The sequence below is a fragment of the Aegilops tauschii genome, chromosome 5 (assembly GCF_002575655.3).
Source record: "Aegilops tauschii subsp. strangulata cultivar AL8/78 chromosome 5, Aet v6.0, whole genome shotgun sequence".
Taxonomy (NCBI): Eukaryota; Viridiplantae; Streptophyta; class Magnoliopsida; order Poales; family Poaceae; genus Aegilops; species Aegilops tauschii.
The window spans coordinates 151007336-151079424 of record NC_053039.3 but is presented as its reverse complement, the minus strand read 5'-3'; the positions used below and the strand labels follow the sequence as shown (position 1 = coordinate 151079424).

Here is a 72089-nt window from a genome sequence, read left to right as displayed (position 1 = left end):
AAAACCTAAAACCATGTAGAAAAAACATGGAAACACTCAGCACAAAATACAAAACCTAAAAACATGTAATACATCTCATTAAAATAAAAAAATGCAGTTCACTAAAGAATAGAATGCAGCACAATTGTCTACAACAATGCAGTCCACTTGTCTACAGCAATGCAGAACAAAAAATGTATACAACAATGCAGCCCACTTTTATACAACAATGCAGCCCACTTATAAAGAACAATGTAGCTCACTTGCCCAAAAAATAAAATGCATCTCACCAACACAACAAAAAAATATACACATCAATTCTAAATCACGAACTTAACTAAACAAACTAGTAAAAAAAGCCCGTAAGAGCCGGAAGCAAGCAATACACAAAAAATAAATAAAGGAAGGATAAAGAAGTTCACTAAAACAACCTTTATCTGCAAAAATTAAAAGTGATGTGAAATCAAGGGAACACTTTCTTGATGTGAGCCAACTATAGAGCATGGCCTTTCTGATGTAGCCAATGTGCTCCACCCCAAACTGAGCAACTCGAACACCATCCCAAGTCTGCAAGAATTGAAACATATAGAATCCACAATCATGCCTGCAATAAAAGAATACAAAACATCAGTTTCACAAAATGAAATAAAAAAACTTGAGCAGTATGGAGAAGAGGGGCTGTATGGAACACACCCATTTGGCTGCATTGGGACAATGACATGTTTCAACACAAATCCATCAAGTGTAGGAAGATTTAGCGGCTCATCAGAACTTGAGCTTCCTTCTTTCCGTGCAAGCTTGATATTTTTAACCATCCTCCTAAAAACCCTGATCACATCAGGGCTGCCAGGTTTATTGAGCGAGTCAAGAAATTCAAACCGCCTTTCTTTCACATTTAACGCAACTACACAATAATGACCAACGCCATCCCTCATATCTGGCAGATCAAAAGTTGCAAAAAGGACCTGTTCAAAGCACGAATAAATAAATAAAATTATTATAAGAAGAAGAAACAGAACACTATAAAAACAAACACGCAAAATATAGTATTCGACACATAAAAACGTTACTCACCATATCCTTTTTATCAACACGCTCCTCGGCTTTTGAAGAGAACATCATTTTAACACTCCTGCCTACAGTACTACCATTCCAAATATTTGTCTGCCAATTCAAAACCAAAAATCAAATAGTGCTCAAGAAAACATGTCGTCGCACGAAATCAGAAAAGAAAATCAAAAAAATAAAACAAAAATTTCTGCATTCTTACACAAATATGGTACGGGACAACCATTGTCGGAGATCCCTTAAACTTATCTGCCAGCAAAGAAACCCCAAGATCTACAAGTCTTGTAGTGAGCATCCCTTTATCCCAAAAGGATTGACCAACTTCGCCAATGGTAAAATCACCCATCTCAGTTTTAAAAGCAATCATGTCCCTGAATTTTTCATGAAAAACTGAAACATAAGATACTAAAAAAAATAACAACCAAGAAAAAGGGCTAAAACCCAAAATTAGAAAATACATATGAACAAAACAATTTCTAAAAAACCATACTTCTTCTTCTTGTCCTTCCGAACCCTTGTAACAGAAGCGTACAACTCATTGTATCTTTTCAGAAGAGCTGGATCAATGCTCGACGGTGTCACAACAGGAAGTTCGTCATCTGTAATAAAAAGATGAAGTTCACTTATCCAAATAATGAAGTTCAAATATTAAGCCAAGGAAATTTTGCTAGCTATTTTGAAAATCATAAACAAAAGATCAAGTTTCACTTATCATTAAACATCTAATACAGATACCATAGTAATTAAACAAAATGAAATGAGAAAAAACTTCAACTATACTGTTCGAAACAAAAATCTTGCCTTTAGTGTCAGAGTCTTCATGTTGTTGTTCTTCAGAACTGACCAATACATTTTCTTGGATAGGTTGCGACGAATCCAACACAACATCACTGGACTGCCCTTCTGCAGCAACATCAGCATTCTCTGGATTTACAACAGTCTGGTCAACCGCAACGTCCTTAGATACTTCAGCTACATGAGGCTCCACTCTTGATACTTCAGGAACATCGTTGGCCGCCAGACAAACACGGGAAGCAACAACACTAACAGCAGGGACGACATTCTCCAGCGGCTTTTCAATGCCAAAATTAGAATCTTCATGCCGGCTGGGGGAAACAGCATCATGGGATTCATGGGCTACAGAAGGGTCTGCACAGTCGACGGCAACCGATGCAGAAGCACCAACACTGCCACCACCATCAACAGCACAACCGCCCTGATTCAGATCAACGTGAACTTCCATGTTTTCTTCACCAGGCTGTGGAAAGATTAAAAACACACAATAACACAAAAATGAGTGTGGGAATAATTAAGACAACAAACAACTGCAACCCACGTGTATCAAAACAACTACAACTTCAACACACATATACGTAAAAAAAGAACTGCAGTTCACTTTGTCAAACGCTGCAGTTCAGTTATGTTAAATACTGAAGCTTACTTATTTAATACATTATGGACCACGCATGCGAAATGGAATGCAGTTCACTTCTGTCAAAGACTGAAGCTCACACATGTAAAACTATTGCAGCTAACATATGTAAATGAAAATGCATATGACTGAGCATAACAGCGTACATCAAGTTTATAACAACAACAAAAAAATTAGATTACAACACACTAACAGAACAAGTAATACAACTATACTTTATCAGCTACAACATCCGGAGGGGACGATGCATCAGCCAAGACCTCATCCTTCCCAGAGCCAACATAGGACTCTTCGTGCACATCACAAGCAGCAACACCAGTCTACGGGCATAGAACAAACCAAAAACGAAAATAAGATGGTAACGACAAAAAAATAAAAAAATTCAACTATGCACAAGCAGTACACACTTTACAACCGTGAAGTACACAAAAAATACAATAAAAATGGAAAGCAACAAATGCAAGTTTAAGAAGAGGGACACATGGCAGAATAGACATGCCAGAAGTACTTGTACCTGACCAATTCCATCGTCCCTAGTTCCATGGACACCAAAAGATTCCACTCCAACCTATCACAAAAAACAAAAATAGTGAGGAGCAGTCCACATAATACACAAAAGAGGTTCAAAGCAACAAAAAAACCTAGAGCATACATTATCAGCGCCAATCCCAGCGTCCTGACGGTTCATTTCATCCAAAATATGCCCAGCATCCTTCTCATACCGACCGCATTTTTCCTCCTGTGTATGTCTCAATTGAGCATAGGAAGACCGAACATTCGTCACTGCAATCTTCAGGCTTTCAATCATGCCACAATCAAAATTGTGAGCAGCAACAATATCTTCATCTCGTGGGCCATGGCCAACAGGGAAAAAACCAGCAACTGTCCTCAACCTGTCACCAGAGGTTGGCAAATCTTCAGTCAACTTCAAAACCTTCAGAAGAAGCTCATCAATCTCCTCGTGTTTTTTGCCGCCAACAAATGTCTATTTAGAAGAGCTTCTATTATCAAACATCTGTCGATCCATGAAACCACGAGTACGCGGCACCTCATCATCACAGGCAGGAAGCTGGCTACATATAGGCTCATAAAACCTAGCATGAGTGCTAGGTCCCGCATCAGAGCTGCCGCATACAACTGCAACAGGACGGTTGTACGCAATATCACCTGACGCTTTCCACTGCAAAAAAAAAGACAAGAGGCAAAGACAAGTACACATGTGAGTACTAGAAAAGTTCAGATTTATAATGGTTGCACCTTTTAAAAAAACTGATATTAAAAACTCAGATGCACTAACCGGCAGCTTCCCAAATTTGTAAGTTTCCAAGTAAATATTTCCCTTCACAAGCACATCCTCATTGTATAACTTCATCAGGTCCTTGGTCGTCAGGTATGACGCACGTGGCGTCAACGTGTGCATGACTGAAAATTTGTGAAGCTTCAAGCAGTCAAGATACATAATTAGGGGGACAATGGCACAACCCTCTGCACAATTCTGCTTGCTGCCTTCTGTTTGCCACCTCACCACAGCTGCCTGCAACTCATCAACAACAAGCTGGCAAAAGTCCATCTGAGCCATAGCAGCATAATCCATGTTCTCTACCACTGCAGCAACTCTACCCAAACGAACTGCAGGCCCGGGGCACAGCAAATTCTGGTAGAGTATCAGGAAGAACAACTTCACAGCAAGATCAACAGTCACATGATCATCTTCCTCCACCAACACCTTCAACTTCTCAAGCAAGTCCTTGACACCTATACTTTTTGAACGGTCAAAGCCAAGCTCATCCTTGAGGGCACTCAACGAGTCATCATGGCTGCTGGCAGCAGGCATGGGTGCAGTGTGACGTCCCATGGGTAAATCAAAAATGTGATGAACTGCATCACGATTGATTCGAAGAACCCTGCCATTCCCAAAGTCCATTATCATGGTGGCAGGGTCAATCACTCCCATCAGATAGCACATAAGAATGCGCGACACATTTTTCTTTACTGTCAGTTCAAAGACAACACCAAATCCAGCATCCCGAACACGACTACAGTGTGCCTCTTTCAACAAGGCAGCAGCCTTGCAAACAGTGGGAAGCGACAAACGTACGGTCTTGTTAAATCGAGAATCATCTCCCTCAGCATCATCTTCAGCTACATTGCTCTTACTAGACTTCTTCCTCTGTGTAAAGGGAAATGCAATCCACATTAGAAGACTAGCCGTAAAAAAAGAGATAGAGAAAACACAGATAGAATAACAATGAAGAAAACAAATGCAGTCCGCTTCAACAAACCTTTGGAACAACATCCACCTCCTCGCCAGAGTCACCACAAACATCTTCATCGACATCATCACGGGCACGCTTGGGTAGACTCTTAGATGAACCACAGTCTTTGTGTCTACCACTATGAACATCCCTCACAAAATCAGCAAGCACAAAGTCATCATCATCAGAGTTGGAACCTTCAGTGACATGTAGTCGCTTGCACTGAGGATCATCCTTTCCACCAGCTTCAGCAGTTCTCTTGCCAAGATTCTTCTTCATGCCAGCAACACGTGGACTCCGCCGAGGTGTACCACCTTCCTCAGCAACAGTACTCAGCCTCTTCTTCTGCAAAGAAGGCTTCTTCACCTTGGCAAATTTGGCACCCTTGGCACCATCTGCAGTTCTCCTCTGCTTCTCCTTCTCCGCAAACTCTTTTGAGTCACTTTCAAACCTCAAATTCTTCTTGCTTTGCTTCAACTCATATTCATGAAGCTATTCCAAGACCATCCAATCATGTGTAACTTCCTCTGTACCATCAACAGACTGCGACTGTGTCTCAGACAAAACGGGACGTCTCTGGTCAAAGCTCACACCAACATTACCCTCTGCAAAATAATGGTCAATCAATTGAGTAACCTCCTCAAACCCAGGCGCCCCAGCATGGAAAACAGACACTGCATCAAAATGAAGTTTGACTATGGTCGTTAAAAACTTCACAAAAAGAACAAATGCAGTACACTTAGACATATAAAATGTAGTGCTCCAACCATAAGCTAAAAATAAAAATTAATGCATTGCACAAAAAACTTGAATAAAACAACAATGCAGTTCACACATACATATAGTGGAGTTCACATATACAAAATAAATACAGTGCTGCATACACAAACTTCATGTTTCTTCCCAACAAAATGCCGGACTAGATACAGCAAGGCAACACCAATTGGTACAACATCAAAGTAACCAGCATACACAAAATAAACAAATCAATCACATACCAGAAGGAGGGGCCACACTTATGGGAGAAGTTTCAATCGGCGAATTCAATTGATGTCCTCCCTCACACCATGATCCTTACCACCAGGACAACGAGAGCCAATTGGTGTATCATTGTGAGAACCACAATCACCTACTTGATTCAAAAAGAACCAGAAATAGAAATTACAAAACATCACGTGACAAAATAATGCAAACGAACGCTGACAACTAACAGAGCATAAACTAATATGCAGGATGATTTAGTAAACTAGATAAACATCAAACAAAATAAACAAAAGCCTAAAATAAGCACTCCACATACCCTGAACTCCTCCTCCCACTCTGCTCGGCGAAGACATGGCATTTGCCAGCAGCACAATGACGAAGTGACAGATATAAGCAACAAAAGCGGCAAAAATCTCACGAAACCCTAGATCCACCTTGCTACACACGAGTATCGACTCCAAAATCGAGATAAAATCGGCTGCCTATGGAAAAATTACACAAGCAAAAACAGCAACAGCAACTACGAGAATAACAAAACAAGACGAGGGGATGATCAAGACAGAGAACAAGCGGAACGTACCACAAAAAAGGTGCGGCGCCAGCGGCGGCGGAGACAGCGGGGAGGGGGGAGGGTGCGGCGACGGCAACGGACAGGAAAGGGCTGCGGGAGCGCAGCGGCAAGGGCTCGCGGAGCGGACGACGACGCGGAATGCAGGAATAAGAACCTCTTGAGGGCGGCGGTTCCTCGGGCGACGGCGGTTGCTGCGGGCGACGGCGGTTTTGCTCGAGGGAGGAACTGCAAGAGAGGAGAGGGGATTGTTCTCGGTCTCTCTCCCTGTCAGCGGAGTGGTGGGATCTCCTGGAACGGACACGTAGGAGGCCCGCGTGTGGCAAAAGGCAACATAAAACGGGCCGGCCCAAAAACGGCCCGGCTAAAATAAGAAAGACCACATCAAAACGCACATGATGCAGTTCTCTATGAAGAACAATGAAGTTCAATCGGTAAAACAAAAATAAAATAAACACAGTTCATAAAAAAATTTAAAATCAAAAACAACACGCATGTTAAGAAAAGGCATCCGAAAAGAAAAAGTCTACATTCAAATAAGTGCCACCCAAAAAAATGGGCCCCCCCCAACCCCTCCCGTACAGGGACTGCAGTAAGTGCAGGCAAAAAAATAGATGCAATACGCAGCACTAGAAAAATGCAGTGCATTTCGCTACAGGAAGCAGTACGGTTTAGCAATCCAGTTCCGGATTACCTACATGAATAAATACATGGTATAGAACACAGCGAAAAACTCGTAAAATTGCGGAATACATTGTACTTTATTCATTGGCTGCAGCAAGGACACGCAAAAAATAATGTGAAGTAAGCACCTGTAGACAACATGCAGTTCTCCATTGCACACGATGCAGTGCAGAACTCTAACTAATGCAGTTTCATTATCACGCAGGATACATATAAACGTGACAAAATGCCCGTTCGCACAAATAGTGGTGGTTAAAAAAAATCTACTGGTCAAAAATAAAAAAACCACTTTAAAAAACACCACGTTCGCATACAACCACCCAATCGGAGCGATTCCATCGCCACAAGCCCACGATCACAGACGCAACACCAACCCACGATCTGCACAAACCGCATCGTCAGCGAGATCATGCAGTTCATTTGATGAGGCCATCCCACCCCGCGCCCTCCCCTTAAATTCAGACCCCTGCCATAGGCCTTCTCATCCACAACAACACAAGTATCCATTGCGCTGCCACCAAATCGCTCCATCACATCCATCTCCACGCAAAACACCAAGCCATACTACCGGCCATGGCGTTCGCCGATGAGTACAAGGACGTGGAGGCCCACGGCAACACCAAGTTGCACGTCATCCACACCAACGACAAGAAGCAGGTGGCGATCAGCCTCGCGCAGTACGAGCGCCACCTCAGCCTCCAGCACCACAAGATCGTCGGCATTGATCTCGAGTACAACAACGAGCCTGAAGCGTCGCAGAAACCCGCCCTCTGCCAACTCTCCATCGGTAAGAAACACCCGGTGCTGCTCTTCCAACTGAGCGTCGCTGAAAGGTGCACTGTCTTCGACAACTTACTCGCTGACCCCAGGTACACCTTTGCAGGCTTCTCCATCGACGGCGACAAAAAAGGCTAGAGCGCGTCAATCTGGAGGTCGCCAACTGTCAGGACCCCGATTCCAAGTCACATCGATCTAGCCGGTAACACCTCATATCACTTTGCGGCCTCACGCACGGTATTCCCACGGGTGTCGCCTTACCATGGCCCGGGACCGTTTGCATCTTTTGGCTCACGTATATGATAGTGTCGCTAGCATCCATATGATAGAGAACCCGGGCCGACATGACTAGTCGTGAACCCAAAGTGGCACTAACTTACGGGTACAGGCATACATGAATCAACATCGAGCATGTCGGTCAGCAGCGTGCGAATCCGGGCTGTAGCTCTGGGCTAACAAGACTCCGGGAACCCGGGCCGTAGCAGGCTAGGCAGGACTCCGGATGTCACCGCGTGACATTTCCCCGAAGGGACAGACACAGGAACGAAGTGAATCACATGCCGGCCAGTCAAGTGTTCCGGAGCAGTAATGCTGGGCTAGCAGGACTCCGGTGAACCGGGCTGTAGCGGACTACTATGGCTCATGGAAGCACAAGACTACATTTCCCCATAAGAGAGGCTACCAAGGATAAACAACTAGGTTGTCGGATCCCACACATACCAAGCATTTCAATCATACACACAATATGCTCGATATGTGCAAATACAACATGGCATCACAACAAGACTCTACGACTCAGAGTATTTATTCATTAGGCTCCGAAGAGCGAGATATTACAAACATGGGTCTCATGACCCAACATTCAGAGCATACAAGTCAAAGCACATGCGGAAGCTTAACATGTCTGAGTACAAACATCTATAAATGAAAAAGGCTGAGAAGCCTGACTATCTACAAGATCCTGCCGAGGGCACAAGATCGTAGCTGAGGTATCAAGCTAAACGTCGAAGTCCACACAGCACTACTAGCGAGACTGACGTCTCTCTGCAAAACATAAAATAGGCAAACGTGAGTACAAATGTACCCAGCAAGACTTACATCAGAACTAGATACATATGCATCGGTATCAACAAAGGGGGTGGTGGAGTTTGACTGCAACAAGCCAGCTTTGACTCGGTGGCTATCCTAAACTATGACTGCAAGTAACTCTTTTGAGGTGGTGCACACGAGTCCACATATTCACCATATCAATACACCATTATGGATCCGCTCCCGTCTCCCTACGAGAACGCTATCCATAGCACTCACGCTTATCTTGCACATTTTAGAGTATCCACTTTCACTTGTCTATGAACTGTTATAGGCAACCCAGAAGTCCTTTACCGCGGACACGGCTATTCGAATAGATGATCTTAACCCTGCAGGGGTGTACTTCTTCACACACGCTCTCGCCACTTACCACCATGTACACGTCGTGTACCTCGGCAACCTTCAAGCGGAAGCCTCGCGAGGGAGTCGGCCACGACCTGACTAACCACACAAGTCTCTCGTCCAGGTTTATCACCTATTCGGGTTCCATCCGCAAGGAGATCCGGCCGGGGTGTCGCTCACGGCCCCAAACGATGTGTGCAAGGTTCCCAAGCCCACCTCGACGGATGGATCTACGCTTGGTACACCGTGCCACGGTGCCTAGTCTGTCCCAAGCCCACCTGTACCGGGTACCACTTGGTAGACTACTAACACAACCTACAAACACCAGAAACTAGTTGCAACTCCTGGACAGAGATCGAGGCGGTTAATAAGCCGAGAGGGGTCGAGTTACCGGAACCCAATGTGTGGTAGTAACTGTTCATGGATCACAAACACAGAACTCAGTTCCTGAGGACGGCTTCAATGAGACAACCCACCATGTACTCCTACATGGCCTCTCACCGCTACCTTTACCAAATCGTGTTCACACACTTAGCTCTCACACAGTAGGACATGTTCACAACTTTCCAATTCATTCCCGATGAATCAGACCTGACACAACTCTAAGCAACAGCAGGCATGACAAAAAAGCATGAATGAGTAGGCACATCAGGACTCAAACAACTCCTACTCATGCTAGTGGGTTTCATCTATTTACTGTGACAATGACAGGTCATGCAGAGGAAAGGGGTTCAACTACCGCAGCAAGTAACAGATGAAACGTTGTTGTCCTAATGCAGTAAAAGAGAGCAGGAGCGAGAGAGTGGGATTGTATCGGAATGAACAAGGGGGTTTTGCTTGCGTGGCACTTCTAAAGATAGCATTGAGTCTTCATTAGTGTCAACGATCACAACGCCGGAACATCGTCTACCGAGAGGGGACAAATACCGGCAACAGAGAAGGAATTCAATCAATGCAATGCACAATATGATGCATGATCATGACATGGCAATATGTTGTTGATTGAGCTAATGCAACTATAAACAGATGGGTTTGGGTCATTTTGAACCAAAGGTTCAATCCCAAACTCAAATTATGAATTTAAATAGTGCCTTATCATGTTTTGAACTAAACAGCAAGGTTAAGTTGTTTAGACATGCATGAAACCAGTACAGATGGATAGATTGGAATTTTCTGATCATTTTTCATATATAAATCTTTTCAATCTGAGTTATAGATTATTTTCTATGATTTTTAGAAGTTTGCTACATTTTCTGGAATTTCCTATATAAGAATAAATCCAGTAAATGCTTAAGTGCGTCAGCATGACGTAAGTGTGACGTCAGCCGGTCAAAGGGCGACTCCAGGTCAAACCTGATGTGTGGGGTCCACACGTCAGTAACTCAACTAACTCACAATGTTAATTAAGGTTAACTAATCAAGTTAACAAGCACTGGGCCCACTGTCAGTGTCTGTAGGGTGTAGTTAGTGCTAAACTAAGCTGGTTAGGGGCGGGGCCCACATGTATTGACCCCAGGGAGGTCAAACCACGGGTCGAACGGGTCAAACTCACCGGCGACATGACGCCGGCGAAGCCCGAGACGGCGGCGCGGCTCGGGAATCGCCCACAGGGCACGGACGAGGCCGTTCTTGGGCTCGCTGGAGAGCTCTCGCAGGCGCGCGTCGAGCGGTGGTGGCAGCTGGGCCTAAGGTGGCCGGAGTCGACGACGGCGATCTTTAAGGCGGCGGCCGGAGTTCGGGTGAACTGGGTTTCGGTGTTAGGGAGCACTGCAGGAGGCAAGGAGGGGTGCTACGGCCTCCTGGGGGTGCACTGAGCACGTATGTGTGCTCGGTTGCAGCTCTAGGCAACGGTGGACACGGCGGCGACATGGCCGGTAGCGAAGAGCTCTCGGCTCCGACGGGCATCGTTGTTAGAGGAAGAAAACGAGCCAGGGGAGAGGGGGAAACAACACAGAAGCTCACAGCGGGTGCAGCGGTGGCCTCGGCGGGCTCGGGGAGGCACCGGAGCGAGCAGAGCATCGAGGGGGATCTCCGGCGGCCGGCGGTGGAAACGAAGACGGTGGCGTCGTTTCAGGCGTCACGCGGGTGCGTCCTTCGGCTTGGTGAAGCGGTGATCGACGGCGTACCAGTGGGACACGGCAACGGGGCCCGGCGAGGGCAGTAGCTACGGCGACGGCGAGCGGCGTTCGGGCGGTGCAGGGGAGAGAACCAGAGGAGGGGATGGGGACGAGGCAGTGAGTGAGGGGGGGTTCCAGGGGGTGCGTGGTGACGAGGAGGAGCGCATCCACGCGTCCAGCGGCTCGGCGGCAAGCAGGTGACGGCGTGGCGCCTCGCGCGCGCGTGCGCTGTCTCCTTCCTCTGCCTACTGGCAGAGGTAGGCGATGACTGGCACCAGGCCAGTGGGCTGGGCTGGCCAGGTAAGTGGCCCAGGTAACTCTCTTCCTCTCTTTTCTCTAATTTAGTTTCTGTTTTCTATTTTATTATTTTGTTCTGGGCTTTATTAAAAATTCCAGGGCATTTCCAAAAATCATGAAACTAATCATGGCTACTGTTTAGAATATATCCAACAGTAAACATTTTAGTTTATGATTATTTGAGCATTTAAAATATTTAATAGCATTTAAATGCCCAAATGCAAATACTATATGATTTAATTCAGAGCCCAAATATGTCATGGAAAAATGTGCAGCACCTCTGGTTATTGTTTCCAGCATTTTCCAGAAATGATGAACATTTTTAAAAGCCATTTGGAAACACCGAGAATATTTTAGTTGAACCTAGTGAATTCCTTTGATGCTAGGGTTTAGGCAATCCCCATTTCAATTTTCTGCAAAATTCAAACATGATGCACACATGAGGCTAGCCTAGTGCAATACGAGAAGCTAGGGATGTGACAACTCGCCCCCACTAAACAAGAATCTCGTCCCGAGATTCAAGCGTAGGGTAAGAGGAAAAGGGGACACAAAAGCTAACACAATCTTCTCGATCCAATACCCTCATCGAAGATGTTGACTCATTGCTTCAAATTGATCTTGTCGTCTTTGCTTTCGGAATCTTTATCCAACATGATGACGACAGAAGAAACTCTATAGGAATCGATCTTCTTAAAGATCGAGCAACTCACGATCAACTCACGGAATGAGATGTTGAAACATCTCGAGTTGAGACACAAAACACATCGAGAGGGATGGAAGAACAAACGATGAGGTTTGATTTGGTGGGCAACAATCCCACGCTTAGATAATATGGTGCATGGGTTCCAAAGCAATGAGGAGTTAATTGCCATGACTCCATAACGGGGCACCTTAGGAAAGGTGACTCGTAGAATTCTTCCCTTAAGTGGCAAAAAGAATTACTTTTGATACAAGGATCATTGAAACTCTTTATACCAGCCTAAGGCAATCACAATCGATCGTTTGGCAGAGTCCAAAGGAATGGCATATCCGGATTAAAATGGATGATGTGGACTACCTTGTTGAAGACAACGTAAGGAATGATTTTTGCTTATCATCAGAAATGGAAGGGACCCATGGTAGGACCACTTTTGAAGAAGATCCTGAGCAGCAATGGCTGAGAAGGGCAGCCCATGGGAAATTGGCACAAGGCGGTGCAAGCTAGGAACAAAATGCAAATGTCGGGAATGTTCCAACCATCATATCTGCCTGAGATTCAGATCTGGTTGGTGTCAGGATATTCCAGACTTATCAAGTCTAGAAAGAAAAATGAAAGTTTGCAACACAAATCGACGAGATGACGTTGCGAGATTCTCGGGGAGTGAACTACGATAGCAAGCTCCAAAATATGAGCTGGTTCTGCTACATACATGTGAACATGTTGTCCAAGACAAGAATGACCACATAGTAGTCTTATAATAAAACACTATCGAGTTCAGGTTAGGATCCATCATCAAGGATTTCAAAGTCTTTACGCGCGCTAGACTTCTTTTCCTTGAACAAGTCAATGAGTGGCTTAGGGTGCTAGGAAACATATGGAATGAAGGTTGCAAGTCTCCAAACCACAGGATACTTCGCACATATGCATGAATGGCTTGGGATGATTCCAGAGGAAGCAAAAACAAACTTTCTCGGATCCACGGCGACAACTTACATCAAATGCACATGAATTAGAGGAAGTCACTACTTTCATCCAAACATATGCTTCATGAACGGAACACGAAGATAATGCTTATAAAGTTTCCAATACTAGCTGGATGTTCAACATGAGTCATGGAGAAGGTAGCAGTGTTGCTCATGGGCTCAACAACAATTCATCCAGGTTTCCATGGAGATGGAATTCCATAATTATGTGAACAAGTGATAGCATTGGTCAGACCCAAAAAGATATAATGGTGTATTCTCGAGGGATCAACCACGAGTAAGACAACATTATGAACATCGTTGGTTCTCATTTGATTTGATAATAGCCCATACTCAAATCAAAGTTTGGTTAAGATGATAGGTCCATTAATTGATCACGAGGACCAATCGATGAAGAAATCATATTTCTACAACAAACACACACAAGAGATATCCTTTGGAAAGAACTAAGTCAGGCAAGCTTTTATCTTCCAACTCTCTAAGTTGTTGTTTAGCTTAACCAACTAGCTCAAGGTATCCAACACAGATTCTTGGAGAAAGAGTGGTTTATAGGAAAACCATTTGATCACGAGCTCAACATAGCGGTCAGGTGACAACCTGGTGATACTTCTGAGAAGATATTCGGAAAATCATGAACCACCGATATGTTACTAAGCTCGAGAACAATCTTGCTTTTCAGGGCAAGATGATATGACCGAATAAGCAAGGACTGACACTATCCTAACTCATTGATCGAAAAGTGCACCGGGAATAAGGACTGGGTAGCACGATCAACCTTAGGATGTGATTCAGTAACCAACACGCTAAGGATGAAATTATTGTCCTTTAACTACCGAGCAACATGGTTGCTAGGAGTATTGATTTCACACATCATGGTTCACTTGTCAGCATTCCGGTTACAACCAACACGGAGACCGAGAGATGAATAATGATGGCGAGAAGTATCACTACATCAAGAATTCATGAGAGATTGTGCAATTCTCACGTCATTCTTGATATGAAAGAGGGTGACATTCCAAGGTAGAACAGATCAAAGGCTAGATTGGCAATTTGATCTGCGGAATACAACTACTTTGACCCAATCCTAGATATGGACGAGGTACCGGAGTTTGTTTCTCCTAGTCATTCTGAAATAGAACGGCTTGACGGACCACAAGAATAATAAGCATCGATAACACGGATGCACAATTACTCCTGACTATCAATTGACAGACGATGGTCGGAATACAAATGAAGAGGGACAACTCAAGGGGACATATATGTTTCTGAGTTGTGGATGCATAGATTAATGTTGAACCAAGTTCAACAGGTTTCTTCCAGATAACCCATGCAGAAAGGTAGAACTGGAAGAATCACAATTATGGATGGAGAACTCCTCAAGAGTACTCTGATTGTGATATTTTGGTTCAAAAGAACTCCTGCCAAGAATGGTTCATGGTATTTGGAAGAAGGAAATACCACGGACCTCGAGGACTGTCGCAAGGTTACTAATATCCTAAAGGAACGAGCAAACACTATCAACAGGAGGTAAGTGGAGTGAATCTTGGGCTCAAGCACCCAGAAATAGAATGCCTACTAACTAAATGGCATCACGGGATGCTTTCAAGAATAATGGCCAGAATCATCACACTGGGGATGCAAGCATTGCTAGATTACTAAGTGGTCCTCTAAGACACCTAGGGTCGTAATAATAACTCCAACATATATACCGAGGCAATAGAGTGCCTCAACGCACCGGTAGTGTGCTTAATCTGGCCCAAAGGGACGCAAAAACAGAGGGAAAGGATTTTGCAAATGCATCAGATTGTTTAGAAACCTGGGATGACTCGGACAACATAACGGCTGTAAATGCTCAAAAAGATTTGAGACATCCTGCAAAAATGGTGGCATAACCACTCAGAAGCACAATAACAAGGTTCCGAGACCAACTATGAATACACAGAGGTATTAGAAACTGAATTGGCGCTTGAAACTATCAATTCTATAAGTCTATGGATTAGTAACACGTGATCCTGATAGATAGATGAGAAGGCCTAGTTCTTAATCCCCGTAGAAGAGAAGAGGTTGACTCAGATCAGAAGGGCATAAGGTAAAGGAGTAAAAAGAGCCTTACGTTCCCTTCCACAATCAATCCCCTTACATAACTAAAGAATTTCTAGACTCAACTTCGACCAGTTTGGCTTGGTAATCCTACATGCAGTCAGGCTCTCATACCAAAGCTGTCAGGACCCCGATTCCAAGTCACATCGATCTAGCCGGTAACACCTCATATCACTTTGCGGCCTCACGCACGGTATTCCCACGGGTGTCGCCTTACCATGGCCCGGGACCGTTTGCGTCTTTTGGCTCACGTATATGATAGTGTCGCTAGCATCCATATGACAGAGAACCCGGGCCGACATGACTAGTCGTGAACCCAAAGTGGCACTAACTTACGGGGACAGGCATACATGAATCAACATCGAGCATGTCGGTCAGCAGCGTGCGAATCCGGGCTGTAGCTCTGGGCTAACAGGACTCCGGGAAACCGGGCTGTAGCAGGCTGGTAGGACTCCGGATGTCACCGCGTGACATTTCCCCGAAGGGACAGACACAGGAACGAAGTGAATCACATGCCGGCCAGTCAAGTGTTCCGGAGCAGTAATGCTGGGCTAGCAGGACTTCGGTGAACCGGGCTGTAGCGGACTACTATGGCTCATGGAAGCACAAGACTACATTTCCCCATAAGAGAGGCTACCAAGGATAAACAACTAGGTTGTCGGATCCCACACATACCAAGCATTTCAATCATACACACAATATGCTCGATATGTGCAAATACAACATGGCATCACAACAAGACTCTACGACTCAGAGTATTTATTCATTAGGCTCCGAAGAGCGAGATATTACAAACATGGGTCTCATGACCCAACATTCAGAGCATACAAGTCAAAGCACATGCGGAAGCTTAACATGTCTGAGTACAAACATCTATAAATGAAAAAGGCCGAGAAGCCTGACTATCTACAAGATCCTGCCGAGGGCACAAGATCGTAGCTGAGGTATCAAGCTAAACGTCGAAGTCCACACGGCACTACTAGCGAGACTGACGTCTCTCTGCAAAACATAAAATAGGCAAACGTGAGTACAAATGTACCCAGCAAGACTTACATCAGAACTAGATACATATGCATCGGTATCAACAAAGGGGGTGGTGGAGTTTGACTGCAACAAGCCAGCTTTGACTCGGTGGCTATCCTAAACTATGACTGCAAGTAACTCTTTTGAGGTGGTGCACACGAGTCCACATATTCACCATATCAATACACCACTATGGATCCGATCCCGTCTCCCTACGAGAACGCTATCCATAGCACTCACGCTTATCTTGCGCATTTTAGAGTATCCACTTTCACTTGTCTATGAACTGTTATAGGCAACCCAGAAGTCCTTTACCGCGGACACGGCTATTCGAATAGATGATCTTAACCCTGCAGGGGTGTACTTCTTCACACAGGCTCTCGCCACTTACCACCATGTACACGTCGTGTACCTCGGCAACCTTCAAGCGGAAGCCTGGCGAGGGAGTCGGCCACGACCTGACTAACCACACAAGTCTCTCATCCAGGTTTATCGCCTATTCGGGTTCCATCCGCAAAGAGATCCGGCCGGGGTGTCGCTCACGGCTCCAAACGATGTGTGCATGGTTCCCAAGCCCACCTCGACGGATGGATCTACGCTTGGTACACCGTGCCATGGTGCCTAGTCTGTCCCAAGCCCACCTGTACCGGGTACCACTTGGTAGACTACTAACACAACCTACAAACACCAGAAACTAGTTGCAACTCCTGGACAGAGATCGAGGCGGTTAATAAGCCGAGAGGGGTCGAGTTACCGGAACCCAATGTGTGGTAGTAACTGTTCATGGATCACAAACACAGAACTCAGTTCCTGAGGACGGCTTCAATGAGACAACCCACCATGTACTCCTACATGGCCTCTCACCGCTACCTTTACCAAATCGTGTTCACACACTTAGCTCTCACACAGTAGGACATGTTCACAACTTTCCAATTCATTCCCGATGAATCAGACCTGACACAACTCTAAGCAATAGCAGGCATGACAAACAAGCATGAATGAGTAGGCACATCAGGGCTCAAACAACTCCTACTCATGCTAGTGGGTTTCATCTATTTACTGTGACAATGACAGGTCATGCAGAGGAAAGGGGTTCAACTACCGCAGCAAGTAACAGATGAAACGTTGTTGTCCTAATGCAGTAAAAGAGAGCAGGAGCGAGAGAGTGGGATTGTATCGGAATGAACAAGGGGTTTTTGCTTGCCTGGCACTTCTGAATATAGCATTGAGTCTTCATTAGTGTCAACGATCACAACGCCGGAACATCGTCTACCGAGAGGGGACAAATACCGGCAACAAAGAAGGAATTCAATCAATGCAATGCACAATATGATGCATGATCATCACATGGCAATATGTTGTTGATTGAGCTAATGCAACTATAAACAGATGGGTTTGGGTCATTTTGAACCAAAGGTTCAATCCCAAACTCAAATTATGAATTTAAATAGTGCCTTGTCATGTTTTGAACTAAACAGCAAGGTTAAATTGTTTAGACATGCATGAAACCAGTACAGATGGATAGATTGGATTTTTCTGATCATTTTTCATATATAAATCTTTTCAATCTGAGTTATAGATTATTTTCTATGATTTTTAGAAGTTTGCTACATTTTCTGGAATTTCCTATATAAGAATAAATCCAGTAAATGCTTAAGTGCGTCAGCATGACGTAAGTGTGACGTCAGCCGGTCAAAGGGCGACTCCAGGTCAAACCTGACGTGTGGGGTCCACACGTCAGTGACTCAACTAACTCACAATGTTAATTAAGGTTAACTAATCAAGTTAACAGGCACTGGGCCCATTGTCAGTGTCTGTAGGGTGTAGTTAGTGCTAAACTAAGCTGGTTAGGGGCGGGGCCCACATGTATTGACCCCAGGGAGGTCAAACCCCGGGTCGAACGGGTCAAACTCACCGGCGACATGACGCCGGCGAAGCCCGAGACGGCGGCGCGGCTCGGGAATCGCCCACAGGGCACGGACGAGGCCGTTCTTGGGCTCGCTGGAGAGCTCTCGCAGGCGCGCGTCGAGCGGTGGTGGCACCCGGGCCTAAGGTGGCCGGAGTCAACGACGCCGATCTTTAAGGCGGCGGCCGGAGTTCGGGTGAACTGGGTTTCAGTGTTAGGGAGCACGGCAGGAGGCAAGGAGGGGTGCTACGGCCTCCTGGGGGTGCACTGAGCACGTATGTGTGCTCGGTTGCAGCTCTAGGCAACGGTGGCCACGGCGGCGACATGGCCGGCGGCGAAGAGCTCTCGGCTCCGACGGGCATCGATGTTAGAGGAAGAAAACGAGCCAGGGGAGAGGGGGAAACAACACAGAAGCTCACAGCGGGTGCAGCGGTGGCCTCGGCGGGCTCGGGGAGGCACCGGAGCGAGCAGAGCATCGAGGGGGATCTCCGGCGGCCGGCGGTGGAAAAGAAGACGGTGGCGTCGTTTCAGGCGTCCCGCGGGTGCGTCCTTCGGCTTGGTGAAGCGGTGATCGATGGCGGACCAGTGGGACACGGCAACGGGGCCCGGCGAGGGCAGTAGCTACGGCGACGGCGAGCGGCATTCGGGCGGTGCAGGGGAGAGAACCAGAGGAGGGGATGGGGACGAGGCAGTGAGCGAGGGGGGGTTCCAGGGGGTGCGTGGTGACGAGGAGGAGCTCATCCACGCGTCCAGCGGCTCGGCGGCAAGCAGGTGACGGCGTGGCGCCTCGCGCGCGCGTGCGCTATCTCCCTCCTCTGCCTACTGGCAGAGGTAGGCGATGACTGGCACCAGGCAGTGGGCTGGGCTGGCCAGGTAAGTGGCCCAGGTAACTCTCTTCCTCTCTTTTCTCTAATTTAGTTTCTGTTTTCTATTTTATTATTTTGTTCTGGGCTTTATTAAAAATGCCAGGGCATTTCCAAAAATCATGAAACTAATCATGGCTACTGTTTAGAATATATCCAATAGTAAACATTTTAGTTTATGATTATTTGAGCATTTAAAATATTTAATAGCATTTAAATGCCCAAATGCAAATACTATATGATTTAATTCAGAGCCCAAATATGTCATGGAAAAATGTGCAGCACCTCTGGTTATTGTTTCCAGCATTTTCCAGAAATGATGAACATTTTTAAAAGCCATTTGGAAACACCGAGAATATTTTAGTTGAACCTAGTGAATTCCTTTGATGCTAGGGTTTAGGCAATCCCCATTTCAATTTTCTGCAAAATTCAAACATGATGCACACATGAGGCTAGCCTAGTGCAATACGAGAAGCTAGGGATGTGACACCAACTTCGTCGACATCCAGAAGGAGTGGAGGGTGCCCAAGGCAACCAAGGAGTTGGACTCCCTTGGAGACGTCTCCGGCATGCTCATCGACGACTACTACAACAACATGAAGAAGAAGATCACCGGCGACGAGCACAAGCGCTGGTCCACCCTGCCTCTGTCCATGAGGCACATCGAGTACACGGCAAAGGACGCCTACGCAGCGTACGAGATATGGAACCGCATCACTCTCACCCTGGACGGGCTTCGCTGTGCAAAGCTGGAGAAGGAGCCCCCCAAGAAGCGCGCCAGGAGCAGCTGGGGATGGGGAGACGCTGACTGGTGAAGAAGAAGATGGTGCCGGCCAAAGAGCCACCAATGCCAGCGTCGTTTTAGAATTATCATCAAATTTGCTTTATGTTGTTTGCTTATGTATCGTTAGTTTTCTTGTGATCATTTGCTTTTGCTGAACTTAGTTTGCTTCCCATGCAGAATCGCTTATAATGATGTGAACTTTGATTATGTTAGATTGCTTTCTGTTGAAATTAGTTTGCTCATGATGAACTTGTCGTACAGAATGCCTGTGATAATTTGTTTTCTGTTGTTTGCTTATGAATCATTAGATTCGAGCAGTGTGCAAAATAGGACGCATGCAGTGTAAGTTGTGTACCAATGCAGTACAGACTCTGTCAAATGAAGTTTACACATACCCAACAAAGCAGTGCACGCCCCTAAATTTGGAAAAACGAATAGATAAGAGAAAAAACACAAAAAGAAAAATGCGATCTGTATGTGTAGTGCGGAAATATATGAACGTGCAGTACAGAAACTTAATCAATGCATTACACGAGTGATTTACTAAGCAGTGCACTCCCCTACATTGGAAAAGAGATTACATAAGAGCAAAAACACGAAAACAAAAATGAGAACTGTGCATGTAGTACGGACTGCGTGCACATGTAGTACAGAACTCTGATCAGTGCAGTGCACAAATGGTTTACAAAGCAGTGCACGCCCCTACATTGAAAAAAAGTAGTGCGGAAATATATGAACGTGCAGTACAGGAACATAATCAATGCAGTACAAGTATGTTTACTAAGCAGTGCACTCTCCTACATTGGAAAAAAGATTACATAAGAGCAAAAACATGAAAACAAAAAATGAGAATTGTACATGTAGTACGGAATGCCTGCACATGCAGTACAGAACACTGATCAATGCAGTGCAAGGATGGTTTGCTAAGCAGTGCACGCCCCTGTATTGAAAAAAACAATAGAAAAACATTGACCACCCAGGTGCAGCCGGCCCCAGCCAGTCTCGTAGTAGGTCTGCGCCCACAGCAGGCGAGTCGTTCTGAGTCACGATGCGTGGGGCCGGGCGCACATGGGCCCACAGGTCAGAGAGCATAGAGTAGCGAGCGCCGTGTATAAGCGCCCAAATAAGTAACTAGAGGAGTTCGATACGGCTGCCTCGCCAGCGCTTATAAACAGGTCGGGCACCCCTTCTGCGGGCGAGGTGGGACTAAACATTAGGCCGCACACAACACACCAGGAACTAGCCGTGCTCACAGGCCGACTTGGGCCCAATGCGTCTTCACTCCCCGAACACAGGCCCAACACACAAAAAGAGAGGCCACTAAATTTTTTTTAAAGAAAATCCCACGTACCATACACAAACGCAGGCCCAACCACGCGTTCCGCGGTTCGTCTTGATATGACAATGCAATTTGCTATTTTCAAGTAAGCAGTCCTCTTACTACTCAAATGCATTCGCGGACACTGTATCAGAACCAATCCGCCACCTAACAACAACCACAAACATTTATTACTTCCGTTGGTCAATTGGTTGCATAAAAACGTATCAATTTGTGCTCCAGACTAACACAACTCCTCCCCCGTTCCTCTTTTTCTTCAAATCGTAGATCTAGGGTTCATCCCATCCCCAGCTCTTCTCTGGAATTCCATTGAACCCGCCATGGACTGTAAGTGCGGGTGTTTGGCAAGGATGGCGCCGGTAGCGGACACATGCATGTAGGCAGAAGGTCTAGAGCTCACCAACACCGAGTGGCGCAGCATGCTCGGGTGGCTGATGATACCCAACAGGGGGTTTCAGCCGCCATTTCTTCATCGCCTCACAACCGCAGATCTACAGGAAAGTTGGGTATGTTTTTTCCCTCACAATTTTGGACATAATCTACCTGCAAATCCACATCTGAATATATAGTTCAATCAATTTGTTCAGTAGTGTCAACAAAATACAAATCATAATTTGTATTGTTGTTCAGATTTGTTAGTTATTAAGACTAAATGCTTCCACCTATTTTTCTTCAGTACCACAACACACGAACAAAAAAGAGGGTCAGTAGATCAGTATTGCAGTGTAACACCCCGGATGTAACTTGCCATATTTGTAACTCCAACTCTTGCCATTTTCGGCTATGTTTTATGATATTCCCTCCGTGGTCGGGTTTTGTTTTTCGTTTTTGCATTTTGTTCATGTCATGCATCTCATATCATGTCATCATGTGCATCTCATTTGCATACGTGTTCGTCTCATGCATCCAAGCATTTTCCCCGTTGTCCGTTTTGCAATCCGGCACTCCCACCTCCTCCGGCGCACCCCTTTTGTTTTCTTTTCGTGAGCGGGTGGTGAACGTTCTCGGAATGGACCGAGTCTTGTCAAGTGGCCTTGGTATACCACCGGTAGACCACCTGTCAAGTTTCGTTCCATTTGGAGGTCGTTTGATGCTCCAACGGTTAACCGGGTAACCGCAAAGTCCTTTTGTGTGTTGCAGCAAAAAAAACCCTCCAAACAGCCCTCTAACCCAGCAAACTCACCTCCATGCTCTAGGTCGTTCGATCGCGATCGTGTGGGCGAAAACCGTGCTCCATTTGGACTCTCCTAGCTCCCTCTAGCTATATAAACACCTCCCCCCTCCGAAATTCCGAATCCCCAAAACCCTAGCCCGTTCCTCCGCGCCGCCGGACGTGTCCGCCGCCGGCCGGACGAAACCCGCCGCCGCCCGCAGCCAACCCAGTGCGCCACGTGGCCGCGCCCGCGCCCACATCGCCGCGGCTCGCCGAGGCCCGAGCCGCCCGCGCACCCGCCTCCTCGCCGACGCCCCGCGCGCCCGCCTCCTCTCGCCGGCGCCGCCGCGCTCCTCCGTGCCCGAGCTCCGCCGGCGCCGCCGCCGTCTGCCGCCGCCGCCCGCCGTCCGCGGCCTTCCCCTGCTCCGGTCGCCGCCCCGCTGTTCCCCTCCTCGTCAGCCGGCCATTCCCCTCCTCTCCTCCGGTCGCCACTGCTCCGGCGAGCTCCGTCGCCCGAGCCTCGAGGCCCGATCCAGATCTCCAGCCGGTTGACTTCTCTCCCTCCCCGATTTTTCTCTAAGTCATGAAATATTTGCATAACATGCTCATGTTCATCGCATCATAACTCTCTGCATATAGCTCTATTTCGTGTGTGTAATATATCGAAATGTTCGCCTCGAGATGCTCTTCATTTTGTTCCATTATGCCATGTTCATTTGAGTCCATCTTGATGCCCAAATCTCTGGTGCAAGAGTGCTAGTTGTAGTTAACTGCTGTTACTTATCAGATTTTGGTGATTTGTTATTTTTGTTGCTATTGATGTGTGCATCTTATGAGTATGAGCTCTACATGTGTTTTGATGTATGCCATGCCATCTTTACAGAGCTTTATGCCATGTATTTTTCTAATCTCTATGGTGACTAGCACAAGCATGCAAACTAGGCTTCGTTATGTTTCTGTTTTCAGAGACTTAGTAATTTTACTGTCTGTGACTGCTGTTATTTTGTTGCTATGTATCCATGTGTCTACAGAGTGATCCATGCTCCTTTTGGTGATGTTCATTAAGGATGTTTGTAGATATAGTTGTGCTCTATCCATTCATGCCTTTTTTTGCAATTATGGAGTGCCATAGCATGATTCAATCTTGCTCTACTTTTACTATAAAATGTTTCTGGCAGATTGTTTACGTGATATTCAACTTTGCCAAGGTTGTTGTAGTTGTTTCATACATTCTATGTATTTTCTCTTGCCATGGATAGCTTTATAAACATGTCATCTTGTTGTAGGTGTGCTTGTTTTGTCATGCATTGCTTTGTGATGAGTGCATCAAGCTCACCAAGATGCCTTCATAATACTGTTTCTGCTATGCTCTGTTTTCTGCCAAGTCTGAAACCTGTTAACAAAACTTGCTATGTTTACATGGTTGCCATCATATCTTCTGATCCTTTTTGGCTTATGGTCAGTAAGGGACTTTTGTCATATGCGTTTAGTAGATTATTGCCATACCTTCTTTTGCCATGTTAAGTTCCTGTAGCATGTTGTTTTCGTGCTCTGAAAATTGCTACCTGATGTTGTTTCTGCCATGTCCAGTAATTTCACCAAGTCTGTGAACCTGATATCTTTTGCACTTTTGCCATGCTTGTTTGAACCTGCTGTGGTGTGATCTAGCCGTAGCTCAGTGTTCATCTTTGTCAAGCATCTTCTGTAGATTACTGCCATATGCTTTGTTGCTATGTTGGAGTGTTGTAGCATTGTTACTTGTTGCATTCTAAGTGCTATCATGCTGTTAATCACAGATTCGTGTCCTTGTTTTGCTTGCCATTTGCAAACCGTGTATCCGTTTCCGGTGATCTTTATATCGATTTCGACCAAAAATCATCTCATCTTTCCAGTGGCATGCTTGGTTTGCCAAGTTACTGCCTTGTTCATCATTTTTCTTCCGGAGCACGCATATGCATCGCATATCACATCTCGCATATCATGCATGTTTTGCATCATATTGCTTGTGCATTTCCCGTGATTGATTGTGGTTCCGTTGCTTGTGTTCTTGTTTCGGGTAGAGCCGGGAGACGAGTTCGTGTACGAGGAACCTGTTGAGTACGCTTACGAGGATCAAGCTTTCGACAACTCTGAGAACCTTGCAGGCAAGATGACCATACCCTCGAAATCACTTATATCTTTGCTTTGCTAGTTGTTCGTTCTATTGCCATGCTACACTACCTACCATCTGCTATATCATGCCTCCCATATTGCCATGTCAAGCCTCTAACCATCCTTTCCTAGCAAACCGTTGTTTGGCTAAGTTACCGCTTTTGCTCAGCCCTTCTTATAGCGTTGCTAGTTGCAGGTGAAGTTGAAGTTGGTTCCATGTTGGAACATGGATATTTTGGGATATCACAATATCTCTTATTATATTAATGCATCTATATATTTGGTAAAGGGTGGAAGGCTCAGCCTTATGCCTGGTGTTTTGTTCCACTCTTGCCGCCCTAGTTTCCGTCATACCGGTATTATGTTCCTTGAATTTGCGTTCCTTACGCGGTTGGGTGATTTATGGGACCCCCTTGACAGTTCGCCTTGAATAAAACTCCTCCAGTAAGGCCCAACCTTGGTTTTACCATTTGCCACCTAAGCCTTTTTCCCCCGGGTTTTCGCGAGCCCGAGGGTCATCTTTATTTAAACCCCCGGGCCAGTGTTCCTCTGAGTGCTGGTCCAAACTAGAGCCACTTGCAGCACCACCTTGGGGAAACTCGAGGATTGGTTTTAGTTGTACGTAGTGTTCATCCGGTCTGCCCTGAGAACGAGATATGTGCAGCTCCTATCGGGATTTGTCGGCACATTCGGGCGGCTTTGCTGGTCTTGTTTTACCATTGTCGAAATGTCTTGTAAACCAGGATTCCGAGACTGATCGGGTCTTCCTGGGAGAAGGTTTATCCTTCATTGACCGTGAGAGCTTATAATGGGCTAAGTTGGGACACCCCTGCAGGGTATTATCTTTCGAAAGCCGTGCCCGCGGTTATGAGGCAGATGGGAATTTGTTAATGTCCAGTTGTAGAGAACTTGTCACTTGACCCAGTTAAAATACATCAACCGTGTGTGTAGCCGTGATGGTCTCTTCTCGGCGGAGTCCGGGAAGTGAACACGGTATGAGTTATGCATGAACGTAAGTAGTTTCAGGATCACTTCTTGATATATTTCTAGTTTCGCGACCGTTGCGTTGCTTCTTTTCTCGCTCTCACTTGCGTATGTTAGCCACCATATATGCTTAGTGCCTGCTGCAGCTCCACTTTTTTACACCATCCTTTCCTATAAGCTTAAATAGTCTTGATCTCGCGGGTGTGAGATTGCTGAGTCCTCGTGACTCACAGATTTCTACCAAAACAGTTGCAGGTACCGACGATGCCAGTGCAGATGACACAACCGAGCTCAAGTGGGAGTTCGATGAGGAACGTGGTCGTTACTATGTGTCTTTTCCTGATGATCACTAGTGGAGCCCAGTTGGGACGATCGGGGATCTAGCATTTGGGGTTATCTTATTTTCATTTGGTTTTGACCGTAGTCGGTCTATGTGTGGATTTTGGATGATGTATGAATTTATATTTATGTATTGTGTGAAGTGGCGATTGTAAGCCAACTCTCGTTATCCCATTCTTGTTCATTACATGGGATTGTGTGAAGATAACCCTTCTTGCGACAATACCACAATGCGGTTATGCCTCTAAGTCGTGCCTCGACACGTGGGAGATATAGCCGCATCGTGGGCGTTACATGCAGTTCTCTTAACATGCTAGTGAAGTACACTGTAAATGACCTTGCAGTACAAACATGTTACAGTATAATATATATCCTAGTAAAACTAGAGGTCAATTCCGTATATAAGTTTGTTCATACATTGCAACTACTTTATAGAAAATAGTAGTCACATATATGTACATATTTAACTCAACATAAAACAGATCATTCTAAGTATAAAGAATGGGTATATATATGTTCATACATTGTTATTTACTTATAAACATTCTTTTTCCATCCTTTCCAAAATGCAGAAACTGCCATCCACAGTAAAATTTTCTGCTCCGGGTTCAGGGAAGGTTACTTTGGAGACAGTACACAAGAATGGGTATGGAGACATGCAAGCTGACTACCACATCGACTCTGAAGAATGCATCAACATAACTACTGGTTGGAAAGAATTTGTCTCCCAGAATGGCTTAGAGGTCGGAGAAGTGGCCATGCTGTTTTTCTACAAAGAAGAAGACTCCCTGAAGTTCACAATATTTGCACTGTAGGCAGTCTAAATATGAAGCAAGCCATCGTTGGCATATTTCTAATGCTTTGCTAATGTTGTACGCTTTTTAAGTTATGTCCACCAGACACTTTGAACGGTGCCTATTTAAAGTATGCAACCTCATCTGCATCATTTTATCACCCATTTTTAGACAAGTTGCTGCTGGCAGTAATGCAGTTCTCTCAAACACATAGTTGGTCCTAAATATATAAAAAACAGTCATTTGAATAGTAACAATGCAATGCGAATGGTCGAAACTTTGCAGTTAACATATGATGTTCAAAAGAATTCTCATAGTATTCAGTTCAAAAAATTTGTCATAATAACTATTCAGCTAACAAAAGCATATAATGGACCATCTATTCTAATAGCACAATAGAAGATTAACCATACTGCTAATGCAGTACGAAAGTACATATTATGCAGTCCTCTAAAACACAGAATGCAGTTTAAGAAAAGAGAAATCTCATAAGCTGCCATGACCACTGTAATACAGCTAAAACGAAGTACACTGGTAACGAAAATGCAGTGCACTACAGCATATGCCAGAACAACAACAATAAAATTAAAGCAGTAGAAATACAGATATGTCGTAGACTAACAGAGGTGCCAATTCAATCGCACTTACATAACTCGCCTAAAAATTGTCCAACAACTAAACTATCGAAAAATACCCCGCAAAAAACTATATCGAACACACGGCAAACTGGACAAACAGCATCAGCTTTTATTTAAAAATTGCAAATCAAAGAATGAGAATTATACCCGCAATACAATGAATTAAAACCAACAGCGACAGTAATTACAAGATTCAAAAACACATCGAGGCGCAAAATCCAGAAAATCAACAAGAACAGAGGAGCGGACGAAGCTCACCCGCCCACACAACCAAATTCGCGGGAACTGAAAACTAACTCCTAAAAATTACATAATTTTTAGATTAAAAGGTGCGATTAAACGAACGATATCAAACAATTCCGACTAACAAACAACATCCGAGTGCCAAAAAGTCAATTCCGACACGAACACGAACGAACAGAGCAAAACTCGCCCGCCAAATCCCTCGATTTACCAAGATTTTAGTCTTTTTTCCTGTAAATTACAGAGAATAAAGGTCAACTGACATCCATAAACAAATTAAATCATCCCGCAACACCCGATTCCACACAGAATACGCGGGCGGACCACCAGAAAATGAAGCAGTTCTCCCGTGTAGCACTGCAGTGCGCAGCGTAAAGAACATGCAGTTTGCTTCTGTTGAACATGGAATGCGGAAGTGTTATCAGAATAACTATTCTGCTAATATTAGCGGAATAGACCGGCTGTATACACACACACACACTAGCAGCAGAGTGTGCTATCAGAACCCTTTGTTTGCATCGAGATTCGAACTTTTTCGTGGATAAGGTTCCTATTTCATTAATTTTGGATGATCTCAATTACCAAAGAGGAAACCATGTGGGGGTTCTTTACATGGCAATGGACCCAAATGGCAACCTAACATCTGCAATGGCAGTAGTATTCAGAGAATGCGCGCAGCTGCTTTCTAGCATTGGTCCTTGAGCATGAACCAATTTGGGTAAGCATGTCTGTAAGTTTTGTTGTCTAGCTTTTTGGCAACGGTTCCAAAACCAAGACCGCAACCTAGTGGCTGGTTCTTGCATTTTATTATAGACGGTTAGCACCATGGGTTCAGGTTTCACGGCACGCGAGGAGGCTATTTTGGGGCAAACATGCCTGGCGGCGTGTTACATACATGCAGTATGTATATGAAAGGTTCGACTGAACTTTTCTTGTACAGACTCCAAAGTTCAGCAAAAGGCTCTTCTAATTATCATACTTTCTATTGAAGCTTTTTTAAAGCTAATTTGTCCCTACTTGATGCATACAACTATCTTATTTCATCCATTATTCACAGTCTTCAATCGCATGTTGTTGGCACACGCAGCACAAGCCCTAGGGCAAGTCTAGACACAATTGTTGGACAACTAATCTAGTCGGCACATGCATGATTTAATTAGCATTGAACTAGCCATTTTTTTAGTAGTTAGGCGCGAGCCCGCTATCTCAGGTTTGCCCTTCGCGGCTGCTCGGTCTGGGTGGATGCGAGCGAGACAGATATGGCTGCAGGGAGCACCGTTGTTCATACGTGCTTCCGTGTGCACGCGTTCCCTAATTGCCCCGGCCTCGGCGTGGTGTGTGTGCGCCGAGTCACCGGCGTTGTGTGCATGACAACATGAGTGATCGTGTGCGTGCGTGCGTGCTGCTACGTAGCAGGGTCATCGTGGTGTGTGGGTGATGCTGTGTAGCACGTTGGTGTGCGCGCGTGCTGGTTCTAATCCATTTTTGCTGGCTGTCGAAAAAGCGGTAGCATGCATGTACTACTACGACATACTGCGTATTAAAAAATGTAGATACAGAGAATGGGAAACAATAAAGCGTTTTGATTTCTTTTTCTTTTGATATGGATCTGTATTGTGCATCTAAAAATATCAGAATGCTCATCGGTCGGAAGATTTTAGACACCATATGTTTCTTTGGAAAATTATCAGGACCAAAATGATATCTGAAGTAAAGAGCTGCTCGATAAGGATGGTGGAGATGGAAATAGTTCTAGGGGAGTTTCTTCCTAGAGTATTGTCAAGGTTGAAGACCATCTATTGCCTACCTTTATTTAGTAAAATATATAATGGCCAGCCATCATCTACTTGCCCTGCGTACGAAGCCTAGACATATACGGGAAGTATTGTCAGTTTTGCGTCATGGGTGTGATACTATTTCGTACGTGAGCTTGCTCCTCTCCACTTAGGACTATTGCTCCACTTATTCTCATGCACATGTCTTCCTGGTCATTGTGCCCCCACCGCCCCACGTGACTCTATCTCTCCATTTTTGCCGGTTGCAGACTGCGGGCCTGCTGCTGCTCGCCAGCTCCCTTGCTTGGTTTCAATTTGTTTGATGTTTAATCATCCCAATAGAAACTGGATGGTTAATGATGTGTTTGACTAGTGCGGTGGCACCACTCCTTGCATGCTATATTTGATATTTTAAGAGAGTTTTTCAGCGTAGCAAGACAATTGTATCTTTTTGTGAAAAAAGGCATACTAGCTTGAGTGGTATTAGTACTAAGAGCATATATAGCCGGATGACCGATGTGAGAGAGCGTCGGAGGACGGACGTGAGCAGCGCGTCATCCGGATCCGCCGGCACGCGGCCAGCGCCTTCTCCTCTGCCGCCCTTTCCCTCACCCGTTGCCACTCGCGGCATGCGGCTTGCGCCTCGGATTCGTGCGTCCTCGTCCGTGGCGGCACTGGCGAGGGCACGAGTACCCCAACGGTGGCCGGGAATGCCCTCTGGAGCGGGTAGAGCAGGAGCAAAGGGGGTGGTGAATCTGCAGGGGCGCGGAGCGGCCGAAGTGTCGCGCTGGACGCGAGGGGCCAGTGTTGGCCCTCGCATTGCGTCGCGGGGCGACGGGGTCTGGCGTGGAACATGAGCTTCTGTGGCTGCTACCCCGGTCCAGGACCGATCGACGCAACGCGATGTGGAGGATGATCTCCTCTACATTGTTGTCCGCGTTGCTGTCGTCGATCGCCATAGATCGGAAGAGGCGGGTGACAAGAGGAGGAGACGGAGAAAGAGATTGGACTGGATTGTGTTGAATGTGGTCTAGGGGTTCGTCCTAATTTGGGATATGAATGTTGGGTTTGGGTGGGCCATGGTGGGCCGGTCCAATGTGGCAGCCTAGGCGTCCCCAAACCCGACCCAGATTTGGACTGGGTTTGAGGGGTGGCGGACAGCTCGGATGTATAGGGCCCAGCTGCGTTGTGTTTTCTTTTACTAGTCAATGACCGAGCCGTCCGCCCGGGCGTATTGCCGGGTGTGCGGCTGCAAATGCTCTAATAGAAGTTGATTGTTATATGTACAAGTATGTAGCATCACCAGGCATGTCACAGCCAATTACTGCTTCGGTTGTGCACTTTGCAATGACCCACGATCAAGGATAGAGCCCGTACGTTGACCACGTCTCTCCTCCCCCCCCCCCCCCCCCCCCCCCCCCCACACACACACACACACACACACACACACCCCTAAATCATCTGCGAGAAACTACACCTATTGTCTTCTGTAGCCATGATCATTAGCTATCACTCACAATGAAGTTAAAGAGGACATCTGTTAAACTAAGAAAACACTACATTGGGTGCCTATGACAGATGATACAGTGCTTGTACATTGACCAAAGGGTGCCCGGAGATGAAACTAAGGGTGCATACTAGTAGTAAAAGATACCTTCTGGAAGCGTATATTGTCTTAGAGAAAAGGATCAATCACAAGATACAGTTAACGGGCACCATCCTCTTCGCACCCTCTCCCTTCCCATTTCTTTCCTTCTCTCTCCCACTCTTTCTTTCTCCCTATCAACCTCTCTCCATCTCTCTCTCTCTCTCCCTCGGCGTTTATATATCTTGTCTTCCGCCACGATCGACCCGCACTTCTTTTACGATTATGTGCCTTACAACCAAGGACTGGGATTTTGTACGTTGACCATGTCGTGCTAGAAGACTCAACTAAGGGTGCTTCTCTATCTCTTTATTGCTCTCTCTTTCTCACACACACACAAGGAAGAGAGTGACTGAGTGTCAGGCGCGGAGCCCAATGGGCCAACCCTGTAGCACAGGCTACAGGGTCCGATTTGTTTTTACGTACTAAATATCAAGTTTTTGGCCCAGGGCAACAGGGTAGGCCGAAAAGAGGGCTACAGGGCCCATAATACCAGGCGCGTCAGGCCTCCTTTGGTCCGCTTCCAGCAGCCCATCACGCACGAAGCCATCTAGCAACTAGTCAACGATCTATGTGGCTTCCCGTATAGCGAACAAAACAATCGATCCGAGAAAAAAGGCGTACCGCCGCGGACAGTGAGTCGGCAACGTGTGCAGCGGCCGGCGGCGACTGGTCGATCCAGGGATTGGGAACCTGTGCAGCGGCGGCGGCGATCGAACCAAGACTCCAAGAGGCAAGAGCTAGCTAGTAGGTACTTCTACTGTAGCTACTCTTTCTACATGGTTCGATTTAAAATTTGGAATTGATCTATTCCTGAGTCCTGATGAAGTGACGATTCGAAGCAGCCCGCAGCAGTAGCACGGATCCGTTCCTGTCTTCCTCGTCGATCCGAACGTCCGCACGGCAGCGGCAGCCGGCACCGGTGGCGTCGTAATTTTCTCTTCTGCTCTCTTAGCAATATATCAATGTGTTTTTGATTTTTTTTGTCTAGATTAAGGTCATCTATTGAGTCGAATTTACCCCTTATTTGTGTTGTTTGTCCTACATATTTTTGTATGTTGCCACAATTAAATCAACGAAATTGTTGCTAGCAAATTGAATGACCCCGGCAAGATAAAATTGATAGAACATTATCATCCAAAATCTGAAAGATCTGGTAAGAAGAAAACACTTTCTTAGGCATTTTATTATGTTCTACTCCCTCCGTTTGTTTTTATAAGACGTTTTAGATAGTTTGCTTTTTACTGTTTTGAACAGTGTTTGAATGTCTAAACGTCTTATAAAAATGAACAGAGGTAGTACTTGAAACTGTAATTCTGGTTTTGTTATCGTAGGTTATTGAGCCTTGGTGTCTGATAATGTGTTTTGGAATTTGAAAATGCAAGACATCCTTTTCAATAAATTTTGTCATTTATTTTAGCATTATATTGAGCAGTGTGACTATTGGATTTTTTTTAACCTTTTATAAATTGACTTCTTTTATGTTTGGTAATCCATGTTACAAGCTATGAAACGCACCTTTGTTTAACACATTGGTTGCTAGATTTTTCTTTTTTTTGCAATGGTTAAATGGTGCATCACGGTAAGATTAGCTCCAGCTCCGCCCTGCTGAGTGAGAGAGAGAGGTCCAGAGTATATGGATTGTCAAAGAGTGGCGACAGACCGCCAGAGGGAGCCACTTGACTAGGATGGCACCCAAGGGGCATTAATCCTATAAAAGGTGCCTCGTCCAATAAAAACAGTGCACGCATACAATTGTGAAAGGTTTCGGCAATGCCAAACAAAGGTTCATGTGTCATTTTCATGGTACGGCAATACTAGACCACCGTGGAAGTATAGCTTGCATGTTTCTCTTACTATAATAGGGAGCCACACACACACACACACTTCCTCTTTCTCACACACACACAAGGAAGAGAGAGAGAGAGAGAGAGAGAGTATGTATTGTCGGGTGTAGCTGCGGACCATCAGAGGGAGCCACTCGACTAGGATGGTACCCGAGGGACATAACATTCATGCTATAAAAAGTGCCCTGTCCAATAAAAAGAGTGCATGCATATAATTGTGCAAGGTTTGAGCAATGTCAAAAAAGGTTTATATGTCACTATAATTGTACGACGGTACTAGACCACCGTGGAAGTATAACTTGCACGTTTCGCTTACCGTCAGAGGGATCAACACTCTCTCTCTCTCTCTCACACACACACACACACAAGGAAGAGAGAGAGTGAGTGAGAGAGAGAGGTCCGGAGTATATGGATTGTCAAGAGTGGCGACAGACCGCCAGAGGGAGCCACTCGACTAGGATGGCACCCAAGGGGCATAACGTTCATCCTATAAAAGGTGCATCATCCAATAAAAAGAGTGCACGCATACAGTTGTGAAAGGTTTCGGCAATGCCAAACAAAGGTTCATGTGTCATTTTCATGGTACGGCAATACTAGACCACTGTGGAAGTATAGCTTGCATGTTTCTCTTACTATAAGAGGGAGCCAGACACACACACACTTCCTCTTTCTCACACACACAAGGAAGAGAGAGAGAGAGAGAGAGAGTATATGTATTGTCGGGTGTAGTTGCGGGCCATCAGAGGGAGCCACTCGACTAGAATGGTACCCGAGGGACATAACGTTCATGCTATAAAAGTGCCCTGTCCAATAAAAAGAGTGCATGCATATAATTGTGCAGGGTTTGAGCAATGTCAAAAAAGGTTTATATGTCACTATAATTGTACGACGGTACTAGACCACCGAGAAAGTATAACTTGCACGTTTCGCTTACCGTCAGAGGGATCAACACACACACACACACACACACCCATCGGCGGCCCCGCCTCGCTCTCGGCTCCGTTCGGGAGCATGACCGCGCCCAATGGGAGGGCCCTGACGAGATGGTGGCTCTGTCGGCCGCCGGTGACGTCGCCATCCCGAAGTTGGAGGTCAAAGCAGGAGGCCATGGAGGAGGTGTCCAAGGAGCCCACCGCCGCGGCCTGGAACCCGGCGTTGGTAGGCCAGTCGTGGACCTGGACGGAGACGATGCCGTGCACGCCAGAGTTTGTGACCGCGCCGTTCGCGTGGGTGGGCACCGACACATGGTCACCGTCTCCGCCACGGCTAGAGGTGGTGCAAGTGCCTTCCGCCTGGCAGCAGCAGCACAAGCCACCTACCCACCTATGGCAGCTGCTGCGCTACATCGATCTCACCAAGGACGACGGCGGCGGCTACTGAAGACGGCGGCGGCTACTGAAGACGGCGACGGCCATAAATCTAGATTTTATGTCTTTTAATTTTAAGTTTGGTTTGAATGCGCGGCCTTCAGACTTTCTGGACGTTTATTTAATATATATCATTTTTAATTTTTTGCAATGTCTAATTGGGTCTAAATTTGAAAGTCGAAAAGCGGACAAATTTTAGGATGTGGCGGCCGGTTGGGCACACCAACGACCAGACTACCACATTCGGACGTGCATTTCTGTTTTATCGACCCAAACAGATAAAATCAGGATAAAACAGACGTCCGTTAGGGGTTTTACGTTGGAGTTGACCTCCCGGCCGCATAGAATTGCCTCAAAGCATCATGCGCGTACAGATAGCGTTCAGTGGATGTACATAACATTTCAATTTGATAGTAACCCAGACGAGGAATAAATTCATGTTCCACGTGCTGTTTGAAATTTGATCAACAGTAGACTGGTATTTGTGTTCACGTGCTCTTAGATCGTGAAAGCTGTTTGAAATTTGATCAACAGTAGACTGGTATTTGTGTTCACGTGCTCTTCGATCGTGAAACTCTGGTCAGCTGCTCGATCCAAGGGCTCCCCGAGTCAACCCTTGTCTTGTTACCGAAGAGGAAAATGCAGACTCAACCTTTTAGCGCATGGCGTTGTCGCGCCTGCACCTTATGGTCATAGTCGCGTTAAAATATCTCAAGTCTGGCCCAGGCCATGGCAGACAATGTTTTTCTTAACAAAAGACACTGAAATTATTGTCCGAAGTGTTGTTGATGAATTTCAGTAATTATGATATGTGAAGTACGAGTGCATAATGTTAAGATAACTTGGATGAAATAAGTTTTTATTCAGCGAACATGTGCATACAACTAAATAAACCTAACTTGATTCAGATAGAGGAGGTCAAACTCAACATGCGTTTCACTTATACACTTATTTTTTCTGGTTTACATCTACCTAAAACTCCCGACAGCAGAAGTTAAAAGTCCTTGACGAGGGACTGGAGGACCACGCCAAAGCCACACAAGCGGGGGTTCAGGGAGGCGAGGCGCGCGGCCGCAACATGCTCGACGAGGGACGAGCAGCGCGTCCCAGACAACGCCGGACCACGCGACTGCAGGAGCCCCATGTGGACATGTACATGTTCTTGGAGATGCTGAAGCTGGCGCACGCCGAACGTAGTGCTATGAGATTTTCTAATGGTGTGCTGCTAGCATTTCCAACGTCGATGCCGTCAATGCCATCGTGTGTTGATCTTTGTAATCGTGATTCCTTATTTTCCTCACAGGGGAAACGGAGTGCTGGAATATGCCAGCACCTTGAAACACAGTCTAGGCAGCTGGTACAATAGCTTTGAAGTTTGAAATGGAGTGATCGAAATAAAAATAAAAATAAATGAATACATAAACAAGAATTAACTTGAGGGCTGTAATAATAACTCAACAATCTTTAAGATGGCACAATAGCTACATTAGCTTACACTGAATAATAAACATTATTGACATAAAACAGCTGCTAGTGTGTTAAGCAACAAAATTCCAGCAAGATTGGAAAGGCAGAGCAAAATTAATTATCAGATGTAAATCTACAGAAAGTTGAACACAAACAGATGCTGGTCACAACTATAAGACGTCCGCATCTTCACGTGCTTTTCATCCCCTAGCTTGTGTTATGAGATGTCATCAGCAAACCGCAAGAAACTGGAATAATAAGAATCGACAAATTAGAGATGCTACCCAGTATCTACTGGGGAAGAGAAAATCACACAATTATCAGCTTTAGCTAGCTTCACGAATTGGCTCAAAAACAAATCACATAGAAGCATGGGGAAGGAGCAGTTTCGGCCTCGTATACCACGGTCGTTTGTGGTTGCCGGAGAAGGAACCGGAGGTACGGTCAACCAGCTGGACCAAAACGTCGAGGCCAGCCTCCTCAAGCTACTCTGGAGTCCTGGTGAGGTGCTGATGCCGAGCCTCCTCAAGCTACTCTGCCGACGCCGACCGTTGTATTGAGTGGTCACCTCCTCGTGCAGGTCTCCTCCTCGTCGTGGTAGAGACGACGGTGGTGTAGTCAGAGGAGGAAGGGCATGAGGGGTGCGACCTCGATCTGGTGGATTTTAGTGGGTGTTGCTGATCTCTTAGGGCGCTGAAGGGAGCGGCGCAACTCGGGAGGGGAGGGGCAGTCAGCGACTGGATTTTCAGGATGGGAATGGGCCGACCCGGCCCTGGCCTTGGACCCGGCCCTCATGGCCCCAAGGCCAATTTGAGAAGCCACGGATCGACCCATATAAAAAATAGTCAGTGGCCTTGTTGGTCCGATGGACATTCCGGGTCGACCCAAATTCTTGATTTACATTGTCTTGTGCACAAATGAGATGTTAAAATTAAACACGCTTTAATGGAATCTAACCAGTGTAAGAATTAATAAAATATTTAATACATGGTAATAGGAAAAAATTAAGCCGTCTACTTGTGATTTTGTACATGCGCATTTTGATGAAACATATCAAGACAATTTTGTTGTTCATATACGCGAGCGTTCGCCGAAAATTATACAACTGACTGCATTGTAAAATTGGCTCCTACGACAAAGTCGGCAGGATGAAGACTGCGGCTGTTGTGAGCCATAAGACTATAAGGCGGACCGGCCCCGCTGACCCAACGGGTCACTCGGTGGCGGCCCTGTTGACCCAAATCTTATTTGAGGCCGACACACGTGACCCATTGGCCTTGAATTTTTGGGTCGGGTCAGTGACCCGGCGGGTCGACCCGGCCCATTCCCATCCTGACTGGATTTAGATGAGTGGTAGTGGTGGGTGGCTGGAAGAAGATAGGGGACAAATAGATAGGAGGCAGCAGGACGACGGACGCAATGGGGGGGACGAGGAGAGGAGAGCCCCATCCCGCATCACCATCGGCCTGGAGCAGAAGAGATTGGACACAGTGACGGGGTGAGGGAGCACCATGACGGGAATGGGAGAAGGAGAGGGACGGGGTGGGGCAACTCGACCGCGAAGGGAAGGTAGGGGAGGCTAAGAAGGTTGGGATGGTGGGATTTGGATTGAGATGGACAACGAGGAAGAAAGAGCGAAGGGAAAGTACTTTCATCATCAACTGGGAACGGTTCGTGCACGAACTTTTGTCACCTGGACCGAGGTCTGCACCGCGCCAGGCTTGCCAGCCTACCACTGGGTCTACTGGGCTAACAAGGGGGGGGCGTGGTCCACTTTCGTCTATATGAGGAAATAAGAATGGAGCACCTAATATACAAGAAATGTAAAGAGGGAAAGGAGCTAGACCATATCCCAATGCCAACATGTGGCCTTGATTGCGACCTTCACTGAGAAACACATTAGCCATGCTTTTCCCTATATATATATATATGGCTTGAAATAGAGCCCCTGGCGATTTAAGTCATACCAAGATGTATATGCCAATTCGGACATAAAGTGGGAAAACGGATTAAGAAATAAGCCAACACCGAATAAGGTTGGGCGAAACTGTTTCCATTATAGTTTGGTACGTCAAAACGTATTTTTACAGAAGATGCATTAGCATCAACACCATTTTACATGCCGAGAACAAGGGAAAGCTATATACAGGTCCTAAATTTGAAAAGATGATCTTGAAGATCCTTTGGACACTCTGTCACACGTCTGCGCCGCTTTTCCCCATAGTGTATGGTCCTTTGAGAGGACCAACTATCGAGTGTATATAAGGGGCCTGGAAAAGGGGCCCTAAGTACCAGCGAAGAGTGGTGTGGGTTGTAAAGAACCTGAAAAAAAAAGAAAAAAGATGGAAGAATATAAGTTCCGGATAAGGTCGAGCCGTGCCGTGGACCGTGTTTTCCGTATGCCTCCGTCAGTGCCCATGGTATCTTTAGTGCGTAGTTATGTACGCACGGTACGTATGCCGCCATCCAGCTAGGGTTGTGACGGGCCGGATTGCTAATCTAGCTCTGGACGAGCTGGGCTGTCGTTCTGTGGGGTAGACCGCACTCGTTTGACAGTGTCCGAGGGCTTGACTGCCGGGGTAGTAGTCGGCTCGATTAGGCCACTCTGTGCTTCGGCTGCGAGAGCCACGGTATGCTCCTCGGTACGGAGGGAGCGCTCCATGTTTTCATTGACTGTAATAACGACGCGAGGTCCAGGTAATTTGAGCTTTAGGTAAGCGTAATGCGGGACCGCGTTGAAGCGGGCGAAGGCACTTCTTCCGAGCAGTGTGTGATAACCGCTGCGGAAAGGGGCGACGTCGAAGATCAACTCTTCGCTTCGGAAGTTGTCCGGTGAACTGAAGACCACTTCCAGTGTTACTGAGCCCGTGCAGTGGGCTTCAATACCAGGTATTACTCCTTTAAAGGTGGTTTTAGTGGGCTTGATTCTTGATGAGTCGATGCCCATTTTGCGGACAGTGTCCTGATAAAGCAGGTTAAGGCTGCTGCCGCCGTCCATAAGGACTCGCGTGAGATGGAATCCATCGATAATTGGGTCGAGGACCAATGCTGCCGAACCTCCATGACGGATACTGGTAGGATGGTCTCTGTGATCGAAGGTGATCGGACAGGCCGACCATGGGTTAAATTTTGGGGCGACTGGCTCTATGGCGTAGACGTCCCTTAGAGCGCGCTTGCGCTCCCTTTTGGGGATATGTGTAGCATATATCATATTCACCGTTTTTACCTCAGGGGAAATTTCTTCTGTCCCCCTATGTTCGGTGGGCAAGGCTCTTCATCATCATCCTCGCTGGGCGGCTCCTTCCCCCTATGTTCGGTGGGCAAGGCTCTTCATCATCATCACGAGGGAGGCGCTCGGGCACCACGTGGAGGCGTGCTTCGTGGCACGTTTCCCTCAGGAGGACACCAGGCGAGGAGCGCCTGGTGCTCAGTAGTTCATCAGCAAGGCCACTCAGGAGCTGCAGGATGCAAGAGCCATGCGCGGCGACCACCGCTCACCTGGCGCAGCTCCCCATCTAGGCGAGGATGGCGGGCTGCGCGTCTGCGTCGACATTCCAGGGCTCAACAGGGCCGCATCTCAGGAGCTCTTCTGGCCTTCGCGCATGGGGTGTTGCGAGGGCCCACCTCACAGCTATGTTTGCATGCCATTCGGCCTGCCGAGCGTGGCAGCCGCCTTCCAGCGCAACCTGTGGAGCGTCCTGGCGGCTCATGAGGCCAGGCATCACACAGTCCTGACGGAGATGGAGACGGTCCTCAAGGAACCGCCCGGACCCCCAGAGCCTCCTGAGGCTCAGGGCCCCGATGACTCGTGAGGAGCAACCCCTTCGCCACGCATCTTCAGCTGCCCCAACATTCCTCCCACAACGGAACCGGGTGACATTTTCCAAGTTTATTTAGCTGGGAGCACCCCCGGGCTGCATCATTCCCAGGCCGCGTGGGCCTGTCCCTGCGGCATGTATCCCTTTTACGTCTTTAGCTTACTTTGCTGGGGCGCCCCTCGGGCTGCATCATCCCCAGGCCGCTCGGGTCCGACCCAGTGGCGTGTATTGTTCTTGCACTTACCTGAGCTAGTTCACTTTCCATGCATGATTTATCTATGGTTATCACCGCTTGATTGTCACCCACCATGGGAGCCGCGCGCCGATCGTCTTTCTTCAGGATCCTTCGTATAAGAAGGCTAGGCACGGCGTCTGTGCTCGGGCCCGTCCCTGCAGCATCGATAAATCCAACGGCTGAGCTCTGTCTGGCCGGCCGGCCCTATTCACGTCACCTCCTGGGGTCGTTGGTGCTTGGCCTTCTCATGCGATAACCTCAGGAGATTCGTTTGGCACAGGTTGTCTAACCATCTCGCAGGAACACCACAGCAATCAAGAACAAAGACCAGGCGCAACCCCGCCTTGAGGTAGGGCCTCGTGAGTCCCGCACTGGCTCACGAGTGCCCAGACACACCTCGTCTAGCCCTGCCATGCAAGCCATGTGTCAGGGTGGGGCTGTACACGCCCCGGGGGCTCTCTGCAGTAGGGAGTCCCCTCCCACGTAGCAGTGGAAGCACCATGCTCCGCGTTGGCCGTCGACACTGCCGAGGAGCGGCTATGCCCGTGCAAGTGCGGAAGCGCTATGCTCCGCGCTGGTGATAAACAACTGAGGGCGGCCTCATGGCCGTATCAACCTCAGGGAGCCCTTGAGCTCAGTGTCTGGCCTCATTGCAACACCTCCCCTAGGGAGAGTCGCGCGAGGGGGCTGGGCACGGGGACTGCGCTCGGGTCACGCCCAAGCGTACGCCACCCTGCCAGGTCCCCCGGACCTGGTCGTCGCGCGCCCCTCCTGAGCCGAGCCTTGGCGAGGGCAAAGGTATGAAGGTCGTTTGAGCGTCAAGGGGGACTCCTGAGCATCGCGACTCAGGAGCCTAACTGGCCACGTAGCCCCTCACTCCTTGGTCTCGTCCTGGTGATCCGGACGACCCAACGGCGGTTGAGGTATGCGCGGGGTCAGGCCCTGCCGACGTAGAACACTAGACCTATTCCTGCATTTCCTTTCTGTAAGTTGTTTGCGCGTCAAGGGGGGCTCTTGAGCATCGCGACTCAGGAGCCTAACTGGCCACGTAGCCCCTCACTCCTTGGTCTCGTCCTGGTGATCCGGACGACCCAACGGCGGCTGAGGTATGCGCGGGGTCGGGCCCTGCCGACGTAGAACGTAAAGCAAATGGGAAGGAAATCGCAAAATCTCTTCCAATACCAAACGCAAGTTTAAACGCCTCCACGAGGCATGGTACATGTTGTAGGAGTTAAGTAGGAAAGGAGCCGCCGGCAAGTCATTCCGTCATCCCTGGACACCGCCGTCGCCTGCAAGGGATGCTTCTTCTCCAACGGCGTCACCTTCACCTGTGCCACCAGCCGGAGTTGTAGGATCAATAGCACCGTCGGTCGAGGGCGCGGGAGCGAAGGCGTGGAACTTCTTCAGCAGGGCCTCCACCTGACCCTTCACGGCAGTGGCAGTGGCCGTGCAATGCTCATCGTCCACAGGCTCCAGCAGCTGATCAAGGTGGGTAGCAGGGTCGCGAAGATGGAGGTGGCCGAAGACGCACGTCAACGTGGCTGAGGAAAGGATGCGGGCTTCTTCCTCTGCCATGGGGCCGATACCGCTCACGACGTCCTCAAGCGCATCAACCAGATAAGGAAGCAGCTGGGCGGGGCCCTCGTTGCTGGTGGCCAGCGGCTCCTCCAAGCCCTTCTCGTAGAGTGACCGCAGCGCTGTCCGAGACCTCTCCTCGAGGAGCTTGAAGGCCTCGCGGTCCTCAGCCAGGACCTTCGCCTTGGCTTCAAGCTCGGCCTTCTCCGCCTTCAGCTTCTGCTCCAGCTCCTCCAGCCGGCCGCGCTCCATGGCCTGCGCCTTCGCCAACTGCTCCAGCTCGGCATCACAATCCCGGACGGCGTCCTCTCGGGCCTTCATCTTCTTCTCCTCCGCCTTGCGGCCTCGGGCTTCTTTCACGCACTCCCTCCGCGCGGCCTCCAACTTAGCCTCCAGCGACTGGCAGCGGTCCCGGGCGCCCTCGTCATGCTTCAGCGCCACCTCGCGGGCGGCCACAGCTTGGGCGACGGCCTCCCTGTCCTTCTCGGAGTCCGCAGCAGCCTAGCTCAGCGTCGCCTGGACAGACACATCGGAATGAAGCCAGCCAGAGACCAGCTCTAGGCGCCCGGCCACTAGGCGACGGTTGGTGCCTTGGAGATCTTCTCGCAGCTGGGTCATCGCAGAAAGAGCGCGCTCCAGAACGTCAGGGGAGGCCGAAGGACCTGGAGGAAGCAGCGCGGTAGAAGGGGGAGGAGGCGATGTCGTCACCATGGCCTGGGAGGACGGAGGCTCCTGTGCTTTCACAATCTCGGTGACCGAGCCAGGCGTCGGCACATCCGGAGCCAGCGGGGCCACGAGGGCTGACTCCTCCCGAGCGTGCTCCCCCAAGCCTCACGAGGATGATCGGGTCGGAGAAGCGCGAGCGCCTTCACTGCCCTTGTCCATGGAGAGGGGTGCGGCCATCGTAGGTGATCTGGTCCCGAGCAGCGCCGCCTCGTCCTCTTTCCTCCTCTTCGCCGCAGGCGTCGGCATAATCGCACAACGGAGAAGCATCAAGGGTAAGCAGCAGAAGCAAGAACAAAAACAGGACAAGAACACTTACTGGTCTACCGCGGCATAGTCCCTCCGCTTCGTAAGCTTCAAGCCGGAGAGCCTCGCAGCCAGAGGCGCAGGCGGCGGGCTCCAAGAGCGGAAGAAGGGGCAGCAGATGGGCCAGAAGCAGCTACAGGCGGACTCAGAGCAGGAGCGTCATCTCGGGAGATCAGCGCCGACCTGCCCCTCGTCGGAGTCACGGGTGGCTCCCCTTTCTCCGGGGGGACATCGGCCTCGTTGTCGTCATCAGGCAAGGTGCGGAGGATATCGGCCTTGCGCAAGGGAGAGGTCTCCCCCATCCCCTCGGGGGTCGCCTCCGAGTCACGCTCCTCGCCCTCCTCCTCTTCCTCCCCCTGCGGGAATCGCCAGAAGACATGTCCACCGGCGCCGTCGCCTCCGGGACAACAAGGGGCGCCGGCGGCACCAGGCCGCGCTTGTCAAAGTTGGGCATGGCGGCCACAGCCTGCGCCCTGTCCTTACGAAGGAACAACGGAACGAAGGCACTCGGCGGATACTCTTGGTCGTCCCCGACCAAGAGGCGGAGAGCCACAGCCAGCTCCTCGTCAGACAAGGCCTCCGGACTTAGGCGAAGCTTGTCTTCTTCGCCCCCAAGCGTCCACAAGGGGCGTGAGCGCGCCTGGAGCTGAGCCACCTGCAGCATCAGGAATTCTCTCAGGAGCATGGCCCCCGTCAGCTTTGCCGCCTTCGCGTTGCCCGGCTTCAGGTCAGCGGTCATCTTCTCCAGCACCGACGTCGCCTGGTCGTCAATAAGCTTTGTGCAGGACCACCCCTCATCAGAATGGGGCATCTCCGTCGGCAGCTTCAACCGTGGGTGGACACACTTGGCATCCATCATGACCCACTTGCTCCTGAAGCCGTCGGCCTTCTTCCCGTCCTTTGAGATCGCGTTGGCCTTGCCAGCCGCGACGAAGTTGGCGCACCCTGAGGTGTGGCCGTCGTTGATTCAGAGGAAGAAGAAGTGGCACAGCAGTGCCACGGACGGCATCACCCCGACATACGCCTCATAGTAGAAGGCGAAGATCGACAAGAGAAGAACGGAGTTGGGATGGAGATGGAGGGCCTGCAACCTGTAATGATGGAGGGCGGCGTAGAAGAAGTCAGAGAAGGGGGAAGGTGCTCATGAAGAAGGGGTAGAAGGTGCTCTCCGAAGCCTCCGGCTCGGCGGAGCCAGCCCGGAGCTCGCTCTTCCCCCTCTCGTTGCTCTTCCACGTCGCCAGCAGGCGCGTGGCGGCAAGGTTCTTCTCTGAGACATTGGGCGCGTCCAGAGCCGGCTCGTACCAGGCAGGCGGCGAAACGGCCTTGGCCTTTCGGGGCGCCATTGGTTGGAAGCTCGGAAGGAGGTTGAAGCTGATCTGGAGATTTCGGAAGCAAGGAGCGAGAAAGGGGATCTGGAGCAAGACGAAGGAAAGCAATGAAGGCAAGCGTTGCCCGCGCCAGCCTTTTTGTCAGACGGGCAGTTGCCGAGCCAGCGTGGGGAAGCGAAGACGCCCACGTCCAGTCAATCGCCACGCGTCAAGCGGGGCCGCGGGCTGTTGGGGGCCGCGGCGCTCCGCACTTGCCCTTTGGCTTCGCCTCAAAGCCAAGTTCGAGCGTGCCTTGGGCCCGGGGGCTACTGTCGGCGTCCTAGGAACGGGGGTCCCCAGACTTGCCTGCCTGCGGCCCCACAGCGTGGCTCCACCAGCGGCCCTGTACGGCCCATCTTCACTAGAAAACACTCAAGACCTTCGCGAGGCGGACGACGCAAGACCTCCTCGGGACGGCCTCACCAGGCCGGCTCGCGAGGGGCGGAGAGATCAAGGAAAGGGACACCTCGCGAGGTTCCTGTGATGCAAGCCATGACAACTGGAGCCAGGCGGGCGCTAGTGCGCGCAGTGTCCTCGCTTCCTCTTTGGTGCTAAAGGGGCAAGCGCAGGCGAGGAGTCCCGAGGCATCAGGCAAAGGTTTTCATATCGGTTCAACGAGACCAAGACCAACAGGATGACAGGACGGAGGTCACCGTGGAGCTCCGGCGTCAGCACCAGAGCCTTTGGCAGGCGAAGACCACCTTTAGTCAGGATAACTTGTACTAGTTGTCTCCCTTTGAATTTGGCCGTTGTTGGATCCCTTCCCGCTCAATATTTGGGGAGAGGACCAGGGCCTCTATAAATAGGACTAGCCACCACCATAGGAGGCATCTTGATCTCATCTTGGATCAGATCCATTCCACACACAAGCACAAGAGCACCTCTCCTCGGGAGGCTATTCTTCCCTTGTAACTGTTCATCCTCAGCCCAAGAGGCAATCCACCACGCCACACTGGAGTAGGGATTACACCACATCGGTGGCCCGAACTAGTATAAACTCTTGTGTCTCTCTTTCTGCGGGTTCGACGCGCTAAGCTTTGAGATCGCGGTGAGGGTGAGGGCGTGATTAGGTAGGGAGAGATCTTCGTGCGCACCCCAGTGTTCGAACCTCAAGGGTTTTGCCGGAACCCGTAATCCGACAGTGGCATACTGTTGATCCATCTGACCTATTTGTGATGGAATAGGCCGTGTGTGTTGTGGGAAAACGCTTGCTAGTATTCAACCGTTTGGATTGATGAATTCATCACCGACGGGATCCCTAGTGTGGTCCATGTTCATCTGATCATTATCTACTTCTTGTGCTAGCTCGATGCTAAGTTTCCATTAATTGATGGTGTTTTATGAACACGCCACCCTTTCCTGCCATTTCCTCACTTGTTTCCCGCCACCCTGCTATATTGCATATAGGGGGCGCGCGACGCACGGAGGCGACAAGCGCAGCCTGTAGCACATCCACCTTTTCCAAGCATGCCAACCCACCAAAGCGCCGCCTCTGCCATCAACCTCGTCGACGAGGAAAACGAGCAGGCGCCATGGCCCGTCGAGGCCGAGGCGCTCCCCGGCAACGCGATGGACAACGTTGTGATGCGCGTCATCGCTAGGGTTGAGCAGACCTTTGGCGCATGGCGCTTGAGCGCCGCGGATCAAGATAGGCTGCAGCTCACCGCACGACATGATCGATGGCACGCCGCTGAGCAAGCTAGGCGCGTCCGTGCTGATAGGCTGCGGCTCGCCGCACGGCGAGACCGTTGGAGCGCCGCAGAGTGAGAGGCGCGGTGCGCCGCACAGCAACAGCGGATCCATCGGCACTTGCCTGCTGTCGACACGGCGTCGCAGCTGGGTACACGTCCCGTCAGTACCCCCATTCCTCGCCAGGAGTGGGCAGAGGCCCTCAGCGCCATACTTGCACCAGATGCCGGCCAGGCCGTACTTGCACCGGACGCTCACTGCACCGTTCGCATGGGTGCCGTCGTTTGCCTTGTCCGCGGCCCGCTGGATGCCAACGCGCTGGTCCGTAGGCTCGACCGCCTCCTTGGCCCAGGTGTCCACCTGTGTCGGCGTCCTGGGAACGGGGGTCCCCAGACTTGCCTGCCTGCGGCCCACGGCGTGGCTCCGCCAGCGGCCCTGTATGGCCCATCTTCACCAGCGAACACTCAAGACCCTCGCGAGGGGCCAAGCCTCGCGAGGCGGACGACACAAGGCCTCCTCGGGAGCGGCCTCACGAGGCTGGCTCGCGAGGGGCGGAGAGATCAAGGCAAGGGACACCTCGCGAGGTTCCTGTGACGCAAGCCATGACGACTGGAGCCAGGCGGGCGCCAGCGCGCGCAGTGTCCTCGTTTCCTCTTTGGTGCTAAAGGGGCAAGCGCAGGCGAGGAGTCCCGAGGCCTCGGGAAAATGTTTCCATATTGGTGCAACGAGACCAAGACCAGCAGGACAGCAGGACGAAGGTCACCGTGGAGCCCAAGACGGCGTCACCACCAGAGCCTTTGGCAGGCGAAGACCACCTTTAGTCAGGATAACTTGTACTAGTTGTCTCCCTTTGAATTTGGCCGTTGTTGGCTCCCTTCCCGCTCAATATTGGGGGAGAGGACCAGGGCCTCTATAAATAGGACTAGCCACCACAGTAGGAGGCAACTCAGTTTGGACTGATTCATATCATCCTCACCCACACAAGTTCACCAAGCACAAGAACACCTCTCCTCAGGAGGTTGTTCTTCCCCTTGTACTGTTCATCCTCAGCCCAAGAGGCAATCCACGACACCACACTGGAGTAGGGTATTACACCTCAACAGTGGCCCGAACCAGTATAAATCTCGTGTCTCTTGTGTTGCGGGTTCATTGAGCTAGGCCTTGAGACCGCGGCAAGGCTGAGAGCGTAATTAGGTAGGGGGAGATCTTCGTGCGCACCCCAGTGTTCGAACCTCAAGGGTTTTGCCAGAACCCGAAATCCGACATTTGGCGCGCCAGGTAGGGCTGCACCGGAGCTTTCCTCCCGCCAGTTGATCCGCCGACACTCCGCGGTTCCGATGTTTGGCGACCCGAGGTCAAACACCGACCGCTGGGCAGCTTGGCCAGCCCGGGCGGCGCCGTCTGCCCAAGAAGACCTCGACCCTGCGCCCCAACCAGCACGCGCACCGCCAAACACTGTGGGGCGCGGGCGGCGTGGTCACACACCGTCCGCCCTTACTCCATGCCAAGCGCGGGCAGCCACAAGGGCCTCAAGCCACGCTGCGGCCATGGCGCCACACACCCGACGGGAACAAGCAAACATGAGGGTCGCGCTCACGGTGGCTCGGGAGCTGCTGCGTTGCCGGCTAATGGAGAGCAGCCGGGATGCGTTGCTGGAGCACGTCGCCGAGCTCCTAGATGCCGCGGCCTCGGGAGTACCGCCCTTCTGCTCCCTGCTTCTACTCCGTCAAGATTGTGGAGTTGAACCAAGGAGTTTGTACGGGCAAGGAGATCGCCTACTTCGTGAAGATCTACCCTAGTGAGGCAAGTCCTTCATGGGCGATGGCCATGGTGGGATAGCCAAGGTTGCTTCTTCGTGGACCCTTCATGGGTGGAGCCCTCCGTGGACTCGCGCAACCGTTACCCTTCGTGGGTTGAAGTCTCCATCAACGTGGATGTACGATAGCACCACCTATCGGAACCATGGATAAAAAATCTCCGTGTCTACATTGCGTTTGCTCCCTCCAAACTCCTTCCTTTACCTTCATATGCAATTGTTTTACATTCCGCTGCTATACTCTTAGAATTGCATGTGTAGGTTGATTACTTGATTTGTGCTAAGTTGCTAAAATCTGCCAAGACTTAAAATTGGGAAAAGGCTAGATTTTTATTTGGTCAAGTAGTCTAATCACCCCCCTCTAGACATACTTTCGATCCTACAATTGGTATCAGAGCTTTGGTCTCCATTTGCCTTGATTTCCATAGCTTTTGGTGATCATAGCCTTGGTTTCACAACCTAGGAGAGTATGGCATCTAGCGAGGGAAATTACCACCGTAGAGGTCCTTACTTTGATGGTACGCTAGTTGGAAGCATAAGATGAAAATGCATATTCTTGGACATAACCCCGCCGTTTGGGCTATTGTGTGTATTGGCTTGCAAGGTGAATTCTTTGACGGGAAAGAACCGAACCGTGAAGCTACCGCCGAAGAGTTGAAGATGCTGTAATACAACGCTCAAGCTTGTGATATTCTCTTCAACGGATTGTGCCCCGAAGAGTTCAACAAAATCAGCCGCCTTGAGAATGCAAAGGAGATTTGGGATACTTTGATTGATATGCACGAAGGTACCGACTCCGTCAAGGAATCCAAATTGGATGTGCTTCAAAGTCAACTTGACAAGTTCAAAATGAAGGATGGTGAAGGTGTCGCTAAAATGTACTCTAGGCTTGCTCTCATCACAAATGAGATTGCCGGCTTAGGAAGTGAAGAGATGACCGATAGATTCATCATCAAGAAGATCCTAAGAGCCTTGGATGGAAAATATGATACCGTGTGCACATTGATCCAAATGATGCCCAATTACAAAGATCTCAAGCCAACGGAAGTCATTGGAAGAATTGTCGCTCATGAGATGTCACTCAAGGATAAGGAAGAGCTTCACAACAAGTCAAGCGGTGCTTACAAAGCCTCATGTGATGCTCCCACATCATCAAGTGAGAAACAAACCTTCAATGAAGAATTGAGCCTAATGGTGAAGAACTTCAACAAGTTCTACAAGAGTAGAAGTAAGGAAAGAAGCTCCAAGTCAAGGTCCTACAATGACAAAAGATCTTCTAGTCGTGAACGAAATTGCTACAATTGTGGAAGACCCGGACACTACTCAAATGAGTGTACGACTCCCTACAAAAGAAGAGAAGATTCTCCCAAGAGAAGAAGTAGAAGAGAAGAATCACCACCAAGAGAGAGAAGGAGTAGAGATGATCGTTATGAACGAAGACCCTCTCGGAGAAGCAAGGATTCGGAGAGGAAGGACAAATCATCAAAGAGCTACACAAAATGAAGACATCAAGCTCATGTTGGTAAATGGGTATCCGGCTCCGACTCCGACCATCACTCCGAAAGAAGTTATCACTTCGACTCCGAATATACTCAAGATGAAGGTGTTGCCGGTCTAGCACTTGTATCAACCAACTCCTACGACATATTTGACACACCAAATGAAGGAATTGGAAGATGCTTCATGGCCAAGGGTCCAAAGGTAACACACCCCGAGTATGTTGATTTTAATAGTGATGAAGATGATTTGCTAGGAGATGATGATTTACTTGTTGACAACTCTAGTGATGAATACTATGATGAAACATCAATTAATCATGCTAATCAAGATAAAATGAATGACAATGATAAGGAGAAGATTGAGCGTCTAACTAAAGAACTAAACACTCTTAAGTTAGCTCATGAAACTACCTTGGAAGATCATCGAGAACTTTTAAAGACTCATGAGAAGCTACGCTTTGAAAAGCTCAACCTTGAGCAAGAGCATGAGTTCTTAAAAGCAATCAATGATGATCTTCGCAAGAAAAGTTCTTCTTACATTGCCAAGCATTTACTCTTATCTACTTACATGCCACAAGTCAAATCCAGTAATAAGAACAAGAAAGATTCTTCTTCTAGTAGTAACAACAATCATGCTAAATCCAATGTTGTTGCTTCTAGTAGTTCTCTTGATTCCACTAATGACTCCCTTAGCCAAGTTACACTTGAGCAAGAAAATAGCTTATTGAAGGGTATCATAGAGAAAGGTGTTTACAAGAGTCTTGCCGGAAGTAAGCAATTTGAGGAAATTGTACGCAAGCAAGGAAGGCACCGGAAGAATCAAGGTGTTGGTTTTGAACGAAAGTTCAATGCCAATGGATTTGAGTGGGAAGAAGATAATTATCCCGAGACGAAGTTTGTTCCTCAACAAGAGAAGTATGATCCTACTTCTTTCCAAGGAACACAAGCTCAAGATGATCTTCCACCACAAGACCACAAGCTAAAAGGCAAGGACAAGCTTCAAGAAGAGATTGATGCATTTGAAGAAGCTCCTAAAGCCTTGGTCAAGTGGGTTCCCAAGACTACATCAAGTTCCACTTCATCAAGTATGACTACAACTCCAAGGATTCCCATCAAGATGGTGTGGATCCCTAAGAAGAAGAACTAGAGAGTTCTTGAGGGTGACTCCGCCAACATACTTCACTCTTATCATTTTGGCAAGGACAAGTGCAAACAACTTCCATATCTTGCACTAGTTCAAGGAGTCACAAACCCTCTTGTTGGTAAGACAAGGGACAAGGTAACCTAATGCATTCATGGACATAATCTCATGTGAACATCACTCTATGTCTATGGATATCCTTGTTTTTCCTTGTGGGACTAACCTGCGTAGGTATTGAAAGTGCAACTCACTCCAAAGGATTGCTCTGAATGATCTACATCAACATTGAGCACCTACATCTTCAACACCTACACGAAGTCATCATCGACAAAACCCAAGGTTAGTTCATCCCTCTTAGGGGGATATCACATCTAGGGGGAGCTTTACTCTAATCAATTGAGCTAAAGCAACTCTAATGATGTGAACACAACAATGCTTTATGTAAAAGTGGCAACCCCACTTGTGCTTAAACGATGAGTATAACCTATGATCAAATGTTCCATTTGACTCCTAAGTCAATATACTCATATATAGATGACCTAGTCATCGCCAAAATGCTTGATAGATGCTAGAGTGATTGTGCATGCTTTGTCACATATTTCATTGTCATTTTATTGTGTGAGCATGTTGGACGCGTATTTTACTCATTCGAGGACATCCATTTGTTGTTTTGTTTGTTTGGTTTTTTCTTTTGCCAAATGGATGGACAAGAATGCCTAAGAACTCCCTCTAGTTATCTATGCTTTTCTCGTCTCAAACTCTATTCATGCTACATCACAAAGTTTGATCAAGTCAGATTCGAACCACTCTGTGTGAGGAGCACTCGGAGTCCCCGATTCGTCATAGACTTAAACTTCCAAAACCTCTTTGTGCATTTCGGTCTGACCGAGAAATCCATTACGGTCAAACCGAGTTCACTAAGTTGATCTAGGTTTTCATCTCGGTGCAACCGATTTGAACACTTCGGTCACACCGAGTTGCAGCAACCGCTTGCGATTCTGCAATCTCGGTGCCACCGAGTTGTTCCACTCGGTCACACCGACAGGGTCGGGATATAAATACCCACGGGTGAGACTTTGGAAATTTCTTCAAATTCTCTCAGCCGCGCGTGTCCTGCTCTGCCTCCTCGGGTCTTCGGATCATCTCCTCGCCGCCAACGACCTCCCGCCGTTGGACTCTGCCGCCGTCGACGGAATCTGCTCCGCCGTCGCCGCCGTAGCGAACACTCGCCACCCTAGGGTAAGTGTTCGACCCCTTGTGCTGTCCTTTTCACTCCGATTCCTAGCACAAGGACAATGCCGTGTTTCTTGCCACGAATGTGATTAATCCATCCAGCTAAAACTTCCTTAGGTCTAGATTGACTCAAGAATTTTAGGGTTAGCTCTCCGCAGAACTCATCTCGGACCGACCGAAATGTAGAAATCGGTCTCACCGATTCGGCTTAGGCCATTGCACATGCGCTTTTCGGTCCGACCGAAACGTGCAAATCGGTGTGACCGAGTTCAAGATTCTGTGAAACCCTAGCAATCTCGGTGCCACCAAACTGTGACTCAGCCCAACCGAGTTCACTAGTTTAGGTTCTAAGTGTTGCTTTGGTATCACCAAGTTTGTCAATTCGGTAGCTCCGAGATCACTTCTGTAGAGAACTAAAACTAAGATTTTTGACTCAATTTGTTTTGCAAAACCTATGTACTTTGTGATGCTCATCTACTCTACCTCATCTACAACCTATTCACAGGGTCTGCTGCCAGTTTGCCTGCAAGATGTCTGACCAGAGTGACAGCCAGAACAGGTCTGAGGAACATGTGCAGATGAGTGAGGGTTTAGATCCCTCTAGCACATCTGATGATGGCAGCAGGAGCACTCCAAGTAACTTGCCAAAGGCAGCCACCAGATCAAGGAAGAAGAGAACCTCATAATCTGAGGATGAGGACTATGTGGCCACTGAGGAGGAAGTGAGCTCCAAAAAGAAGGTTCTGAAGAAGGAGTATGGCACAACTGCTGCAAGTAAGCCAGGGCTAAACAAGAAGGCACCTGCAAAGAGGATGCCAATGTCAAAGCCAAGGGAAGTTGCCACAGGTGAAACTATGAAGTTCACCATTGAATCTGAAGAAGAAGTAGCTAGTGAGGACAAGAAGAAGAAGAGGGCAAGAACTACAAAAGCTAAAGTTCTTGGAAAGTCCTCAATGGTGAGATCAGATGATGAAGAGGATGCTGCTCCAGCACCTAAGGCATAGAAGCTCATGGGAGATGCTATAAAGTCAGGGGCTGCTGCTAAGCCCAAACCTGCTCCCAAAGCTGTTGCTCCAGCTCCCAAGACTGCACCCAAGAGGAGTACCAGGAACATACCTGCTGAGGAGAAGAACAAGGCCCCAGTGCCTGAGACTGAAGAAGAGGAAGCTGAAGCCCAAGTGCTAAGGAAGCTAAAGCCAAAGATCCCTGACCATAATGATGCACATCCTGCTGCAGAAGATATGAGGATTAGGAAGGATGCAGGACTGAGACAGTGGAGAAAGGCTGGCCCGTATGCTGTCAGGAGGAGAACTGCTGTGGATTATAGGTTCCACACAAAGGAACAACAAGATTTCTATGAGACTATCCTGCTTGACAAGAAGCCCATAGTGTGTGACATGAGATGGGTGGACTGGACCTACATAAGAGAGAATGAAGATCACTTCCCAGGTGTTTATGACAGCTTCAAGGCATGTGAGGTTGACAAGTTTGTTGGCTAAAATCTCACCAGGTGGAATGATGAGCTGATCATGCAATTCTATTCTACTGCTCATTCTATCCAGATGGCAGAATCGTATGGATGTCAGAGGGTACAAGGTACCAGTCTACAGTTGATGAGTGGGATAGATTGATCAATGCTCCAGAAGCTCATGAAGATGACTTGGATGTCTATGCCAAGAAGAAGAAGGATCACAACTCAATGCCCAGCATGTACAAGGAGATTCCTGATGCATACCTGGAGACTCACAAGTTTGGCTGTGTGAAGCACTTACTGTCAGGCCTGCCTACAATCAATACCATTCTGAGGCACACTCTGTTTCCAAAGTCAGGTGATCACAGAATGATCAGAGGACACTCCATCAACTTGCTGCATATATTTGATGTTCCTCAAAAGTTCAAAGTGATGAGTCTGATTGTGGAAACAATCAAGAGGACAGCTGCAGATCAGAAGAGATCTTGTGGATATGCTCCACAAATTCAGGTGCTCATCAACTTCCAGATGGGCACAGGCACATATCTATTGGACAAAGAGCATTTACCCCTCAGGCCAGACTTTGAGGACAACATTGTTGTCATGACTGAGGAAGATCCATCATCACTGCAAGCACATGAGAAGAGAGAGAAGGCAAGGGCAGAGAAAGCTGCAAGGATGCCAACTGTTGAAGAGGCATCTCAAGTGTTCTTGAAGAGCAAGCAAGATCAGCTTGGATATCTGATCCAATCCACCTTGAGGATTGAGAAGGGCTTGGCCACCCTGACTCAAAACCAGGAGAGCTTGGAGAGGATCATTGAGCAGAAATTATATGATCTTGATGTCAAGGTAACTGAGATTTAGTCAGTAGTTGAGCAACTTCAGGAGGAAGTGAAGGAGAAGAAGGGCAAGTCTACTACAGATGCTTTTATTAGAGTGCCCAGAAGCCAGAGGTCTGCTGCAGTGCCTGTCCTAGACACAAGAGCTACTACATCTGCACCAGCAGCCACAGCCTCAGTGCCATCAGCTCCAGCAGCCACTCCACCAGCTCCAGCTACATCAACAGAAGCTTTCATCCTTGGAGGCATTGATTTCTACTACACAACCTTCTTATTGTAGATGTTGTTGGGCCTCCAAGTGCAGAGGTTTGTAGGACAGTAGCAAATTTCCCTCAAGTGGATGACCTAAGGTTTATCAATCTGTGGGAGGCGTAGGATGAAGATGGTCTCTCTCAAGCAACCCTGCAACCAAATAACAAAGTGTCTCTTGTGTCCCCAACACACCCAATACAATGGTAAATTGTATAGGTGCACTAGTTCGGCGAAGAGATGGTGATACAAGTGCAATACGGATGGTTGATATAGGTTTTTGTAATATGAAAATATAAAAACAGCAAGGTAACTAATGACAAAAGTGAGCGAAAACGATATTGCAATGCTAGGAAACAAGGCCTAGGGTTCATACTTCCACTAGTGCAAGTTCTCTCAACAATAATAACATAATTGGATCATATAACTATCCCTCAACATGCAACAAAGAGTCACTCCATAGTCACTAATAGCGGAGAACAAACAAAGAGATTATTGTAGGGTACGAAACCACCTCAAAGTTATTCTTTCGGATCGATCTATCATAGAGTTAGTACTAGAATAACACCTTAAGACACAAATCAACCAAAACCCTAATGTCACCTAGATACTCCAATGTCACCTCAAGTATCCGTGGGTATGATTATACGATATGCATCAAACAATCTCAGATTCATCTATTCAACCAACACATAGAACTTCAAAGAGTGCCCCAAAGTTTCTACCGGAGAGTCAAGACGAAAATGTGTGCCAACCCCTATGCATAAGTTCACGAGCGGAACCCGCAAGTTGATCACCAAAACATACATCAAGTGGATCACGTGAATATCCCATTGTCACCACAGATAAGCACATGCAAGACATACATAAAGTGTTCTCAAATCCTTAAAGACTCAATCCGATAAGATCACTTCAAAGGGAAAACTCAATCCATTACAAGAGAGTAGAGGGGGAGAAACATCATAAGATCCAACTATACTAGCAAAGCTCGCGATACATCAAGATCGTACCATCTCAAGAAGACGAGATAGAGAGAGATCAAACACATAGCTACTGGTACATACCCTCAGCCCCGAGGATGAACTACTCCCTCCTCGTCATGGAGAGCGCCAGGATGATGAAGATGGCCACCGGTGAGGGTTCCCCCCTCCGGCAGGGTGCCAGAACAGGGTCCCGATTGGTTTTTGGTGGCTACAGAGGCTTGCGGCGGCGGAACTCCCGATCTATTATGCTCTTCGATGTTTTTAGGGTATATGGATATATATAGGCGAAAGAAGTCGGTCAAGGGAGCCACGAGGGGCCCACGAGGGTGGGGTCGCGCCCAGGGGGGTAGGGCGCGCCTCCCTACCTCGTGGCTTCCTCGAAGCTTCCTTGACGTCTACTCCAAGTCTCCTGGATTGCTTCCGTTCCAAAAATAACTCTCCCGAAGGTTTCATTCCGTTTGGACTCCGTTTGATATTCCTTTTCTTCGAAACGCTGAAATAGGCAAGAAAACAACAATTTGGGCTGGGCCTCCGGTTAATAGGTTAGTCCCAAAAAGAATATAAAAGTGTTTAGTAAAGCCCATAAACATCAAAAACAGATAATATAATAGCATGAATGCTTCATAAATTATAGATACGTTGGAGACGTATCAGCATCCCCAAGCTTAATTCCTGCTCGTCCTCGAGTAGGTAAATGATAAAAGAAATAATTTATGAAGTGTGAATGCTAGCAGGTGCACAAGTTTGATCAATGATAATTTCAATCACCTTTTCTAGCATCATTATATATCATAACAGTAGCTCAACTCATAAAACTTCTCATGATCAAGTAACAAGTTATTCACATGTTAAAGTATAGATCATAAACTTTCTTGAAAACTAACAAACCGTGTTATTAGTCATCAAACAATTACAATTCATCTTATTTTCAGGAAGGGTCTATGTCAGAGCTTTGATTCATCAAACTTCACATACTCAACTATCATTTAGTCTTTCACAATTGCTAACACTCACGTGATATTTATAGGTTCAAAGTTTTAATCAGGCACAGAGAAAGATAGGGGCTTATAGATTCGCCTCCCAACCTTTTACCTCAAGGGTAATGTCAAAAATAATAGTTCATGATGCCTTACATCCAATTGGATATATATATATATCAGGATCTTTCCAACACAATGCGCTTGCCAAAGGATAAAATGTAAAAAGGAAAGGTGAAGATCACCACGACTCTTGCATAAGGTATAAGACAAGAATAAAAGATAGGCCCTTCGCAGAGGGAAGCAGAGGTTGTCATGCGCTTTTATAGTTGGATGCACAAAATCTTAATGCGAAAGAATGTCACTTTATATTGCCACTTGTGATAGGGACCTTTATTATGCAGTCCGTCGCTTTTATTACTTCCACATCACAAGATCGTATAATGCTTATTTTCTCCACACTAATAGATCATACATATTTAGAGAGCAATTTTTATTGCATGCACCGATGACAACTTAGTTGAAGGATCTTACTCAATCCATAGGTAGGTATGGTGGACTCTCATGGCAATACTGGTTTAAGGGATGTTCGGAAGCACAAGTAGTATCTCTACTTGGTGCAAAGAATTTGGCTAGCATGAGGGGGAAAGGCAAGCTCAGCATGTTGAATGATCCATGACAATATACTTTATTTCAGATATAAGAAAACATAACCCATTACGTTGTCTTCCTTGTCCAACATCAACCTTTTAACATGTCATATTTTAATGAGTGCTCACAATCATAAAAGATGTCCAAGATAGTATATTTATATGTGAAATCTCTCTTCCCTCAATATTCTTTCATGAATTGTTCAAGTGACCAATACAATGTTTGTTAACCTTCAATAAATTTACCACCTCTACTTCTTATATGTGAAGTCATTACTCCCCATGGGATAAGCATATGAAACATATATAATTTCAGATTTATGATATTCGCTCATTCAACTATTTACTCATAGGATATAAGTGAATCACACGAGTAAATGACAAACTAATCCAAAAAGATATAAGTGAAGATCAATGAGTAGTTAAATAATTATGTAGCTATGTGAAGACTCTCTCTCATTTAAGAATTTCAGATCTTGATATTTTATTAAAATAGCAAGCAAAACGAAATAAAATGACATTATAAGAATAGCAAACATCACGTGAAGAAGCAAAAACTTAGGATCAACCGATACTAACCGATAGTTGTCGAAGAAGAAAGGTGAGATGCCAACCGGGGCATCCCCAAGCTTAGACGCTTGATACTTCTTGAAATATTATCTTGGGATGCCTTGGGTTATTGTAGGGTATGAAACCACCTCAAAGTTATTCTTTCGGATCGATCTATCATAGAGTTCATACTAGAATAACACCTTAAGACACAAATCAACCAAAACCCTAATGTCACCTAGATACTCCAATGTCACCTCAAGTATCCGTGGGTATGATTATACGATATGCATCAAACAATCTCAGATTCATCTATTCAACCAACACATAGAACTTCAAAGAGTGCCCCAAAGTTTCTACCGGAGAGTCAAGACGAAAACGTGTGCCAACCCCTATGCATAAGTTCACGAGCGGAACCCGCAAGTTGATCACCAAAACATACATCAAGTGGATCACGTGAATATCCCATTGTCACCATAGATAAGCACACGCAAGACATACATAAAGTGTTCTCAAATCCTTAAAGACTCAATCCGATAAGATCACTTCAAAGGGAAAACTCAATCCATTACAAGAGAGTAGAGGGGGAGGAACATCATAAGATCCAACTATAATAGCAAAGCTCGTGATACATCAAGATCGTACCATCTCAAGAACACGAGAGAGAGAGATCAAACACATAGCTACTGGTACATACCCTCAGCCCCGAGGGTGAACTACTCCCTCCTTGTCATAGAGAGCGCCGGGATGATGAAGATGGCCACTGGTGAGGGTTCCCCCCTCCGGCAGGGTGCCGGAACAGGGTCCCGATTGGTTTTTGGTGTTTACAGAGGCTTGCGACGGCGAAACTCCCGATCTATTCTGCTCTCCGATGTTTTTAGGATATATGGATATATATAGGTGAAAGAAGTTGGTCAGGGGAGCCACAAGGGGCCCACGAGGGTGGGGGGCGCGCCCAGGGGGGTAGGGCGCGCCTCCCTGCCTCGTGGCTTCCTCGAAGCTTCCCTGACGTCTACTCCAAGTCTCCTGGATTGCTTCCGTTCCAAAAATAACTCTCCCAAAGGTTTCATTCCGTTTGGACTCCGTTTGATATTCCTTTTCTCCGAAACACTGAAATAGGCAAGAAAACAACAATTTGGGCTGGGCCTCCGGTTAATAGGTTAGTCCCAAAAAGAATATAAAAGTGTTTAGTAAAGCCCATAAACATCTAAAATAGATAATATAATAGCATGAATACTTCATAAATTATAGATACGTTGGAGACGTATCAGTCATCTCTACACCACCTCATGAAGACCAAGCTTGAGAGACGCATAGCACTATGCATATTTTTATCTTTTTGGTACATGTTGCCAAAGGGGGAGAAATATGTATAGATCATAGTCTTCGAGAGAGAGAGAGAGAGTGTTTTTTTGTCTCTCTTTGCATTTTACTTGCTTGAACTTTATTGTGTGTTTGCTTGCTACATTATGTCTTTTGTGAGGTACTTGGATGATCATGTGATTGATCATTTGCTACCTTAATGCTTGTTTGGATGATACTATCTTTTATATCTTATATATGATCATTCACTTTGCTTGGTGATGAGTGCATGTTTTTAATTATTATCATTTTGAGCGCTCCACCAAGATGTATGTGACATGGAAGAGTGACCCATGATCCTAACACATTGTGCATTTGCAGTCCAAAGCAAATTTTAAATAATGCACAAATTTAGGGGGAGCTCTTGTTGGTCACATACTTCTCAAAGCAACGATGTATTTCAATCTTATTATCATTTGTCGAAGCTTTGATCTATATGTTGTCATCAATTACCAAAAAGGGGGAGATTGAAAGTGCAACTATCCCTGGGTGGTTTTGGTAATGATTAACAACATATAGCTCATTGAACTAATGCCATTACAAGATAAATATTTCAGGAAAGTTCAATGATTGGCATGGCATGGATAAGGAATGTGGACCCCTCAAAATGCTAAGGACAAAAGATTGGCTCAAGCTTCAAAGTCCAAGACTCTACATTTTATTTTTAGTGATCCAAGATCACATTGAGTCCATAGGAAAAGCCAATACTATTAAAAGGGGGTGAGGTGTTGCTTAATGAGTTACTTGCTCAAAATGCTTAGTGATATGCTCCAAAAACCCTCAATTACTTTCTCATATCCACATATGTCCCAAACCAAAAGTCAAACTCGGCCCCACCGAAACTTTCTATCCGACACCACCGAGTTCACTTGACATAGCCACTGCCACAAACCCTAGTCACTCCGGTCTCACCGATAGGGATCTCGGTCTCACCGAGATGGGATTGCAACCTATCTGTTTCCCTTCGTAACGTTTCGGTCCAACCGAGATGAGCGATCGGTCCCACCGAGATTGCAATGCAAACTCTCTGTTTCCCCTTCGTAACGTTTCGGTCTAACCGAGATGAGCGAATCAGTCCCACCGAGTTTGCCTGACCAACTCTCTGTTTGCTTATTACCAAAATCGGACCCACCGAGTTTGAGTAATCGGTCCAACCGAGATTACGTTATGCCCTAACCTAATGATATCGGTCCCACCGAGTTGACATGTCGGTCCCACCGAGAATCCTAACGTTCACATTTTGAACTAAATAGGTCTGACCGAGTTTTTTGATTCGGTCCCACCGAGTTTGGTGATTTGTGTGTAACAGTTAGATTTTGTGTGGAGGCTATATATACCCCTCCGCCCACTCTTCATTCGTGGAGAGAGCCATCAAAACATGCCTAAACTTCCAACATACATTTTTTGAGAGAGAACCACCTACACTTGTGTTGAGACCAAGATATTCCATTCCAACCACATAAATCTTGATCTCTAGCCTTCCCAAGTTGCTTTCCACTCAAATCATCTTTCTACCAAATCCAATCCTATGAGAGAGAGCTGAGTGTTGGGCAGACTATCATTTAAAGCACAAGAGCAAGGAGTTCATCATCAACACACCATCTATTACCTTTTGGAGAGTGGTGTCTCCTAGATTGGCTAGGTGTCACTTGGGAGCCTCCTTCAAGATTGTGGAGTTGAACCAAGGAGTTTGTATGGGCAAGGAGATCGCCTACTTCGTGAAGATCTACCCTACTGAGGCAAGTCCTTCGTGGGCGATGGCCATGGTGGGATAGACAAGGTTGCTTCTTCGTGGACCCTTCGAGGGTGGAGCCCTCCGTGGACTCGCGTAACCGTTGCCCTTCGTGGGTTGAAGTCTCCATCAACATGGATGTATGATAGCACCACCTATCGGAACCACGGATAAAAAATTTCCGTGTCTACATTGCGTTTGCTCCCTCCAAACTCCTCCCTTTACCTTCATATGCAATTGTTTTACATTCTGCTGCTATACTCTTAGAATTGCATGTGTAGGTTGATTACTTGAATTGTGCTAAGTTGCTAAAATCTGCCAAGACTTAAAATTAGGAAAAGGCTAGATTTTTATTTGGTCCAGTAGTCTAATCACCCCCCTCTAGACATACTTTCGATCCTACATGGATTTTTAATTATGCGTACTTAGGCTTTGTTTTTAATGCTGGTCTTTTGTTAGAGCGATGTTTAGGTCAACTGGCTCTGTGTAATTACTAAAACTTCTCGATTCAGTAAGTGTGGTCTGTCTGCTGCACGCTCTTTTGTGTGCCCAAATTAGCAAGCGATGTTAAATTATGCAATGACGTACCCGGGGAAATTTCCATCAAAATTTGAATTATGAAACGCATCCCATGCGCATAAAGCAGAAGAATCGTTTGCGTTGCACACAATCGTTCAAATTGAATGGTCCGACGGCACCGCGCGCGTTCAAAGTGAATGTGCCCATGGCTTGAGACCAAAATTTGAATTATCAAACTCATCCCATGCGCGTAAAGCAGAAGAATCGTTTGCGATGCATACAATCGTTCAAAGTGAATGGTCCGGCGGCACCACACGCAAAGTTTCCCTCCACATTTCCAAAATTTGGCCTACCGCCAAAATATCTACCCCCGCCCCCTTCCCCCCTTCCCCACCCCCTTTTCTCCCCGACCACAAGTCACATTTCCCCTGTTTCCTCCTTCCTTCCTTCCTTGCTAAGCTATAGCCGCTTCCTCGCTCTCGTCGTCTCGCATCCTACCGTCGGGGTCGCCATGGTCTTCTTCAAAGACATCTCCAGCGGTTCCTCCTCCGGCGACTACTAATTCACCACCCGGGTATGCCTCTCTTCTCTCTCTCGGGCTATGACTTGGAATGAAGGATTTTTATCCGGAGGTCAATTTGAGTCGTTTCTTCCTCTTGTAGCTCCCTAAGACCATCAGTGGAAACGAATGGAGCGGGGTGGTTGAAGATCTATCTGCTCGTTGTCACCATCAATCTCCATGCATTAAGCTACTCACGTTTGATTCTGTGGACACTGCAAGGAAGTTTCTGGCATGTGCAGAGAAGGTTAGACCCTCTTCCGTTGTTACAAATCACTAGTAAAGTGGCCCGCTCGATGCACGGGCTAGAAATTAATAAAGTTGATTGATGAGGACATATGATTCATTGTCTAAAGAAAGCGGAATTGATATTGTGGTGCCATTTTCGAATATAAGACTTAGGTGAACACAGTTTTATCGTTGTTATGTTTTGGTTTTTACCAGTATATAAATATATGTGTTATGCATGGCGCACTAATTATATTTTATGATCAGTCACGTAGTTATGATTATATTTGTATTTTTTTTGTGTTTTTACCATTTTGCATTGTTTTGTTTTTTCTATAAACACAAATTCAATAGTTCTAGTTGTTTTCGTGCAGGCATTAATGGGTAGAATTGGTAATGCGGTGCCAGATTGTTAGGTATATATAGTGACTATTGTACCGTAAGTGATCTTGTTTTAATTTGGTTTTAAAGTTATAGTACATATCCTTTAAGCCATCTTTGGTAGGTATTTCTTTCTATGATAATTTGATTTAGTTAAGTTAAGACACATGCGCTTAATCAAAATAAAGTTATTCATAGTTAGCTACTCAGAATCTGAGTAGCACCGTTTATTGGCTGCGCTATTTACCAAATTGCGCCTGGAAATTTGTCTTAAAGATCTTAATCCTATTTTAGTGGATTAAAATTCACCTTTTTCTTGGAAAAATGGACAAGTGCGCTCAGCTGTACCAATGCATGGTGTCTTGTAATTTGACGTTAGCATAGTTTGCTTTCAGATTGTCCAGTTTCAAGAAGAGAAACATCCTCCATTTTATAATTATAGAAAAACATTGTGCACGCTACTATATAAGTACATGTAAAAAACGTTTTTGGTTTCATAGGTCCCACGATGGTATGTCTTCGTTTTCCCTATTATGTATAGCATTCTCGACTTCTGAGTAGATTTTTTTTTGTAGAGTATTGTTTTTGAAAAGGTTAAATTTTTCTGCTGGTGGAATACAGGCTCACGCAGATGGACCTAGGCACCTAACGAACACACATATTCTTTTCCATTCACACTTTGACACAGTCACATGTTGCTCTTGCCTGATCCCCTTTCTCTCCGCTCACTCCTAGATTGCTGCCGCTGGATAGCTCCCATCAGCTTGCTGCACTAATTCGGTGCCCTGAGCTTGCTCGTCCTCATTTGTAGCGACCCCCACCGCTCGATTCGCTGGATCGGCCATAGGGTGACCTCCGACGGTGGCTGGTTTGTCTCGTGAACGGCGATGGAGGGGGTAGTAGGGCCAAGGTGGAGCTGCACAAGGGAGGAGGCGAGATCGTCGATCTGCAAGGTGATGTTACTCTCGGCGTCGGTGCAGGTGATGTTGGTGTGGATTTAGTCTCCCGCAGCCAGTTTGATCCATTTTAGTATGAGGATGCTGTAGACGTTTTCTGCGCCTAGAGCGCCAGCCAGATGCATCCTCCACATCTCCAACATTCTTCGAAGTTCGACCTGCAGGTCCCCATTTTTCTTTTCCTCACTGAGTCATATATTTATTTATTTTGTAACCATTTCCTTTGTTTTTGCGATTGAACCAACATAATGTATTTAAGGAAATGCCTGTTAAGTCAAAATGTTTCTTCATTTTTCCTTGAAATCTTGCAAAAACATGTGATTCCTTTTTAAGGGCTCTATAAGTCTTGAATGAGGTAGATAGTAATTAGTGAGTGAAATTAGAAAGAATGTATGTATATGTCTACGCACACATGATAACTGAACCGGCGGACTTGAGAGCTCGTCGAATTCGGCGGCACTTTTGCCGTCTGCATGCATGTACGCGATGTGCTAGCTTCTATCCTATGCAAGTGTGAGGTTCGTGGGGGTATTGTTCTCCCCAAGTTCTGACCTGGATGTGTCATTGCTGTCCCAAAGTGATGCAGTCCAAAAATTTGCCTTCATCGTTGACAGAGCCATAGAGGCAGCCCGGCTAGGTCATCGTATATTTTCACCTGCAAGTCCTCCTTCCTCTTATCGCGATTGAACTAATATAATCAAATAAGGTAGTGCTTTTTAGCGATTAACGTTTCAATTTATGGTTTTATACCATTATGTATACTGTCTGCTCTTGATTTTCTTTCGATTGACTTATGGTAAAGGTACTAAATGATCATAGTATTGAATTACAGATAGTAACTTATGAGTCACAAATACATCTTACAGCGTAGTGTTAATTCATTTATTCCCCTTCCACCTTTTCCGGACTTGGGACTGACATTGGCAGTGTTAGCCCCTCTACCCCTATTAATATTTAACAAAATTAATAAATAATTAGTATATTTATGGTTAGCTATAGTTTCAATACAAATTAAGATTTAATCCGTTGTACATATAAAATATAACAATGTGCCGATGAAGTCACATAATATAGATTATCCATGTTTGGTATTAATGAACTATTTCGTCCAAACATTGATGCATGTTTGCAATACTTCGGTACAGTAGTAGACCATATATGTCCTGCCATACCATGTTAGCATAGCTAAGTCTGTTTTTATTTTCAGGATTGTTTGCAGTGCAAGGTAAATAGGTGGCTCTCTGAATGGTGGCAAGCAACGTTTCCCTGTTGGTACCATAGTCCCAAAGATGGCATGCTTTTCGCTCTACCTATCGTTCTTTCGTCGTACCAAAAAATTCCACCCCATCATTCACACTTGTATCTTGTTTTTTCGAAGTCCCAAGTTTCCATACCATTCCTTTCCAATGTCCTGTCCAAGTTTCTGAATTTACCATCAATTTTAATATTAGTAATGTCTCGTATTGTTGATACTGAAAAAAGTATTTGGGGTTTGTTTCTTTCATGTACATTTTTTTGTTACTTTTAGTAATGTACACTTTTTATTAGTTTTAGTCATGTACATGTACATAACATAAATGAGGTTCATGAATGTCCAGATTTTAGATGTTGATTGTATTTTGTTCTTGCTTACCTCATAGTCTCACCAGTCCGGCTGATTAGTGCTTTTTTTTGTCGATTGTTCTGCAACCCTCTTGCTTTGTATTTTTCTTTTCTATGTAGTCTTGCCTCTTTAGCTTTGTCTGTTGAGTTAATTGCCCTCCATAAACATAAATACCAATTAGTAGAAGTAAGATATGGAATTTTCTTCATAAGAAATTTATTACTCGTGGCGGTGGTCAATGTACATGACATTGTTCCTTATGGCAATGAAACATTTTTTCCCTTAGTATTGGTTTAGATAGAGTGCATGGGTATGTTTTATCATGATTTATTGAAAGCATACTTCATAGCTATAGGTAGAACTAAATGTAACATGTTTTTGTGATTTAATAGCACAATTTAAATTAGCTACACTTGAATATATGGAAATGCATGGGCGATGGACTTTATAACCACTTGTTCACGGTAAAATGTGTAGGATATAATTTTAGTACATCAAATCCATTGAGTTAATGAAGGAATATTTTTATGGTAAAAAAGATCGGTGGACAAAGATAGAAGAATTGATGTGCAAAGCATAAGCAAGGTACATAATTTGCTTCATGTATACTATACTACCAAGTGTGCATCATTAGTGGTAAAATTTAGAACCAAATGGATGATGATACACATAAGGGTAAAACTTTGTGAATATTTTCTTACTTCACGTGGATCAAAGGTTGTTCTTTTGGTGTAGCTGTTTAGTGTGGGACATCCCTATGCATGATTGAAGGCTGTCTATTTTTCTTGTCTCGCTTGTTTCATTCTCCTCCTCTTGTGCCTAATTAGAATTGTTGCCTTTTTAGTTGTAACATTCTTGAGATACCACAGATAAAAGGTTCACGATTAGTGATGGATCATCTTGTTGGATTGCATATTGGATTTGTTTTAGCCACCTTGGCAGGTTTCTCAAATTCCTTGCTATAGGGCCCACCTTTTTTATTTTCATTGATTATTCCTACACAACAGAGAATGCAAATATAAAGTTAAAGAGGATGACTTTATAATATCATTATAGATTGTCGTAGACCCAGAATTTATGTTTTTTAGGGTGATGGACGACTATGAAGCTCAATGGCGATGTGCCCGCTGTTCTTTGGATAGGCGAGTACCTTGCTCTGCCGCTTGAGACCTGGGCCAGCCGGCCCTGCTTGTCCCAATGGTGGGGCCACCACTGATTTCAGACTAATTCTCAAGTTTATGAAGATTCATTATTTTTATTACTTCTCACCTTGCTAATATCTGTTTGTCTTAGAAGTAAAGGAGACCAACTTTCTGCAGAAATCTTTAATGATAAAGATGATCTTAAGTTCCAATCATCACGTGAAGACACAAATATTGAGTATTTCTTAGTTGCGGCCGGACGAAGCCATCTCTACCTGATCAATGAGGTACTTTTTTTTGACAGAATTACTTAGGTACTCAGGCAAAATATTATGTGAAACATCATTTGATCTACAAACTCCAAGTGGATACCATATTGCAGTGCCATTTGCTTCTTAATGGACTTAGGACCTATGGAAGCTGTTCCACAACCCCAAATTATAGTTGAGGAGCCAACTATAATAATTCTGTGAGATGGTACTTACTGGAGGCGGTTTGATCTCTCGACGGAGCTGCCACCCCGTCTTAGCGTAACGCGAGTCGAGGCGGACGTCGTCGCGGTAGCGACGACGGACGCCGAGACGAGCACGTGACAACACTGCCACCCTGTCTATTTTAGGGTCACGCGAGTCGAGGCGGACGTCGTCGCGGTAGCGACGACGGACGCCGAGACAAGAACGTGACATCACTGCCACCCTGTCTTAGCGTAACGCGAGTCGAGGCGGATGTACACTTATACGCGGACGGAGGGAGTAGTATTTCTACACACTATTGAGAGAGTTTGGTTATGTCTTGAGAGAATGTATCCGAAACGACTCCTTGGCGATCGATCGCGGGAGCGATCGATTCCGACCGCGCGGAGAGCGTCCTATTCCCTTCCCCTTTCTAGCTCGTTTCCTTATTTGGAAAATCCCACCCGGCCGCTATCTATCCCCTTTTCCCTTTCGCCCTGCCGCTTCCCCTCTTGGCCGGCGGCTCCTCCCTCGCGGTAGCGACCAATACGGCGAGACGCCGCGGCCGCGCGAGCGCCCGCGAGGTCAGCGGCGAATAGGGCGAGGCGCCGCGGCCGCGCAAGCGCACGCGAGGTCAGTGGTGATTACGGCGAGGCGCCACGTCCGCACGGGCGGCAGCGGCCAATACGACGAGGCGCAGCGGCCGCACGGGCCCCACGAGGTCCAGGGGCGGCTGCGGCCAATTCGGCGAGGCGGCGGCTGTTCGGTGGCCGTACGTCCTCCTGCCTGGGCTTGAACTCCCGCCGTGCGTCCCCACCCGCATCACCAAGCTTCCCAGTGCCGTCCGCGTCGCCTCCGAGGATGTCCTGGTACCGCCCGCTCCCCCCCTCTCCTCTTCCTTTCCGACGAGTCCATAGCTGACGACGGCCACCGTCTCCGAGCTCACGAACACCTAGATTTGACAGGGAGCAGCACATTGATGTCAATTTTTGGCAGCTCTGCTCTCATGAAGCTAGGATGGATAGGTAGTTCCCGTTACACACAGCTTGCTCTGTTTTCAGCATGAGGAGGAAGAAGATGATTTAATTTTCTTGGGAAGATTAATCCAGTGAGGATGCTGGACAAGAAAATAGGAGGAATATGGATCTCAAACTGAAGAAAAGCAGGGCACCTTGCTGGCTCTGTACTCAGAAAAGAAGATTGTTTACTGTTTCAGAAAAATAGGTTCAACAGCTACTCATGCGCCTCAGTCTCGTCTTTCGTTGATGGCAGAGCACCAAGTAGCAGTGTTCGGGAGCGCATCTCTGCGAAAATCCATACAAGTATCGGAACCGGCTGTGGAGATGGGAAAAAGGAAATCCCTATATGCATCTCTGAAACAATGACATTTTTTCAGTCAATGAACTAAGACTAGCAGTTCATTTTTATTCTTTAGTGGAATCTTTTTTGGACGAAATTCTGAACACTATTCAAAGAAATCAGCAGCTACCATTTGTTGAAGAATGTACTCCGTCCGTAAAGGAATATATACGTCTAGAAGTAGTGATCTAAACTCTCTTATATTTCTTCTACAGAGAGAGTACTAATTCTGTGAACATTGTTTTGTTTTTCTGTAGCAAGTTATTCTATGAACACTATGCAAGGAAATCAGCTGCCATTGTTCAGAGAATGAGCTAATTCTCTGAAAAATCGTTTTGTTTCGGTAGCAAATTATTGTATGAATTCTGAACATTTATTCAAAGAAATTGAGCTCTGAATATTGTTCAAGCAACAGAGATAGAGCACAGTCTGTATATACATTGAGCATTAAGCTAGGAGAGTTCTTGGATAATCCTTGATGAGACATTGGTGTGCTGAATGATCTCTGTTGCCCACCATAATTTTTTTAATATGAAATATGCATGCTTGTATGTGCTGTCTCATTTTAGTACCTGCGGTCATCTTCAATTTTTGTCATAAATTATGATTTTGTTTTAGTTATAAATTGTAGGTTTCTAATCTGGTGCCTGCTACTCCTTTCCATTTTGCAGGTCAGAGTTGAAACAGACCCACAAGACAGAACTCAGCTCTGGATAGGTCTTCGGGAGCTGAGTTATTTTACCTCAGTTTACCCCCTTTTAGCAGCCACCATTAATTTTTCCTGGCACTCCTTTTGAACATTGTTGAAAGAAATCAGCAGCTGCCATTATTTTACATCAGTTTACCCCCCTTTTAGCAAAAACAGACAACTCATTGTCTCGCTACTCCTAATTTTTTATTGTGCTTTTGTGTAGGAGAAATTGATCCTTAGACTACAAAAACAACAGAACATCAGGGATGATATTCAGGTTGACATATCTGAAAAGAGGTATCTCAGTAACAACCTCCTTTTTCTTTTTTCTTTTTTCTCCTCAATGGGGATGTACTCTATGTATAACAAGCAATTTTGCTGTGCTTTTTCATTCTATTTTGTTTCCTTCAAGCTTCCTTTTTACTCTGCATTTTCTACCTTTTCATTTTGTGGCAGCCCAAGAATACTACAAATGGGTTCGACATGGGTTGAACATAGGGGTTCTTGGCCTGAGCATGCAAGTGTATGGCCGGGACAATCGTTACGTGATTAATATGTTGGGAAAATCAGTAATGGTCGAGCAAACCGAAAAGGAGAGGCTGAATCTTCTCCCGCAAAGTTACTGGTCAAGATACTATGTCGAATGCGACATTGCTGTAAGTACAAACATAAATATGTGCAGAGAATACTCTTTTTTTTTCCATCCAAACACTTTGTCATTTGTTTTGCGTGCCCCCACCCTTCTGTGCCTTTTATGAATCTTTGATCGGTTCAAATTTTTTCAGACAGTATTCCAAAAGGCATTTGAAACTCCAATGGCGTTATCTGTTCACCTGAGGGAGAGAATGATAGGGTTCCAGCTTGACCGAATTGACATCGTATTTTTGTAGTCCAACATACGAGCCATATAATTCTATAGCCTCCTTGCAAATCCCATTTCTTTTCAATTTTCAGTCAGAAGTCAACATAAATTTTTTGTGGTAATATCGTTTTTATTTTTGGATCAATGAACAGGGCTTTTTTCCCCACCTTTAAGCTCATATGGCTTTTGGTACACTGTTGTCTCAAACTTTAGGAAGAAAATGTTCGAAGTCCTCAGCCCAAACAACCAAATTGGCCTGATTGCTGACGAAGCGCAGCTTGTAATAAAGAATTTCAAAGAGACTTCCACCCTGTCTTAGCGTAACGCGAGTCGAGGTGGACGTCATCGCGGTAGCGACGACGGACGCCGAGACGAGCACGTGACACCACTGCCACCCTGTCTTAGCGTAACGCGAGTCGAGGCGGACGTCGTCGCGGTAGCGACGACGGATGCCGAGACGAGCACGTGACACCACTGTCACCCCGTCTTAGCATAACGCGAGTCGAGGCGGACGTCGTCGCGGTAGCGACGACGGAGGCCGAGACGAGCACGTGACACCACTTCCACCCTACCTATCTTAGAGTAACGCGAGTCGAGGTGGACGTCGTCGCGGTAGCGACGATGGACGCCGAGACGAGCACGTGACAGCATTGCCACCCTGTCTTAGCGTAACGCGAGTCGAGGCGGACGTCGTCGCGGTAGCGACGACGGACGCCGAGACGAGCACGTGACACCACTGCCACCCTGTCTTAGCGTAACGCGAGTCGAGGCGGACGTCGCTGCGGTAGCGACGACGGACGCCGAGACGAGCACGTGACACCACTGCCACCCTGTCTATCTTAGGGTAACGCGAGTCGAGGCGGACGTTGTCGCGGTAGTGACGACGGACGCCGAGACGAGCACGTGACATCATTGCCACCCTGTCTTAGCGTAACGTGAGTCGAGGCGGACGTCGTGGCGGTAGCGACGACGGACGTCGAGACGAGCACGTGACACCACTTCAACCCTGTCTTAGCGTAACGCGAGTCGAGGCGGACGTCGTCGCGGTAGCGTCGACGGACACCGAGATGAGCACGTGACACCAGTTCCACCCTGTCTTAGCGTAACGCGTGTCGAGGCGGACGTCGTCGCGGTAGCGACGACGGACGCCGAGACGAGCACGTGACCCCACTACCACCCTACCTATACGCCGAGACGAGGTGGACGTCGTGGCGGTAGCGACGACGGACGCCGAGACGAGCACGTGACATCACTGCCACCCTGTCTTAGCGTAACGTGAGTCGAGGTGGACGTCTTCGCGGTAGCGAGGACGGACGCCGAGACGAGCACGTGACACCATTGCCATCCCGTCTTAGCGTAACGCGAGTCGAGGCGGACGTCACTGCGGTAGCGACGACGGACGCCGAGACGAGCACGTGACACCACTGCCACCCTGTCTTAGCGTAACGCGAGTCGAGGCGGACGTCACTGCGGTAGCGACGACGGACGCCGAGACGAGCACGTGACAACACTGCCACCCTGTCTATATTAGCGTAACGCGAGTCGAGGCGGACGTCGTCGCGGTAGCGACGACGGACGCCGAGACGAGCACGTGACCCCACTACCACCCTACCTATACGCCGAGACGAGCACGTGACAGCACTGCCACCCTGTCTTAGCGTAACGCGAGTCGAGGCGGACGTCGTCGCGGTAGCGACGACGGACGCCGAGACGAGCACGTGACATCACTGCCACCCTGTCTTAGCGTAACGCGAGTCGAGGCGGACGTCGTTGCGGTAGCGAGGAAGGACACCGAGACAAGCACGTGACACAACTGCCACCCTGTGTTAGCGTAACGCGAGTCGAGGCGGACGTCGTGGCGGTAGCGACGACGGACGCTGAGATGAGCACGTGACACCACTGCCACCCTGTCTTAGCGTAACGCGAGGCGAGGCGGACGTCACTGCGGTAGCGACGACGGACGCCGAGACGAGCACGTGACACCACTGCCACCCTGTCTATCTTAGCGTAACGGACGCCGAGACGAGCACGTGACAACACTGCCACCCTGTCTTAGCATAACGCGAGTCGAGGCGGACGTCGTCACGGTTGCGACGACGGACGCCGAGACGAGCACGTGACCCCACTACCACCCTACCTATACGCCGAGACGAGCACGTGACAGCACTGCCACCCTGTCTATCTTAGAGTCACGCGAGTCGAGGCGGACGTCGTCGCGGTAGCGACGACGGACGCCGAGACGAGCACGTGACATCACTGCCACCCTGTCTTAGCGTAACGCGAGTCGAGGCGGACGTCGTGGCGGTTGCGACGACGGACGCCGAGACCAGCACGTGACACCGCTTCCACCCTGTCTTAGCGTAACGCGAGTCGAGGCGGACGTCGTCGCGGTAGCGACGACGGACGCCGAGACGAGCACGTGACACCACGGACACCTTGTCTTAGCGTAACGCGAGTCGAGGCGGACGTCGTCGCGGTAGCGAGGACGGACACCGAGACGAGCACGTGACACCACTGCCAACCTGTCTATCTTAGGGTCACGCGAGTCGAGGTGGACGTCGTGGCGGTAGCGACGACGGACGCCGAGACGAGCACGTGACATCACTGCCATCCCGGTGTTAGCGTAACGCGAGTCGAGGCGGACGTCGCTGCGGTAGCGACGACGGACCCCGAGACGAGCACGTGACACCACTGCAACCCTGTCTATCTTAGGTAACGCGAGTCAAGGCGGACGTCGTCGCGGTAGTGACGACGGACGCCGAGACGAGCACGTGACAACGCTGCCACCCTGTCTATCTTAGGGTCACCCGAGTCGAGGCGGACGCCGTCGCGGTAGCGACGATGGACGCCGAGACGAGCACGTGACATCACTGCCACCCTGTCTTAGCGTAACGCGAGTCGAGGCGGACGTCGTGGCGGTAGCGACGACGGACGCCGAGATGAGCACGTGACACCACTGCCACCCTGTATTAGCGTAACGCGAGTCGAGGCGGACGTCGTCGCGGTTGCGACGACGGACACCGAGACGAGCACGTGACAACACTGCCACCCTGTCTATCTTAGAGTCACGCGAGTCGAGGCGGACGTCGTCGCGGTAGCGACGACGGACGCCGAGACAAGCACGTGACATCACTGCCACCCTGTCTTAGCGTAACGCGAGTCGAGGCGGACGTTGTCGCGGTAGCGACGACGGACGCCGAGACGAGCACGTGACAGCACTGCCACCCTGTCTATCTTAGGGTAACGCGAGTCGAGGCGGACGTCGTCGCGGTAGCGACGACGGACGCCGAGACGAGCACGTGACACCACGGACACCCTGTCTTAGCGTAACGTGAGTCGAGGCGGACGTCGTCGCGGTAGCGAGGACGCACACCGCGACGAGCACGTGACACCACCGCCACCTTGTCTTAGCGTAACGCGAGTCGAGGCG

The 72089-nt window shown here is 47.5% G+C and overlaps 2 protein-coding genes and 1 long non-coding RNA gene across 10 annotated transcripts; 2 read left to right on the top strand and 1 right to left on the bottom strand.

The window, feature by feature from the left end:
* The first annotated feature begins 7543 nt into the window (after window positions 1-7543).
* LOC141022635 (uncharacterized) lies at window positions 7544-7885 on the top strand. The gene has a single exon (XM_073498900.1). The coding sequence runs from the start codon at window positions 7544-7546 to the stop codon at window positions 7883-7885; it is 342 nt and encodes a 113-aa protein (XP_073355001.1).
* Window positions 7886-35673: 27788 nt separating this feature from the next.
* Window positions 35674-36627, bottom strand: LOC120963905 (uncharacterized). The gene is made up of 2 exons (XR_005755594.3): window positions 36096-36627; window positions 35674-35941 (listed from the first exon to the last, which is right to left on the bottom strand). It is a non-coding gene; the product is annotated as an uncharacterized lncRNA (long non-coding RNA).
* Window positions 36628-62241: 25614 nt separating this feature from the next.
* On the top strand, window positions 62242-68851 carry LOC109755803 (uncharacterized). 8 transcript variants are annotated; one of them, XM_073500051.1, is made up of 7 exons: window positions 62242-62547; window positions 62641-62714; window positions 63758-65353; window positions 65450-65582; window positions 68021-68094; window positions 68254-68453; window positions 68583-68851. In XM_073500051.1, the coding sequence occupies exons 3-6, from the start codon at window positions 65256-65258 to the stop codon at window positions 68348-68350; spliced, it is 402 nt and encodes a 133-aa protein (XP_073356152.1). In that variant the 5' UTR covers window positions 62242-62547; window positions 62641-62714; window positions 63758-65255; the 3' UTR covers window positions 68351-68453; window positions 68583-68851. The 8 variants fall into 8 exon arrangements, 6 of the variants coding, with proteins under 6 accessions (XP_073356152.1, XP_073356154.1, XP_073356153.1 ...); XM_073500053.1 differs by adding an exon at window positions 67778-67838 and having other exon boundaries at window positions 62244-62714; window positions 68587-68851; XM_073500052.1 differs by adding an exon at window positions 67778-67838 and having other exon boundaries at window positions 62244-62714.
* The last annotated feature ends 3238 nt before the right edge of the window (window positions 68852-72089 follow it).

Coding starts and splice junctions, on each gene's coding strand:
- LOC141022635 (XM_073498900.1), top strand. CDS start 7,544: ATGGCGTTCGCCGATGAGTACAAGGACGTGGAGGCCCACGGCAACACC.
- LOC109755803 (XM_073500051.1), top strand. CDS start 65,256: ATGAAGCTCAATGGCGATGTGCCCGCTGTTCTTTGGATAGGCGAGTAC. Junction 65,354..65,449: donor CGGCCCTGCTTGTCCCAATG/GTGGGGCCACCA, acceptor TTGTCTTAGAAG/TAAAGGAGACCAACTTTCTG. Junction 65,583..68,020: donor ATCTCTACCTGATCAATGAG/GTACTTTTTTTT, acceptor GCTTTTGTGTAG/GAGAAATTGATCCTTAGACT.